The sequence below is a fragment of the Mytilus galloprovincialis genome, chromosome 7, assembly GCF_965363235.1.
Source record: "Mytilus galloprovincialis chromosome 7, xbMytGall1.hap1.1, whole genome shotgun sequence".
Classification (NCBI taxonomy): Eukaryota; Metazoa; Mollusca; class Bivalvia; order Mytilida; family Mytilidae; genus Mytilus; species Mytilus galloprovincialis.
Window position 1 is genome coordinate 51,727,642 of NC_134844.1, and position 72,089 is coordinate 51,799,730.

At 31.9% G+C, this 72,089-nt stretch overlaps 2 protein-coding genes across 2 annotated transcripts; both read left to right on the forward strand.

Moving 5' to 3' along the window:
- Window positions 1–14,151: 14,151 nt before the first annotated feature.
- On the forward strand, window positions 14,152–28,358 carry LOC143084213 (uncharacterized). Its single transcript, XM_076260624.1, has 4 exons — window positions 14,152–14,265; window positions 24,064–24,231; window positions 26,281–26,393; window positions 28,191–28,358. Exons 1-4 carry the CDS (start codon window positions 14,193–14,195, stop codon window positions 28,356–28,358), a joined length of 522 nt encoding a protein of 173 aa, XP_076116739.1. The 5' UTR covers window positions 14,152–14,192.
- Window positions 28,359–39,420: 11,062 nt separating this feature from the next.
- On the forward strand, window positions 39,421–42,229 carry LOC143081752 (uncharacterized). Its single transcript, XM_076257470.1, has 3 exons — window positions 39,421–39,540; window positions 40,092–40,170; window positions 41,109–42,229. Exons 1-3 carry the CDS (start codon window positions 39,522–39,524, stop codon window positions 41,446–41,448), a joined length of 438 nt encoding a protein of 145 aa, XP_076113585.1. The 5' UTR covers window positions 39,421–39,521; the 3' UTR covers window positions 41,449–42,229.
- The last annotated feature ends 29,860 nt before the right edge of the window (window positions 42,230–72,089 follow it).

Here is a 72,089-nt window from a genome sequence, read left to right on the forward strand (position 1 = left end):
AACAGCGGTTACGTCCTCTTTACTGCGCTACGTTGACTTTAGTTTAGCGAAGCAACGTCACCACTGTTTTGGAGTTTGAATATAATGGTAACTGCACATCATATAATGATATGTACACACCATATAAGGATCTTTGCACATCGTAAAAGTATATTTGCACATCATATAAGGATATTTGCACATCATATAAGGATATTTGCACATCAAATAAGGATATTTGCACATCATATAAAGGTGTTTGCACATCAGATAATGACAAATGCACATCATGTAAAGGTAAATGCACATCATATAAAGGTAAATGCACGTCATATAATGTAAATGCTCATAACAAGACAGTGTTGGCGTTCCATATACAAACATTTATTTGCTTGTGTATATTGTTTAATCTTTTTTTCTAGATTTTATTATTATTTTTTTGTGAACATTTGAGTGGTTGAATATGAATTGGACACAGATACAACATTTAACAGACGACATTTTTGTGTAATGTCATCAGTTGTAATATTTTTTTAGTATTACACGTTGACATTATGTTCCCCAGAAAATTAAGGTATTCCAAATAAGGTATACACACCCAAGGTAACCCGCGAAAGTCATATGACAAATTACTGCTTTACCTGTAATTAGCCATGCAACTTATAAGTTGACTGATCATGCCACTGCAATTTAAAAATTTTGTCGTTAGATTAAAATGAAAATCTTCATTTTGATAAAAATTTTAGAACTACAAAAAAATTTAATTCATCCAAATTATGAAGTGAACTAATTAAATTAAAAGAAAATTAATATCTCCTCCATAAATAAAATAGAAAGCTGTATTTATGAATCAAGTGGAAAACTGTTTCAGACAATCTTTAACCGATAACAACTGATTTTACATCACTACATGAAGCTGATCAATAATTGGGTCACTTAATGTCCAGATGAACATATGTCATGCATATTTACGACGAGATGCAAAATGGATCAACCTGAAGCAAATTATTACAATTTTAGAATGGCACTTTTTACAATAAAGCAGATCGCTAGAGGTAACACGTATGGCGTAATAGAACAAAGTTAAACCTTGATTGAAGTCGTAAATTAAGTTATTATCCCCCCTTTCCTCTTTTTCTCCATGGTAAACGAATGTAAAAAACAGAACGTCAGAAATTTATAACCAATAACGGTCACTATAAGTAAATAGAATATAGACTTTATTTTAAAATAAATTCCTGTTACAGCCAAAATTTCCGGGTTCATGACAGGTTAGTATTTTTAGTAAACTACCGTTTGAAATTGACCGGATATATTAAAGTAACCAAAACACTTTTAATCAAACATTTTTCTAAAATTTAAATTATGGTATTTCGCTGGGTGTTTCTCACAATCCTACCCTCTTGATTTTAGGAAATCTAAAATGATAACTGAAAAGTACAAAGTCATGTTGTCAACAAACGTTATTCAGGAATCTTATTTGATGAATTATGATTGCTAGTTACCATACAGAAGGCAATAGGAAAATACGTGCGCACTAGTTGAAATTTAAGATACAAGTCGATAGCCAGATTAGATTTTATAAAGAAATCCCTGATATGCCAAAACTGTTGAATAGCAATTAACAATCCCAAAGTTATTTATAATTGAGCGTGGTACAATGACAATAATTGTCTCTCTCTGTATTTAATAGAGAATGCAAAGGGAACATTGCATTAATTTTTGTATGTTAAAAAAAGGGTGGACGGTTTAGTTTGAGGCATTGTTCATACAAATGTTAGATGAACCAGTCATCTACTTTATTTCATTCGATTGAGGAAATTAAAGCTGTTTATAAACAGCCACATTGTTGTGGGCCATGTAGGACTGAATAAAACAAACAATGACACGAAAACTGCCAACATAAGCACTGAGGCAATACAAATATTTCTCGAACTTTGCGATTACTGTGAAGAAAAAGAAAACCCCTTCTTAGCTTTTGATTATTATTCTTAATTATTCGATCAATGTATATATAATGTCTATTCTGCTTTATCTAAATTTATTTTCAAATGTTGTACATGTTATAACCATGTTAAAGCAATATTTTGTACATGTTATAAGATGTACGAGGTACTTTGTAATATGAATGCCAATAAGACAACGTTCCACCATATCATCTCTTTTATAATTGTTTGATCTTAGTCATTGCAATGCGTTGTTTCTTAATCAAAGGATCCCATAAAACACAAGAAGATACTAGGAGTACAATATACAACCATACGCCAACATATTTTCAAAAAAACATTAATATACAATAATTGAGTTGAGAAAAATCATGAGAAGGAGCGCAACCCCTAGAATATAGTACGAGCTAATATCCATATGCAGTAACTGCTAACCTACATGCATCACTACATGAAATTAAAAGTTGGATACTGGAAATAATTGCATATACATCAAAAGTCGTAAAGATTAGCCTTCGACCGATCTTCATTATTAATTAGAAAAAGAGCATAGTCGAGTCTTCTATGAAAATCAAGTCCAGACATATCAAACTAACTTGAAACACAAACGTAGTATTGAATAATATCAAAATATTAAAATACAGTTAATAATTAGTTTTAGATGTTACTGATGAAGGTTAACGCTAAAAGATCGACTTTGCCACAAAAAAATCAGACAATCGTAACAGAACCCAAATACATTAATTGTAACATTTATTTTATTTAACGAAGCTGATCCAGAATACTGTATTGCTGTGATAATACGTCCTGACGACTTTCAAGTAAATAGATATATAAGGCCATGCACTGACAAATTGCCAGCCATATGTGCTTATGTCACGGATATGACATCCTCCAACATTATCACATGCAACACTCCTCCTGGATTTGAAACAGAAGAACCCAGAAACAAAAGTAAGTTTATTAAGATCATGAATATATTGATTAGTGGACAAGTTCACCTTCAAATAAAAAATATATTTCTAAAGGAATAAATTCCTTTTTATCGATTTCCCATTTAAAGTCTTGTTGGTCAAACAGCGCATTACTGTTCTGTGTGTTATAAAATCACTGGCTTTCTAATAATTATTTAAAAGGGGAACTAGCTGTCAAATTCATGGTCACCGATTTGACTCAAATTCTCATATTTGATTAATAACAATGTAAAACATTTATCCAAACTATCAAAAGTCTAAAATAAACAGTTTACAGAGCATGGGGTAGATAATATACAGGTTCGTTTTGTGTGTATTTTAGTCCAGACGCCATCTAATAACTATCGATTTGACCTCAGATGACCATATAAGCGATGTAAACATAAATAAAGATATGAATAGATTAAACCAACACGTGCAATTGGATTGTTTGATTTGATTTTATAGATTAAAAATAGATGTTTCTCAATGTTTTTAACCGTATAAGAATGATTTTATGTGCATCGAATTAGTAATCAAATGATTTATCATAGTTTCACTTTCATTGTTGACATTCTTTTTCTTTAAATAACCAGCACACGTACAATGCATGCGTTGCCAATCTCTAGCTAGGGGTTAAATTGAAGTTCACATGAATACGGATTTAAAGAGGTCGACTCATTCACTTGCAAGTGAATAACTAATTATCAATGTTTCTTAGCGTAATTTGACAAAATTGAACCTTTTTGGCTGCAAAATGCGAATTGTTATTTCACTATTTCACTTTCATTATTGATTGAATAGGAAAAAATCAAACATTAGATTTTGTATATATCTCGTAGCTAGTGCCCCTTTAAGTTTTAGCGTTCCTGATAAAAATAAACCAAGAAAGAGCTTCGGAAGCATTGCATTTATACAATAATTATTTCCATTTACAATGGGCGATTTATTATTTACATACATTATTAAAAAAAAAAAGATTTGTTAATGTAAGCATTTATGTACAAATGTATGTTGGCTAAATATAGGTTTTTGTGTAAACACGAAAAAAAGTTTTTTCAAAGAAACCAAGCTTTTAAATGTATTAAACAAATGATGTACATCAAGATTTTACTTTATGTATTATTATTGAAATAAATAGTGTTGGCATTTTTATTTCAGGTAGATGGGGTGTCTAAATTATAATCCATTTTTTTAATAATTGGCCAAAATGTCGTTTCTATCATGCTTTAAAAAAATAAAATAAAAAGAATGGGTCACGGGGCTACATGGTGTTCAAAATTGACATATTGTGTATAGATTATGCATAAAAACCTCAATTTTCTGCAATAAAGCGTCAACTACACCATAGAATTTTGAGATAACACATGAGCAGATAGCTTTGACAGTATGCTTTCAGTTACGAAAAAGAAAAAAATGGGGTCACCAGACCCGTTTTCTTGCTACATAATAAAATAGGTAAATTCCTTACACATTTTATAGTAAAAGTACATTTATCTGAATTATCTTTTCTTGCATTTGAGTTGCTTCCCCTTATGTGACAATATTGGAAAAATTTAATAAAACAAAAGTTGTCTATTTTTTGTTAAATACAACCATAAATATGATAAAATATGTATTTCCTTTATATTGAGATGAAAGTTTTTACACATGAATTTCCTACTACTCTCAAAATTTGCACATTCTATTATAGATCTAAACCTTGTTTTCTTGTATTTCTAAATTCAAGATGGAGGGAGACACCCTATCAACCTGAACAAACAGTTTTAACAATTAAAAACAAATAAGATGACAAAATTGATTTATACATATTGCAGGTATCGTCCTGATAGCAGTAATGTCCACAGCCGTCGTTGCTGTTGCTTTAATTGTTGCAGTGATCGTTTTATATGTTAGGTTTGTATTCCTTTTGTCTGGTCTTAGATTATTCTGACGTATGACGACTTTTTATTTATATTATGCTTGGATAATAGTTTCTTATCTTCTAGTAGATACATCAGACATCGTATCGGCTCAAGTTTTTTATTATTAAAATTTAACTCCACAAATATGTAAATTGTATACACGTGGCAAATGTAGCAGAAACGAGATCTGTATTTTCATCTATTCCTCAACTATTCATTTTCAAAAATAGACTTTCACTTTGACGGTACTCGCAGATTACCCTTTACATGTATAACACACATTATGTTTTGGTTTGTGAAAAAGAGTAACCTTAACTTCACATAGTTGTAAATAAGTGTAAACTTATCTTCACTAAAACGTGTTCTTCCTCTGTTTTTAAGTATTCACCTTGCAAACTTTTTTTTCAATATAGAAAAACTTCATTCAGATCTGCACGTCACCCGACACTTGCTTCATGCAATGACGTTATCTACGAGAATACACCAAACGACGCAACAATAAACCAAACAACCGACAACATTTGATCAAATGCATTACCAAAGTCTTAGCCAAAATCGGATTCCAATTGAAAGCAATTATACTCCCTTACAGTCTGCTGGAATTGATGTCACAAGGACAACAGACACCCAAAGACATAATGTTATTGATGAATCGGTAGAACATTACCTCGTGGATGAGGATTATCAAGAAATAGAAGATGTCTCGACTTAAGAGATTAACTATTTACTTATGTTATTTTATCATGTTAACGCTACAATGTTTCTTTAAGAAATGAAAAGTAATTGTGTATTGTTAATCTTTATTTATCTGGACGTTTTGTATGTAACGTCTGCTCGATTACGTGATTGAGTAATGTTTATCCATGTTGTTTTTGCTTTGCAGATGAAGCGAGACAAAAGTCTCGATAAAATAATTAACAGATTATATATGAAACAACTGAAAATAAAATTTGATTGGAGCTACATGTATAAAACACGACAACGAAATAGCTAAAGAAATACAGTAGCCTTTTCACCAATTTTAACGTTTTTTGTAAATGTTAAAGTTTTGTATTTTTTTTATATTGGTTGATCTAGATCTGTTTTTGAATTTCTATTATTTATCGTTATCTGATGAAATCAAATAGAAAATGGAAATACAGCTTACAAAGCAGAAGCTTTAAAATCCTAAAATAGCCCAAGACTTCCAATTAATGGAAAACGGAGATTGTAAATAGACTCATAATCATGGAAATAAGCAAAACTAACGAGGTTACACTGGTTGTTCTTCAATTTGATGCATTGCGTTTCATGCAATCATTATACAGGTTGTTAAGCAAAATAATATACGAGATAGACCTAACATTCTACCATTGGAGAAGATATGTGGTAAAGGGTCACAACAGGACAAATTGAATGCAATGTTTTGGGTGTAAGCACTCAAATAGTTCTAAACGAAAGATGACTTAAATTTCTTAACATTTTACTTAACATCCCGAAATAGTTAAGCTCATGTTGACGGGAGGCAACTCTTTGAAAAAACATCGATTTTAAAAAAATAAAACTGTCGGATAGAACCGCACATATGAAAATATAAGAGAAGATTATCATGCTATAAAACATGTTTTATTTATTTATTTAAGTTGTGTTTGAAGAAGTGACCGTATGCTCCAAAAATCTAGAATATTGTTGAATGCCCTTCATCTGTGGAGTTTGATACGTTTTCCTTTGAGTTTGATACTTTTCACAAAGTGCATTTCAAATTATCTTTTTTAAGCAATATCGTAAAGATATATTTAGTAAAATTGGAAACAAATTTCAGTTGATATGGGCAAAGGTTTGGGTCCATCACGTAAACACGAAGTTGACTGTTGATTTTTATTAACCTATTATGTATGTTTCATCTGTTCACAAATCGTTTTCAATATAATAGAATTTTATGAAACTGTCACACAAGTGAGGGTTTTGCTAGCTCGATAAAACCAGGTTCAATTTTTATGTTCTACACATATTTCCGTTTTGAATTTCTCTCAGATTTTGTTTGAATTTTTTTGGTTTGTTTTGTTATTATACTTATTGGTAAATGCATGTCATGTTGTACAGGATAAATTGAAAGCAAATTGTAATTAGAGGATATTTATACATACATTTGCATTCACGTAAGATGTTACTTTTGTCATTTTGTATAATAAGTCCTTATCATAACCGTAGGTCCTTTCCAAATACATTGATTTAACTTACTTATATTTTGAAAGCATGACATTCCGGAATTTGCCTGTCATTTGCAACAAAATATCTAAAACATACTTATTCCCCTTTGGCCGTCAAGCGAAAGATGTAAAAGCTATATCACCTCGATAAAAGAATGAATGGTTGTATTGACAAACTGTTAATTAGTCTTATATGATATGTTGCCATTAGCTTAAATTTCACAAACAAGTTTTCAGTTAATAAGTCATAGAAATTTTAGATTATCTTTCAGGTTCGTTACACACTTTCATAGAAAAGATACATTTTGGTAATGGCTTATGCTGTTATTTTGAAAATATAATCGTAATTTTTAAGTTAACAAACAATATTTTTCAGCTCTCACGTGCTAAACGATATACTTTTGTAAAATTACAGTATTTGGGGTTTTTTTTGTTTTGTTTTTTTAAGAATTCGCTTTATATTTTACATACAATGTATTTTTAACCTGAAAAGGGGGTGTTATACGTACATTGTATCTATAGATCATCAGTAATTAAAGAAAACAACAAATAAATTGCGCTATTTTGTTATTTTTATTACACAAATAAGCGTCGGTAAACAGTTCTCTGTGATGTAAGGAAAACTTCAAGTCTGACAGAGCATCATCGATTGGTCTTCTCGTTTTGTTTTTGTTATCAAAAATGTAAACATGGTAAAAGTAAAGGTACTCCACTGTAAGGTGTATGACATGTTATCATTTTACACTATTAAAAACTAAATATTGTTAGAAAAAACATAGTTTGGTTTGTTGTAACAATCGACTCAAAAGTAGCAAAATGCATTATACAATTACATTGTATGTGTTTTTATAAGAATCCATACTCTTCTTTGAAAAGCAACAACTGCAAGGCATTAAAAATCAGACTGTTAAACTAGAAATACAAACCATTAGAGTGGACAAGTTTGATTCAAATTAGTCGAGTAGTTTTATAGAAAGAGATTATAAATAACCGTATTTGGCACAACTGTTTTGGAATTTTGGGTCCTCAATGTTAAAATCAATCGGGTCCAGGACCAATCCAGTATATCTTATCATAATCCTTCGTTTTTAAATCAATTTCCTATGTGCATACATTTAGAGTAATTAAGAGCTGGTAAACTCAGTGTATAATAAATATTTCCGGTTATGGAATACATTCTTCGGCATTTATTTCCCTATTTTTCTAGAAATTCACACAATTGCATGTTTGTAATTTAATTATTGTGTGTATATTAAAAAAAGGTGTTTCGGTTACGGTCATGTAGACCCAGGCTTATCCTCATCATGTATCCCTAGCCTATATATGTTTCCTTCTTTGTAATATGTAGAGTAGTTCCAATTTGATTTCTCCTATGGGGATACGACACCTGTTTATACAATCGTTTTTTATCTTTTTTCTTCTTTCTATTTTTTAGGTATTGTTTCCTCTTTTTTATCAATAAACTTTGTACTTGTTTGGCTTTATAAATATTTTGATATGAACGTCATTGATGAGTCTTATGTAGACGAAACGCGCGTCTGGCGTAATATATTATAATCCTGGTACCTTTGATAACTATTGCTAAATCTAATTAAAGAATGACAAAATGAGAAAAAATCCAGATGATCCTTAAAATTTATCTTTACTTATATATTTTTGGCCAGGTCTATTTAAATTTTGAGTTCACCGCTAAAAGTAGACGTGTTTGTAGATGAGTGTTATTCATACGTATGTATAACAAAGAACATGTGCAGGATACAGTTTGTGCTTTATCTGGATGACTACCAATAAATTAAAATGGCATAGTTATTTATGAAATATAGGTTACCTTTTGTACTTTTGTTTGTATTGATTTTGTACATGTAAAAGTTCTGTAATTGAGACCTTTGATGATTGAGACTTTTATATTAGTTTTAATATAACCATGATGTTTGTAAATCCATATAAGTTCTACAAAAAAATCTGGCTGCAGAATCACTTGACATTACCTGGCGGGTAACCGTTTATAAGCTACGAACATTAAAATCATTGCACTTCGCAGTTGATTGGTAGGTTAAAGTGTCATAGCATTTAGGGCATCTCAGAAAGTCGATATTTCAAATACTGACGTTTATACAACAAGCCATAAACTAAAATTGAGGCATATTATTAGTCACAGTATAATCAGTGGCGGAACCTATTTTACACAATAAACCCAAATTCAATCCCCCTTGATTGGAAAATTTCAATTTTTTATCGGCATCAAATAAATATTGTTGTAAATCGTTTAATCATTTTAAACGATTATACCTCCTTGAATCCTTTTATTTGCACAAAGGGGAGGGGGCATGGTTTTTCCTAAAAAAAAATATTTCGCTGATCCTCAATTTGATGAAGAACAAATATTGTGATCAAGCAGACGACAAACAAATATTCTAAATCCAGATTTTGACCATACTTTAAAGTGGTGAATTTTGAAATTCAAAGTTGATTCATAGCTCCGAAAAAAAAAGACAAAAAAAATGTTCATAATTTGCGCCAACAGTTTGTTTTCGACTCAGATGGGAATGAACTGTGAAAATTTAAAAAAAATGAACTCAAAGTAAAATTCAAAACGGAAAGTCGCTAATAAAATGGCAAAATCAAAAGCTCATACACATCAAACAAATGGATGACAACTGTCATTTTCCTAACTTGGTACAGGCATTTTCTTATGTAGAAAATGGTTGATTGAACCTTGTTTTATAGCTAGCCAAACCTCTAACTTGTAGGTGTAATACCACCAAATCATGGTACGTCACATCTGGTTGTATACGCAAATAGGTCGAAAAAAATATGCCCTTGAATTTGACAGTTGTAGGTAATTAGTCCTACATTTTATTCCAGTAAATCAATTCTGTGTCATAAACATATGTCTTTGGTATTTCAAATCACTATTATTTTTTGATTTGGAGTTTCTATAGAATATTTTGTAAACTTGTGGTTACATGGTTCCTAAACCTTGTACACAGATTAGATAAAGGGGAGAAATTTGATTGGTTAACTTCCAGTGATAGTTTTTTAATTATATGCAATGAAATGTTATGTGAATTTTTTTCTATAGGACTGGACAGGATAAAACTTTACTCATGCCAAGTATTTCTTTTTTTGAAACAAAGATACAGCAGTCCACATTGTAGTATAATCTTAATCACTACACTGAAATACAAATATGTAACAAAACAGCACAAAATGGCATATAGACCAAGCATATTAGCAAAAGTTAAAGACAAGAATACACAAATATTATATAATACAACAACACAATGACGGGATGTATAAGTACAAAGCCACGTCATATATGTTAAAAATAAACATAAAAAGGTATATAGCCAAGGCAGATAGCAAAAACAAAGACAAGCAACAAACAAGTTTTCGGAGTACCAACAAAAGGCATATGGACAAAGCGCATTGCCAAAATCAAAGACAAGAATATGAGGATATCATCAACATTAATGAAAGGATGAACAAGTACCATAAGAATCTAAATAACAATAACAACAAACAAATATTTGATAAACATGATTAAGAAGCACAAAAAGGGATATATTAAATTTAACAACCTCATTCATTGCTTTCTTTTTTTAAAATTATATTTATGCATGTTAAATCCCCCGATAAACGATTGAAATTTTTAAGGACTGGCACCGAATGACCATATCAACATGGCTCTAGCATAGAAATGCGTTTTTTGACGTCAGAATATAAGCCACGTCATATATGTTAAAAATAAACATAAAAAGGTGTATAGCCAAGGCAGATAGCAAAAACAAAGACAAGCAACAAACAAGTTTTCGGAGTACCAACAAAAGGCATATGGACAAAGCGCATTGCCAAAATCAAAGACAAGAATATGAGGATATCATCAACATTAATGAAAGGATGAACAAGTACCATAAGAATCTAAATAACAATAACAACAAACAAATATTTGATAAACATGATTAAGAAGCACAAAAAGGGATATATTAAATTTAACAACCTCATTCATTGCTTTCTTTTTTTAAAATTATATTTATGCATGTTAAATCCCCCGATAAACGATTGAAATTTTTAAGGACTGGCACCGAATGACCATATCAACATGGCTCTAGCATAGAAATGCGTTTTTTGACGTCAGAATATAAACGTCACACAGGTCAAGATAAAAAATAACTTTGTCGTTCAAAGTTTGAAAATAATATAGTCTACAGCTATTTATGCATATCCTCTGCAGTATGTAAATTCGAAGTTTAAATTTCTTTCGCTTGTCAAAGTACGTTGATTTTGTTGAAGGAGGACTACTGCTTTCTCAAAAGTTGAATCAATCAAATTAAGGTCATCACTCAAGAAATATTACGGTCGCCATAAATGCATCATGACCTGATTGGCTATTATGACAAAAGTGTGTCAGGAATCATATCTGATATTCTTCCTCAGTCGTAATAAAATTCCATCATTTTCGACACTGAACAAAGAAATAACACGACGGGTGCTGTATATGGTGCAGGGCATGCTTAACCTTCCGGAGCAACTGATTTCACTCACGGTTTATAGTGGAGTTCGTGTTGTTTCTTATTTATTATTCATACCTTTTGATGTAAATGTCCTTTGGTTTTTTAGTCTTTGTTTACTCCTTGTTTTTAATTGTTATTGTCTTGTCGATAGGTACATGCATGGTGTATTCCACGTCAGTATGTATAAAAATTACACAAAATAGCATATAGGCAAAGCATTAGCAAAAATTAAAGACCAGAATACAAAAATCATAGTAGAACAATAACACAATAGCGAGATGCTTTAATTACAGAGCCACATCATATGTATCAAAGGAACACACAAAATCTCACGGACGTAGGGGATATCAAAGATAATGCAAACAACACAATGACCCATACGTTTTATTAAATTTTTGAAAACAGCATGATATAAACTACATATTGACAAATTAAAAACAAAAAACTATGGATTTTGATTTAAACTCCTATCTACCTTAACTGTTAAAATGATAGCAGTTTACACAATTTTACAAATTAAGAGCTATAGTGTACAATGTTGATAGTATTCTACTTCAACCTCTTGATATATGAAGTTATCAATGGTTACATCAAGTGATTTCCACTTGTCACTTGTGAAACTATTTCCCTGTTTGAACCAATGTTTCTCCCGTTAAATTGGTTATAATCTACATTTCACAGCAGTTTAGTACTTTTACTTTAACATGTTTAATAATTCATCCCTTATTTATTATTAATTCTGTATTTACCTTGTATGACATATCTAATTTATTCGTTCTTTGTGTTTTCATTTGTGTCACTTTGTTTTTTAATTGAGTTTTAATCATTAACATTGATATGTTATACTGCTGTTTCAGAAAAGGGAGAGGGTTAAAACGTTAAATCCCACTGCAAATTGTTTGCATATGTCCTAAGTCAGGAATCTGATGTTCATCTGATGTGGTTGTCGTCGGTTTATGTGGTTAACAAGTGTTTCTTGTTTCTCATTTTTAATATAGATAAGACCGTTGGTTTTTTAGTGATTTTACACTAGTAATTTGTGGGGCCCTTTTTTAGTGATTTTACACTAGTAATTTGTGGGGCCCTTTATACATGTAGCTTACTATTCGGTGTGAGCATAGAAGACCGTGCCTTGACTCATTGGCACTTATACATGTACCACATCTATATAGCTTTGTAAAGGTCTACGTGTTACATGAAGTAAGATATGCGCATCGTGTAGATCGAGTTCTTAATGATAAATATTTGCATAATTATGTAAGAAACTTTTCATAAATTATAAAGATCATTGTATTTTATTTCATTTGTTTTTAAAAAAATATTGTTAATTTCAGAAGATAATGATTATTGTTATATCGACTGTATGCAATATTGGTTTTATGAATAATGTTTTTAGAAATAAGTATTTAACAAAACAAAAGAAAACAAAGAAAAAGAAACACCATTTTGCAAATTCTATAATTATGTTTTCAAACTCATTTGCATCTAAGAAAATCAATATAAGGTCCATTGGTCCTTTTTTTACATAAATATTGATATCCTACGGAAAATGTACACAATTTTGATTGAGCATGTAGGGGTAAATGGTAACTTATGTTTTATAATGTATTAAATAAACTCATCATAGATACCAGGACTAAATTTAGTATATAGGCCTGCAGACGCGCGTTTCCTCTTCAAAAGACTCATCAGTGACGCTCGAGTCCAAAAAAGTTAAAAAGGCCAAATAAAGTACGAAGTTGAAGAGCATTGAGGACCAAATTAAACATTTGTTTTTATATATTTGCAGAAAAAAATCTTAAACATTTCATTTTTTTAAATTGATAATAATTGTTTTCCTTGTATGTTAATATATGTAATAGACAAACTCTGACTATTAATTATATAATGTGTGGTCTATAATTAAAAAAAATGTTTTCCATTAGGTCTCTAATGTAGCTATAAAACTAGGAAATGTACCAAGTCAGGAATATTTCAGTTTTTTTTTTTCTTCATTTGTTCGATGTTTGTGAGATTTTTTGGCTATTTGATATGGAACTTTCCGATTGGAATTTTTCATGGCGTTCGGTATTTATGTTATTTCACTTTTTTCTAGAGAATACCTTACTAATGCTTAGTCCGTTTCTGTGTGTGTTACATTTTAATGTTGTGTCGTTGTTCTCCTCCTATATTTAATGCGTTTCCCTAAGTTTTAGTTTGTTACCCCGATTTTGTTTTTTGTCCATAGATTTACGAGTTTTGAACAGCGGTATACTACTGTTGCCTTTATTACAGCCAAAAATATAATGCTAGTACTTCACTTTTCATTCAAGCGTCACTGATTGGTATAGTACTTCTTATCATAATTATGAGACTTGTATTTCGTTATGGAAATATCAATATATTTTGTGAATCTGTCTTTTATATCTTTGTCCTTTTTGAAACTTCAATCATAGACTGGTTTACATGTTGAAACTTTAACTCTGAAACTTACTGAATTGACAAATTGTCTTTATTATTAACTATTGTGTATACTTTGCGAATTAAACACACACATTTCCGATTTATAATTGTATCAACGGTTTGATGTGAATAATGTTGGAGGATTAATAGTAAAAACAAAGGAAATACGTATTTTAATTATCATTTGTTAAAAATTTTTCCTTGTTTCAACGTAAATAAAATTATGTACACATAATGAAAAGGACACTTTGGATATAGACAGAAAATGTCGAGCACTGTTTATCACATGTCTTTTATTTGCACATTTCTGCTAAATGTATTAGTTGTCCATGCTGAAGGTAAGTAAGCATACCTGTACATTTGGTTGATAAGCTGCTTATATTTTTTTATTATTTTTTTCGGACAATTTTCATTTAAAATTTCAAGTTTAAAACCGGCATTTTGTGAAAGATCCTTGTATTGAAGTACGGGCTCATTTAAATAAAAAGATAAACAGTACAATATAATTTTTTCATTGTAATGAAGACTATAACTGTTGAAGAGTATCAAACATATAATTTTTTTATTTATTAAGATATCTGTGGCAAATTGTATATTTGCTATCGAAGTGAAATACATATACATCGTTATTTTGTATCCGAAGTCATTACTGAAACTACTGATATTTTGTAGTAAACATGTGTTTAATAATCGTATAATTCGTCTTTACCCTGTGTCAAACTAATATCGATCTCGAATATCCCTTTTTGTATCCACGTACAATGTTCAATAAGGAAATGAAACATAGAACAATAAATATGTCCGCATCAATTTGACATCATTTCTCAACTAACCTCCTTAACTTCACCTGTACCTGTCATATACATTTATATGGACGAAAACAACTAAATATGTTCATTGAGGTGAATTGAAATTAGCTTACATATTTTCATTGAGGTGGATTGAAATTAGATTAGATACAGTGAAGAAGTTTTTCACAATAAATTGTTGAGAAGTTGCAGTTATTTCGGATATTTATTTGTATTTTGAATACAATTGTTTTTTTTCTAAATTTAAAGCACTGAAAGCTAAGAAACAACCACCATGTTTGTCGAGACAGCGAAATTTATTTCGCGAAAGCAAGACAAAGCGATCCTATATTCCATTGTCGGCATCGGTGCTGACGTTGCTGACGTCTACATTTAGGTTTTAGTCTGTGAATATGAATAATGTTGTTTTTTTTAGAAATCAATAACTTTTCAAACCTACGTTGAGTTTAATGAAATTTAGACATAAGCTCGTTTAGGACAAAAATACAGTATCCAGAGCAAAATTTTCATTTTTTTTTTTTCATTTTTTCGTATTTTATTGATAAATGGATTTAGTTTTTTACAATAAAATTAGAGTTAACATTCAAATTTAGTCTGAGGTTAAAGTTTTTCAATCATCAATAAATGTGTCAAACTTTCATGGAATGTATTTTATATTTGACAGCAGCTTGTTAATGGCAAAAACGACAATATCCAAAATGAAATTTTGAAAATGTTTATTTTCATTTTTTCGTATTTTACTGATAAAAAGACTGAGTATTTATTTACAGTTAACAAGTAGATTCAGTCTAAGGCTTAAGTGTGTTACACATCAATTAATTACAGTCTGGGATCATTTATTTGACATGATAAATCTGTAAACCTTCATAGATTGTTATGAGACTTGGACAGAAGCTAATCTTCAAGACCAAGAAATAGCACCTGATGAAAAGTTTGGTTTTGTTTTAAATTCTGTAAATAGACTCACTTTTTAGCTCACCTGACCCAAGGCGCTAAGGCAGCTTTTGTCATCACTTGGCGTCCGTCGTCCGTCGTCCGTCTATGTCGTCGTCATTAACCTTTACAAAAATCTTATTCTCTGTAAATAATGGGCCAAATTTAACCAAACTTAGCCACAACCTTTATAGGAGAATCTTGTCTAAAAATTGTGTCCGACGACCCCGCCTTCTGACAAACATGGCCGACACGTCTAAAATAGAACATAGGGGTACAATGCAGTTTTTGGCTTTATCGTAAAACTAAGGCATTTAGAGCAAATCTGACAAGTCATTAAAATGTTCATCAGGTTAAAATATATCTGCCCTGAAATTTTTAGACGAATCAGACAACCGGTTGTTGGGTTGCTGCCCCTGCATTGGAAATTTTAAGGATTTTTTTCAGTGTGTTAGTTATTATCTTGAATATTATCATAAAGAGAGATAAACTATAAACAGTAATAATGTTTAACAAAGTAAAATACACATATAAGACATTTTATTTTAAGCTATTTTTAGATTTTACAGCGCCATCTACTGGAAATGCCTAAATTTCGAAAAAAATCTACAAAAATATCACAATTTTGTTAGTTTAGAATATGCTAGATAAGGTTATGTTTAACTGGTATTTGAATTAATTTTTATAACAAGCATCATTTGTCCTTCGAAACTTGACAATATGTTAAAGCTTGAGCATAGCTAAATTTTGAGACTGACCGGTCCAAAAAGGGCATTTTGGGCATATTTTGGATACTTGGTAAAAAGATCAACAAAAGCACATGAAATCTCTGAAAGTACTTTGATTTTTTAAATGTTTTAAATATTTCTATAAAGGTTTACATGTGTAGTACAAGTTTTATGATTTTTGAGCTGGGGTCTCTTACACCGTTACCATGGCAACGGAATAAAAATGGGTTATTTTCATATATTTTTCACTATAATCGGTGTATTTAATCATGAAAACATATTTATTTTATGACACTATCTCATGATATTTGGCATACAGGTGTACTACAATAAGACAGTATATATCATAAAATGAAAACTGCCAATTGACCTTGACCTTTGACCTCAAGGTCAAAATATTTGATTTTTTCCCGGTTTTTTTTTACTAGAACACACATTTTTCTCTTGCTTGAAGATTTTTCTAATACTTGACACACAATGTCAGCACCTGAATATGATGTGTTTTGTACCATGGATAATGACCCTGATATTAGACCTTCAAGGTGAAATAAAAGGTCAAGGTCAAGTAGGTAATTCTTTATGTCAGTCTAAAACAAAACATTCTGTCTTGCCATGTCAATATGAAAGAGAAGTGTACTGACTGCTTATGAGACAACTACCCATCACAGTTAAAATGGTGTGGTAGTAAGCAATTTTATTTTATAGGCCACAGAACGGGCAAGACCTTTGCAGTACAACTAAGGGTTTTTCCCTGGGGTCATGTCCTGCTCCTTCATATAATGATGTTGCTATTTATATTTATCTTTTCAAAAAGTTCAGAACCCCATCAGTAACCCGTATTTAATCTTAATTGCCTTTCTAGTTCACCATGAGGGTCATGCAATGCCCCCTACATACAATTGATGGTTAAATAGCTTGAAATATGTTCATATTCCTACCTAAAATCATATATATATTTTCAATCAGACCTTAGAGTACACCAATGATGTTTTTGCTGGAGTTTGCGCCCCTTATACAAAACTTCAGAAACCCACCTATAAACTATATACATGTACCTTAATGATATATCATGACTAGACCAATTAAGTGTATCATATATTATGTTCCTCATGTTCTAACCCCTCGATTCATAAATTGTTAAATTTATTGGAAACAGTGCATATTTCCACTCACGCACCATATATTATTTTTGCAACTGCAGTCTTTTTTTGACATGAGTGACTTCTACAGGGGAGACATTAGTTTTGATTCACTAAAACAGTTCTAACGAGTTGTAGTTAAATTTTTTAAAAAAATCGTAAAATTTAAGCTTAATGCAGAAACTTGAAATACTTCAAATTCAGAACTTTATGTTTGTAATAATATTATATTGCATATTCATGGTAACCGTCAAAAATGTGAGATTAATCAAAGCAAATTTAAATTATACTGTAACAGAATATTTTAAATGCAACTTTGGTTATGTAACAGCTAAGGCCATATAGATCTAACAACATGGTGTCGGGTTTCCCAGTTTGTTGCAGATCGTGTAGCGACCTATGAGTGTACATTTTTTGGCTGGTTAACTTCTGAGATGAAATGTTGCATCCTTGACATATACCCAATATCTATTCTTGTTGTCCCCCTCAGCATCACATTGCAGCTGGAGATATATAAATGCTGTTCGTTCGTCTGTCCGGATTCGGTTCGTATTGTAAAGTATCTAGTATAATTAATCGTTATCTAATTTTGATAAAATTTATGTCATTGCTTTCTAAAGATAAATGATCAAGGCTGAAGATGAGCCCAGTTTAAACATTTAGAAATTTGGGGAACATTGAAAATCTTTTGTTTTATTCATATTGCAATTATATTTTTAATTTATAGAAAGTCTACATAGTCAGTTTGTTAGATTTCAAAAATATAAACTAAGAAAACAATGAAGATTTAATTTAAATAAAGGCTGTGTTTTGAAAGGCCAAAGAAAATTGTAAAATTTCTTGAAAAAAAACTAGAGGCTCAAAGAGCCTGTGTCGCTCACCTTAGTTTATTTGCATATTTAACAAATTTCACAGATGGATTAATGACAAAATTGTGTTTTGGTGATGGTGATGTGTTCGTAGATATTGGCCCACCCCTGTGACGCCATATAATTACTTTACTGAACACTCTTGCTGTTAACAATATATCTATCTATAATGCACTTTGCCCAGTAGTTACAGAGAAAAACATTTTGTAAAAATTTACCAAAATTTTTGAAAATTGTTACATTTTACCCCTAAGTTCAATTTTAGCCATGGCAGCCATCTTGGTTGGCAGGCTGGGTCACCGGACACTTTTTTTTTAACTAGTTACCCAAATGATGATTTTGGCAAAGTTTGGTTAAATTTTGCCCAGTAGTTTCAGAGGAGAAGATTTTCGTAAAAGATTATAAAAATTTTAAAAAAATTAGTAAAATTGACTATAAAGGGCAATAACTCCTTAAGGGGTCAACTGACCATTTTGGTCATGTTAACTTATTTGTAGATCTTACTTTGCTGGACATTATTGCTGTTTACATTTTATCTCTATCTATAATAATATTCAAGATAATAACCAAAAACTACAAAATTTCCTTAAAATTACCAATTCAGGGGCAGCAACCCAACAACGGGTTGTCCGATTCATCTGAAAATTTCAGGGCAGATAGATCTTGACTTGACAAACAATTTAAACCCCGTGTCAGATTTGCTCTGAATGCTTTGGTTTCAGAGTTATAAACCAAAATCTACATTTTACCCCTATGTCATATTTTAAGCCATGGCGGCCATCTTGGTTAGATGACCGGGTCACCGGACACATTTTTTAAACTAGATACCCCAATGATGATTGTAGCCAAGTTTGGTTAAATTTGGCTTAGTAGTTTCAGAGGAGAAGTTTTTTGTAAAAGTTAACAGACGACGACGGACGACAGACGACGGACGCCAAGTGATGAGAGAAGCCCACTTGGCCCTTCTGGCCAGGTGAGCTAAAAAGAACTTATTATAATACCACATCTTCTTACTTTTATATTGTATGCTTTTTATACGACTGCAAACAATTTTTGGGATTGTATAAAGGTATGATATCGTCGTCTGCGTCTATGTCGTCGTCCAAAAACACTTTGGTTTAAGCTAATGGATCTCTATAATTTTTGTAAAAAAAATTCAATACCACAAAAGGAAGGTTGGGTCGATTTTAGGGATGATGGTCCCAACCGTTCAGGAATAAGGGGCCACAAAGGGGCCAAAAACAAGCATTATTCTAGTTTCAGGATAATTACTTGACTGTGTGTTAGTATTTCTATTGCTCTGAAATTGTACCACAATGTTTAATATCACAGGTAGAAGGTTGGGATACATTTTAGGGGTTATGGGGACAACAGTTTAGGAAAAAAGGACAAAAAAGGGACAAAAAAAACAAGCATTTTTCTAGTTGCCAGACAATATCTTGTGTTAGTGTATGAATCTCTCTGACATTGAACCACAAGGTTCCGTATAACATAGGGAAGGCTAGGATTGAGTTTGGGGTTAATAACCTAAACATGGAGGAATTAGGGGCCAAAAAGGGCCAAAAAGAAGCATTTTTCTGGTTTCTTGACAATAACTTGTCTTAAAGTGTATGGATTTCTCTGGAATGTACTACAAGATTCCGTTATACAAAGGAGAGGCTGGGATTGTGTTTTGGGGTTGTTGCTCCAAGCCGAAAGACATGGGAACCAGATGAAATATTTTTGATATGAACATCTTTCATAATGTTGTGTAAGCACCCCCCTCCCCCCTTGTGGACTGTTTTGCATGGTTGTATGGGAGACTGGGTGTTAAGGAGATATTGTCCTTTATACTAAATTTTTCACAATTTTACAAAAATCTTCTCTTCTGAAACAACTTGGCCATATAGAATCAAACTCGGCCACTATCATCATTATGGTATTACGTTTAAAAATGTGTCCGATGACCCCACCTGCCAACAAAGATGGCCGACGTGGCTAAAAATAGAACAAATGGGGTAAAATACTAGTGTTGTCTATTATTCTTATAACCGTTACAAATAGAGAAAATTTGGAAAAAAAATAATTGTCCAAAATGTTGAGATCTACTAATTGTCCATAAATGTCAAAACTGTCAGACGATTTCCTGTTGGAGTTATTACCATTAAATGATAAAGTTTACCACTTTTATTCATTTTTGCCTATTATCTTCAAAACTATAATAGATAGAGAGATACTTTAAATTGCAAAAATGATCAGAAGGACAGGTTCTACAAATCAGTCCTGTGGTTGAAATAGTCAGTTGTCTCCTTATTAGAGTTATTGCCCTTTGATGAGGATTTGTACATCTTTTTCTGCGTTTTTCACTTATTTCTTAAAACTTATAATAGATAGAAAGAAACTTAAATGCACAAAAATGATCAGCAATACCAGATCTACAATTATAACAAATGGCGAAAATTATCCGAAGACTCTCTATTGGGGTTTTTGTCCTTTAATGGCGATTTTTACCATTTTTATGTGTTTTGCCTTGTAAGATAAAAATTATAATGGATAGACAGAGACTTAAATTATCAAAAATTGATAAGCAAGACAACCCGAATAACAAGTCAAGTTTTGCCGATATAATTAGTAGACTTTTACTCTTTATAGAAGTTATTGCCCCTAAATTAAGAATTTTGTTTACCCTCTATTGTGTTTGGAGCAAAAGCTAAATAAAATAGAGAGAAACTAAACAGACTTCAAAGTATGTTCACTTGTGTTAATGTGTCTTTTGATTGAGTTAAGCCATATCAATTGATATTTTATAGTGTATTTTTATATGTTGTGATGTTACATTATTGTTTCAGATAAAGGTGATGGTTGGTACCTGTTAAAACGTTTAAAGCCGCTGCATTTGTTTGCACCTGTCCTAAGTAAGGAATCTGATGTTCAGTAGTTGTCGTTGGTTGATGTGGTTCATAAGTGTTTCTCGTTTCTCGTTTCGTTTTTTATATAGATTAGACCGTTGGTTTTCCTGTTTGAATGATTTAACACTAGTCATTTTTGGGGCCCTTTATAGCTTGCTGTTCGGTATGAGCCATGGCTCCGTGTTGAAGACCGTACGTTGACCTATAATGGTTTACTTTTACAAATTATGACGTGGATGGAGAGTTGTTTCATTGGAACTCATACCAAATCTTCTTATATCTATTCAATGATTAGCAATATAAGATAAAAAAAAAAAACAAAGATTTTTATCATTAATTCTATTCTCGTCTACAATGTTGGAGAGTGTCATTTGTTGAATATGTATATAGACCAATGAGAGCAACATAACACTTTCAAATTTTACACTGACAGCAGAAATCGCAGGCGAGACACAGGGTTCTTCGAAACCCCTTACGATGTTTTAATCAATCTTTTACATAGGCGCTGATCATTTTAGATCTTTGGGTATGGTAGGTCATTGACCTAAAATCAAACGTTTTTCTTTTCATTGCATAAAACATTGAGCAAATTGTCTTAACATGCATGTACTATTAAATGAGTGCACTACATTTAAAAACGAGTTGCAGCCCAAGATAATTTTGCAACATTATTGTCCTGTCATAAGTATAAGACAGAACTTATTCACACTCTTTCGTACGAAAGAAGTGCTTAAAACTTAGTTTAATATATGGTAATATACAAACTGCTTAAATTTGATATCTAAGTCGGACAAATATAACAATAATTTCCCCAACAAACAACATCAATACAATATGCCTTAGATATTGATAATTTGACGAGAGTTCTTTTTTGGCGAAACTGCTCAAAGGCAATTAGAAGATTCGTTAAAATCTACGAGCTTCTTAAAGCTATGATTACATGAATAAAACAAACCTACTCGGTCTTAAGAGAATGAATCAGTGGAATATATCATCAGTTGATACGGCAGCTATCAATAATATAAGACAGCGTAAACATATAAAAACACGATAAAGTTTATCAAAATTAGACATGTTCTTTCATAGGTAAACTGCACAGTATGCATAAGGAAGAACAAAAGAAAAAGCCTCAAATGTCTGTTTAGAGCCATATGTTCTTATTTTTAAGTTTACGCTATTTTACAGACTTTAAAATTCTATGGCAAACAGTTTCGTCATTGTGCACAGTTATATTTATGTCATGAACATTGCGTAGTTTCGAAATCATTGTTATTTCGGAGCGTTGTGTTTGCTATTGTTTCGCAAATACTGCGTAGTTTCGTGATCCTTTTGCGTTTTTTCGCAAACTATACACTTATAATCATTATTTTTTACGCAAATTTTGTTTTAAACGGGGTGTACAGTTCTTTTGTTCGTACTCTGTACTTTTTGAACGATAATGGTTATCATTTATATCTGATTTATTACATCCGCAAAATACCACTTACCGGGCCATTAGTCACATATCAATCTGTCAATAGGTGGCATGTACGAATACAAACGGGTTATTACAACATTTAAATTTCCAAAAGAAACGAAGTCAACTAGCAACTTTGAATCAAACTTATGTATATGATTTATGAATTGCCTAACAGTGTAATTTTAACACATTATTAAGTATGTTGGTATAAGAATGATTAAAATATTAACAATGCAATAAAAATAAAAGCATTATTTCGCTAGACAAACTAGCTTCATCAAGCGGGCATCTGTACAGGTATAATCGGATGCAGATGATAATAAACTTTTGCAGCTCAATGCACATGTTGTACAAGAATGTAGCTGCCTTGTAAATGACACACAATTTGGATGAAGTCAAGATTATTTACAAAATTGGTGGTTGAAGTTTGCAACGTCCATTACCCAATATTACAGGATGAAAAGACGACACTGTGTACTAAATTATTCTTATCTAACACAGCATGTGGGAGAAACAAAGAATAAATTCAATATTATACTCAATAACCATCGTTCGTGGTACAAAACCAACAAAAACTGTCAAATTCATGTGCGACATGTACATTGAACTACAAACGTTTCTTAACTTCTACATCAGATTTCACCTGGATAGATGCACGTTTGACGAAGCTAATTTGTCTATCGAAATATTGTGTATATTTCTATTGCATTCTATTGCATTCAGAAGATTCAGTATAGGACTTATAATGCCAACCACTTACAATGTTCAAAAAAACTTTAAATGCTTAGAAAATGGTGGATTTTAACATTCTTGCTCATGTAGAAAACTTTACTTGTATTGATTGTCAATCCTGTTCTTACTACATGTAACAAGAACATGTAGATTATTGAAAAGCAAGTTTTTCCTTAATTTGTTTCTTACCTAGCTCATTTAAAAAAAAGATAACGTAAGTTCACAGTATAACAACCATACATGTATACTTATGTGTACTCTAAAGGTTCTTTTAATATTATGATAATTAAGTTATTAACATCTGAAGTTAGCCTTTTCGGTTAAAAAACGTTTGTTTTACACGTGACACTCGTCGTCTTGATTAGGCAGATACACATCAGGCGATGTTTATAACCAATTAGTTAGTGATGGGATTTTGGTACAATTTGTACAACAATTGAGATATATATGTGATCTTTTATGACACATATATTCAATTGACAATTTCAAGAATTCGTGTCTGTAAGTGAGAAAATAACAGGGGTGATTGGCCTTCTTCTTTAATTCAATACACATGTTGTACTATTGTTTTTTTTTCAGCAAAAATCTCAACTGGATATCATTCCAATCGTAATTATACATGGAAAGAGGCAAAAAATCGCTGTAAAATGATAGGGTTACTTGATAAAATACAAGTCCCACACAGTGAAGGACAATTGGGATGGGTAGATGCGTCTGTAGAATACTCCCCATGGGTTGAATATCAAAGTAAGTGATTATTGATACAGGTTTAGAGTTATTTCTTATAGTTGTTTAACTGAGGGGCTAAGATGCCAGGAGGACATTTAATCTCATCAATCGGAAATGAAGTAATGAAGCAATGACTAAAAAAAATAAAAGATTAACAGACAAACAAAAGTAAGGAAGCCTTGTCTACTTTTTACAATTTGTTACAACAAATTATAAATTTTATATAACAAATTATTAATTTGATATAACAAATTATTAATTTGATATAACAAATTATTAATTTGACATAACAAATTATTAATCTGATGTAACAAATTATTAATTTGATATAACAAATTATCAATTTGATATAACACATTATAAATTTGATATAACAAATTATTAATTTGATATAACAGATTTTCGATTTTGATATAACAAATTATTAATTTGATATAACAGATTTTTAATTTGATATAACAGATTTTTAATTTGATATAACAGATTTTTAATTTGATATAACAGTTAGTTACTCGATATTGATTTCGTTATTCAATATCCAACCGGTTGATAGCAGTCGGTTTGATATTCAAATGAAGTTGCAAATCCTAAAAAATATAATATTTGATAACATTAAAAGCATGACTTGTATAGTTGAAAAGAGTAAAAATATGCACAGGAAATCGTTTTATGACCCTTCAAGTTGTCTTAAACTCTCGTTGTACTCGAATATAAACCCTTATCAATGCTTATGTAAGTTGCATGTTTGTCTTTATGTAAATTAAATATGCAGTTTTATCAATAAAACGACATCAAAACTGTTATTTTATATCTTATATTTCTTAATACAAAAACAAAAAAAAAAGATAGGTCTAGAAGCATTAAGAAAAAAATGAGGTTCATATATACGGAAAGCACCCAGAAAAGAAATATATAGTGAAAACATATAGTGAAAACCTACCTATATCAATAACGATGCGACCCCCTGTTCTTTCAATGTCAATAAAATTCGACAAAATCATAGATACTGTATATAATATCTAAAGGATTTCTCAGAACAATGTCGTCTTCGATATCTGTGAAGTGCTAAGATTGCCACTTTTCTGCACGATGGGAAGTTTACCCAAATTCCTTTTCAGTCACGTTTGTATCTACCTATTAACTAAATGTATGTATAAAAATAGGCCGATAGAGAAATCAGGGGGCTCTCACAATTGCCCTGTACCCTTTGTCCTGACATTCTAAGCCCTCCGTAGATATCCGTATTTCTTTTTTTTTGGAATTCCATTAATATTTCTATTTCTGTTTCTTTATATTTCTAGAGTTATCGGTTTTCCATTTTGTTTGAAGAAATGTATATATTATATAATTACATCTTTGAAGTCGTTTTATTGATAACAATCTATTGTACATAAAGACAAATATGCAACTTACAAAAACGGATTATATTCGACAACGAGAATTTACGACAGATTAAAGGGGTCATTAAACGATATCCTACGTAATTAAGTAGTCCTCTTAACTATAAAAATCATACTATTAATGTAATCAAGTATATTTTTTTTATATAATTTTCAACTGAACCGACTGCTAGCACCTTGTTGGATAATTGAATATCGAATATAGAATAACGAACCAGCTGCTAACTTCACATCCTTATTTTTATGGAATCATTATATTGCTGTTACACCAAAACACCCTTATAATGTTTCTACCTTCAACACACCAACATCTAAAAAAAAAAACATTACAATAAATCATTAGATTTGAAAAAACCAACTCTCTTGTTTTACATATCTACTACGACTTAAATAAAGTTAAGCATACAATGGTTAGCGCTATAAAACCAGGTTTAATCCACCATTTGCTACATTTGAAAATGTCTGTACCAAGTCAGGAATATAACAGTTATTGTCCATTCGTTTTTGATGGGTTTTGTCATTTGATTTTGCCATGTGATTATGAACTTTCCGATTGGATTTTCCTCTGAGTTCAGTATTTTTGTGATTTTACTTTTTCCCGTATCTGTATATCTAGTAATATGATTGTAGGTTTCATCTTAATAAACGTATGCTTATTATATTCTAGATTGCTTGTATGTTAAGTCAAAGTTCATTGATAAACATACGCGTGTTACATATGGTGAACAGTTGCAGCAGTGCTTGCACTTTTGTGGAGACTATAACTACATCGGATTACAGGTAAGCTCATTATCTATGGTATTATATATGTTTGGTTTGAAAAAATTCCAAGTCAGTTATTTGTTTTGTATAACCACTTCAATAATTCCAGGATAATAAGCAGATTTAATTGTCATGTGTATCTATTGATACTGTTTGAAAATGGTTTTGGCTGGACGATATGTTATGACTGATCGTTTGTAGGCCAAATAAGTATAAAAATTACCTGTCCATACCATCATTGTCATGAACATTATATAAAAAATATTGTAAAATAATTGTATAACATTACTTTATGACTATTTGTTACAATATGTATTTCTCACAGCACAGATGTTAGAGATGACAAATTGCATCATGGCGTTTGACCTTGTTACATAATTAAGTTGAGCAAAAATAGCATTGTTAGTCAAGTATTGTACTTCGTCAGTTTGCTAGGATATATTTTGGTTACATGAATTTATATTAGGGAGTACAAAATGTGTTCGTACATGTAATACCTTTTTTTCTTTTTTCATTTTGTTCTATTCTCTACATTTGGATTAGACACCCTATTAACAAGATTAAGAAACTGAACTCATAAATGACATATTTCCGGAAATTGGTTAATAAGTTTTGAATGTTCTAATTGATACCGGAGTATTTTTTTATAAATTTATTTTCTTTTAAACTGAACCTTTTGTTTACGAAATATGTTATAAATTGCAAACCCTATCGAACAAAAACATAAACAACAATTTAGCAACTGTGTTATGCCCAGTGCTTCAATAAGTACGTAGTACACAAGACACATTACCCAATTTATGATGGAATCAATACATTGATTGATTCATCGGGTTAATCGGGTTAGAAACAAACACACATTTTCATTGTATTGTACATATATGAATATAAAGGCAACAGTAGTATACCTCTGTTCGAAATTCAGAAATCGATTGAGAGAAAAAAGCAAAATCCGGGTTACAAACTAAACTGAGGGAAACGCATCAAATATAACATTAAAATGTAACACACACATAATTTTAATGTAGCAATGGCCTTATTCCTGACTTAGTACATGACATTTTAGGAAGAAAAAATGATGGGTTGAACCTGGTACTTCAGTTCTGCCACATATCTTATAGTCGGTACAAGTGTGTCAATATATTTATCTTATTTAACTTTTTACGTAAGAATAATTTTTAACTTAGTCATATGAAGTTTACCTTTATTTCGTTATTCTTAAAGGAGTTACTGTATATTTTGTTTTTGTGTTTGAAGAAATGATTTCAACAATTGTGTTTGGACTGTAACACCCTCGTTATTAAAAAGTATTTATCATTAAATTTTTAACGTTTTTTCGAGAGGAAAAAAATGAAATCACAACCTACAGTTATTCCTTTTAACTTAATACTAAATTCCAATTTTAAATAGTAAGTTATTAAAAAAAATTGATGAAGTTGATGAAATAATGTCTATGATCAGATAGACAGAACATTTTTAGGCAACCAGAATTCAAACGTTTTACATCAAAAATTAAAATTTTTTAGAATTAAATAAAATTGAGAAAGGGAATGGGGAATGTGTCAAAGCGACAACAACCCGACCATAGAGCAGACAACAACCGACGGTAACCAATGGGTCTTCAATGTAGCGAGAATTCCCGCACCCGTAGGTGTCCTTCAGCTATCCCCTAAAAATATGTATACTAGTACAGTGATAATGGACGTCATACTAAACTAAAGTTTAGCTTACTATTATTTAATCAATTATTTCTATTTACACACTTTATATACACATTAATAATTTTATAATTTATCTTATTGTTTTTTTTACAAGCAAAACAATTGTTCCTGTTTGAGTGTTTCTGAAATAGGTAATACAACAGTTGAAGCAGCTTGTAATCAGAAAGAGACATGCCGTGGTGACAAGTATGCCTACTGTTCATACCATGTGAACGACAGCACTAGTCAGAACAATTTTGTTGTCTACAAAAAAGGTAATTAAACACACATATCTTACAGTGACAATAGAAGGCATGTATGAAGTATATAATACCATTGTAAGATTCACAGTATCATGTTTTTTATAATAAAAAAAAGTAAAAATAAACAGTAATCGAAAGGTTTATCTGTTATATTTTGGTTATGTAAACTATGTCTTTTGTGTATCGTTTATTGATAAACGAGTGTTTACATAATCTGTACAAAGGTAAGCTCTGAGCCGACATTTTATTTGTTTTATAAAAAGAATTGGCTACTAAAAAATCTCTTCACAGATACCAAGATTAAATTTTGTATTTACGCCAGACGCGCGTTTCGTCTACGTAAGACTCATTAGTGACTCAAATCTAAAAAGGTTAAAAAGGCCAAATAAAGTACGAAGTTGAAGAGCATTGATGATTAAAACTCCTAAAAAATCAAAGGTTTTGTAACACTAACATGATTAAGTGCAAAATATCACAATTTCATGTAGCGGAGTATGGTTTATTTTTTAGCCTACGCAAACGATTTTAAACAGTATTCGGTCTAGAATGTCAATACGTTAAACACATTTAACTCTAAATCCAGTAAAAAAGTAAAAAGATAAATTCAAATGTAGTCAATACTTCATTTGACGATACGTTTATATATAATCAATTAACAAGCTTGAAATTTTATAGCCATTATTTAATATATATATATTTTAAGAAATGATTTTTTTTCGTGTGTGTTATATGTTCAAGAGTCCCTTACAATGACAGTCATTTGCTGTACGGGGAAAAAGGGTGAATACGCTTGGTATTTACTAAATAAAAGCTTAAGTATAATGTAAAACATGTAAACATTCTTAGAAACTTCAATCGATCATAAGTAGACCTGTGAATAGGTCTCGTCGTATGAAGACCTGTCATCAGGTGTCACCTTGTCTGGGGCATACTTGTCCAAATAGCTGGCCAAAATCAGACTTGTCAATAGGTCTGCAACAGGCCTGAAAAAGCAGACCTAGTTTTGGGTCACATCGTCCTACTTCATTGTTTATGTTGTTTGCTTTTAATTTATTAATATATGTTTTAGAAAAATAAATTTATCTGAATATTGAGCACCATGGAGGTCAAGACGTTACACAGTTCGTAGACTCGACGAAGGAATTCTATTTCTGAGAATGACAAATTAGAAAAAAATATCTGACTCAGTTTCTATACAGTCTGGTACAAAACAAATACTAATATGCATAACCAATTATCACGTCATCATCTGGAATACTATAAAAATGGATGTTTACGTGTGATTTTTCTTTTATGTATTTACTTACATTTTAGCAATATTTCTCTGATATGTTTCAATAAATGCAACCATCTATCAACGTCAGTTTTAGGTTCTCAGTAATAAAGTACTCTCAAAGAAAAGAGCACAAGTACACACTGTTTTGTTGGATGTATTTTTCTTTGTATCCTTCTGATGAGTTAAACCTTTTCAGCTGATTTATATGGTTCGATCTGATGTTTGTACTGTCACACCCCTGTCCTAGTTAAAAGGGGGGTTGGCATTCTGCTTACATTTCAACCCATCCACGTTCTGTTTGTATGTGTTGTTCCAAGTCAGGAGCCTGTAATTAAGTAGTTGTCGTTTGTTTTTGGTGTTTTATACTAGTGTTTGTTTTTCGTTCATGTATTCGTTTAAGGGGGTACAGAACACATAAGAAAAGATAACTCTTACTCATAGTCTGATTCCTTGCTACGTTTTAAAATTATGTGCAATATGCAAGCTTTTAAAAGATCATGATCAGAATGTTTACATTATTGCTAAGACCAGCTGTACACCCTTTGTTATTCATTTAATCTTTTAATTCGTTTAAAATTACTCATTTTCCATAAATGAATCTTCAATGAGACATAATAGGGAAATTTCAAAGTGAAATAAATTTACCAAAAGAAAACCAGGACGTTAGAAAAGGAGGGAAACAGAAAGAGAAAGGACCATAACTGTTTTCGTTTTTTACTTGGCAATGCCTAGGTCTTAAATAAAATGAAATAAAGTACAAAAGTAAAAAGTCTAAGGATGCTACCATTTGATTTTAGGGGGAAGGGGGGGGGGGGGGGGGGCTCTAGGATTTAAAATTTTGTCCTGCATTTTTTTTTATAGTTGTAATCATCCTTAATGTCCTGCATTTTTTATTTTTCATTCTTTAAGGACCTGCAATTTTCATTAGTTGACTGAAATTGTTTTCATATTTTTAATTGTCATCCTGCTTGTTATGCCAAATTACTGATCCTGCCTTTGTTTGTTCAAAAGCCTGTCTTGCCTTTTTTCAAATTTCATCCAAGCCCCCCACCCCCCTCTCCTCAAATGAGGGTGGATAGGACCTTTATCGGGACTCCGGGGTCGAATGTTTTAAGGTCAGGATTTAAGGATTGACCCTTTCGAGATCCGGAAATTCTTTTTTCGAATTTTGGGATGTCGGGATTTAAATTTATTTAAATTCGGGACGTCGGGATTTCGTTTTTTTAAGCTGAGATTTCGGGATCAGGACCCCTCCTACCCCCCCCCCCTCTCAAATGGTAGCTCCCCCCGACAGTGAAAATTTTAACCAAATAAATAAGAATCCCTGGACAATTGCACAATGCTTATGTTTGTAGATCTTCTTATCAAATTGATTAAATCAAATCTGAATTGACTCCACAATACATTTTTTTTTAACAAAACATGTAGTTTAGTTTTTAAGGAAATACACTATGGCCTTAGTAATACATGTAGTAATGTAAAAAAGATTACGAATAATTTATAATTCTATAATTGCTGTCATATTTATTAAATTGCAATTGAATATTTTATTGCGTGATTTATATTCATGTAAAACGTTAGAAGATACACAGAGGGATAATGAACCACCAGTGCATCATTTACATGTCACGGAACAAGGCAAAAGGAAGAAAAAAAACGTCCTTTTCAAATGTTTTCAGTCCAAAAAACACTACACATATTTTTGCTTTCTTAATTCATCTGAATAAAACAAAATATATCTTTCTAGTATCTTCTTCCAACCTTTATCCTGACAGGTGTCGAAAATTAACGGGTGTCTTCTATTCTGTCCGCAATTTTAGGGAAAGTAAAGTCTATGTTTAGAATCATAGTTGAAACTGAAACTACACATGTATGATATAAATAGAACATGTCATTTTCGCTTTATCAAATTTAAATTTTGAAGGGATAGCAAAATTTGTTATTTTCTTTTGCTGTGCTTTTGTCATGTTAACTCGTGTATCTTTCCGAATTTTTTTTATCAAATGCAATTTTGAAATAAATATAAAAAAGAAAGTGTGGTGTTATTGCAAGTGACAAGTGAAAATGATTCTTCTCAAGTCACAATTCAAGATTTTTACTAAATAGAGTTATCATTCTCTATAATAATAAGGGGCCCCAAAAATAATGTGAAACTTGTAACTGCCGTGCTTTTAACTAAATACTAGTTGTATCTAATTTTCATAACCTCTGCAGAAATACTAAAAAAATTCTATGTTTAACGAACTTAATTTAACAGTATAAGGATTTTGCACAGTCGGCTCTATTTCATCTCTCATGAGCCGTGGTTCTTTGCACCAATGGTTTTGTTGTCAAGTCTTGAACTGTATATTTTTGAATCTGGCCAATAGACCACTAAATTGAAAATCTTGATCATGTAAAGCATCTGTCAACTTTAAAGCTTTTCCCTATGAATCATGTGTATTTTTGGCGTGTCATGCTTTTAATTTCAACAACTCGTATCTCAAATCAGAAATCAGTTACATCTTTTTTTTGCCCCTGCAACTGAAAGTCGGGGGGTGGTTATTCCCTTTTCAAACAATTTTATGTGACTACATGTCCATTATTTATTCCGTGTGCATTGAATGGGTTGACATGTCATAAATATTGCTATATTGTTGTATGGTCGATTAAAGCTTGTGTAATATGATTTCATACTGACTACATAAAAGTCATGGCCCGTACAAGTGTTTCTTACCAAAAACCACAATTATCGTCCTTGAGGTCAAAGTTCAAGGTCACATGAAGGTCAAAATTTTAAGAAGGCAAACCACCTCATGATGATACATCCACATGCCAAAGATGTAAGCCCTAGGTCAAAAGGCAACGAAGTTATGGCCTATATGATTGTGTTTTTCACGGGAAAAAACCCATAAAGTTGACCTTGAGGTCACATTTGAAGGTCACACAAAGGTCATCGTGATGCAAGACGCTTAACCCTGTGATGATACATCCACATGCCAAATAGCTAAGGCCTAATTCAAAAGACGAACAAAATTATGGCCATTATGTACTTTTTGAATAGATTTTGCTCTTATTTAATGAACCAATTTGAGGGTGGGGCGTAATTTAAACTTAAATACCAAAACATCTAACGGTTAAATTTTTTGAAAAATTTGCCAGAACAACCGACTAGTATAGCACTCCAAATGCTTAGTTTTATGAAAAAATTAAACGACACATTTTTTTTCAAAAAAAAAGTTCTTCAAATACTAGAAGCACAGCATTCACTTTTCGGGGCTGATTCTGAACCCCTTATTAAAGTTCTGGCAAAATTTTAAATCCGGAATAAAAAACTTACAAGGAAGGGGTATCAGTGAACTAATATTCACCTCAGCTATCATTATCAGCTATGCTATTGTCAATTTAGGATTACATTTCAAAAATTTTAACAAATTGAACCCTATACCCATATTTCAGAAACTTCCAATTTTGGCCGATAATAGTATGTAAAGATGCCATATTTGAGTTGCCAAATCTTTTAAACCTATGGTTCAAATCTTTTAAAAATTTTACAAGATGTTTAGGTTGGCCTAGTTTATCAATGAAAAAATATTAAGAAAAATTAAACGACAGGATTTTTTTGGGGTATAGTGTTGGGTACCCCCTTAATGTAAAAAAAAACCCGTTATTTTCACATTTGATTTTTTTCACATTTGTCATTTCGAGGCCTTTAATAACTGACCTACCGATTTAATCTCTAATCATTGTTAACGGCCGAACATTGACCTTAGGTGATATTATCTGTGTCATGTGGTCTCATATGAACAGTTGTCCTATTAGTCATCACATCACAACTTCTTTTGTATATACAAGTCATACAAGTGAGCGGTTTAGCTAGCTATAAAACCAGGTTCAATCCACCATTTTCTACATTAGAAAATGCCTGTACCAAGTCAGGAATATGACAGTTGTTATCCATTCGTTTGATGTGTTTGGACTTTTGATTTTGCCTTTTGATTTTGGATTTTCCTTTATGAATTTTCCTCGGTATTTTTGTGTTTTTACTTTATACATACGAATTGGTGCTTGACAATTACAAGATTTTATCCCTTTTCCGATACAGGAATTGCGTCATCCATATGATCTCTAATTGGAATGTTTTGCTTACCCCAAATCAAAATAAATTAAAAGGTCGATTTAAATAGTTTTGTTTTTGCTTTGATTCGAAAGTAATACCTTTATCAATTAACATGACAAAATGTATAAGGAAAGCTGTGCCTTAACGATTTCCAAAACTTGGCTCTTTTAACAAGATTTACTATATCGACCGAAATGTTCGTTTAGTTTACTATAAGAACGTGCCATATCAGTAAAAAGTAATATCACAAAAATACTTCACTCCGAGGAGAATTCAAAACGGAAAAACCCCAATCAAAAGGTCAAACACATCAAACGGATGGATTACAGCTGTCATATTCTGACATGGTACATGCATTTTTTTATGTAGAACATGGTAGATTGAACCTTGTAGATAAGTAGTATGCTAGAGGTCCAAATTCAACCCAAAAAAAGAGCACAATATTTGCAAGTAGCTACGTCCTTTCATTGGACTTACACAAATCTGTCATATTCATTTTTGCCCTTACATATCTAAATAATTACCGGTCGCTGATACATTTGAGCATATTTCTTTTTATAAACATACATAGCAGGGTATATGTTTTTTCGCTTTTAGGTAAGTAAAGTTGTCTAAAAATATTTGTTTAGTCTAACAGACATTCCATTGGAAACTGTGTAATAAACAATGCTACAACATCTGCGCCTGTTGAGAAAAAAATATCCGATACCTTTATTTCGTTAGGTACAAATACTGTAACATATACTCTAAAGGAAAATGTACATGTTGCACTATTCTTGTTAATCACATTGAAGGGGTAACATACACAGAGTGACAACCCTGGATCAGCCTCTGAGGATTGGTTTCGAAACCAATATTCTTTATAATAGTTATAGTTAATTCACTAAAAAATCAATATATTTGAAATATATGCTTTCAGAAAACACTGTTTTGTGTAAAGTTAACATAAAGATATAGGCATAAAAAGGTATATTGATCGTTGTTATTATTGTAATTGTTATTATTCAGTGAACGTCAGTAGGCAGTACCGGATTGGAAATTGCTTAAGCGTTACAATTTCTCAGGGCACCAAGAATTTTAAAGCAAACCCATGCGAAACGAAGTTCAAACCTATGTGTAGTGGTAAGAATGTGTTATGTAATCATCTGTTGTCCCTTCAATTAAAAATAGTTAGCATTTTGTTTTATAATGTTAAGAACCTCGCAAATTGTTTTCATTTATTTGGTTCTTTCCATATTAAATAGCATCACTAGTTTGAACGAGAAAGTAGCATATTTCACTATGAAACTATTAAGTTAAACTAGAACAAACATAAAAATTACTTAATGAACTCCGTATTACGAACACCTGTGATACTATACAAATAGAGCCTTTGTATGAGGTCGATACAAGGATATATTGACCTGAAAGAAGTATATTAACTGAGGACGAAGTCCGAGGTCAATATACTTTTTTGGGTCGATATATCCTGTATTGACCTCATACAAAGGCTATATTTGTTATATTATTAATTTCCGACCATGTTTGTATCAAAATCGTCATTTAGGTTTGTTGGAACTTTATAGATATTACATTGTCTCCTTGACAATAACAACATATTAGTTGTTATTTCATTTACTTTTTTTTTTGACATCTTATGTATTTGAAAAGTTTTTTTCGTCAAATAATCGATCACTGATATCATTTGTTTCAAAACGTTAAACAATATCCTGAAATTCATTACATGACGTCACAAAGTATATCGGTGTTTAGATATTCTAAAAATAACCGTGCAATATGCTTTTTGCCGGTCAATATGCTTTTTGCTATCCGCCGTTTTCTCTCTACCTTCGAAAATATAGTTTAACATGTGACTATTCCTATACGAATCAAATTTGTTAAAATATACGAATTAATAATATATACAAGTATTCAGCCAATACAAACTACCAATAGACCAATTAAAATATAAATTGAGTTGTAAACTTTTGCTGACTTGCATAGTGTCCGAAAATGTATATACTATGAAAGTAAGTACTCGGTTCCACACTCTTAATTTCATTGTACATAACATTTTATAGACTAACCGATACGTATCAGCGGTTTAAAGAAGTTTTCATTTTGATTCATTTTGCGTTGAAAAAAAAAATCCATTGGTAAACCCATTTAAGAAAATCCCCATGGAAATGTCCATTGGGCAAAATAATGAAATGAATGGCCATGGGCAATAATAAATAAATCTTTATTCCTGAAAAAATAATGAAGCATCTGAATTACTGACGTCACTTGTCAATAGTAATGACAGCAACTTAAATTTATTTACAGTATGTGGTTATATATTTATGTAACATTTACATAAGTGCATTTTGTTACTCAAAACGTGTCATCCGCAGGTTTCATATCAAACTGGTTTTAAAATGAGAAATTGTTTTATTTTTCATGTGTTCGTCGTCTGGATATTTCGGGGTTGATTATCAAACAATTGTTTTTATTTTCAAGGAATAAATTCAAGACCTATCTATAAAGACGACCTGTCAAATGATTGGGCTAGCTCTTTCAACAAATGTTCGTCATATGGATTTGCTACATATAATATGATCAAACAGTCAAACAATGTTTACCGAGGAAACTTTTGGCTGGGTAGTCTAAGAAGGCCAATAATCCAACGTTCTGCAGGTATGTTTTATAAACAGTCTTTATGATATGATGTTTTTTACTGAACTTGTAAAAGATTATGGGATAACAAGGAAATAATATGGAGATATGTGATAGTATATTGTTTCTTTCACAACTTAATAGACAAGCTACATTTTGCATATAGACAAATCGAATGTATACACATCTATTAATAACAAAGCAAGAGACAAAAACACGTATAGTATATTATTAAAAAATACTATTAAAACAGCTCTAATACTACCAAAACGGCATGTGTCATACTGATGACGTCGTCCTGGTGATATAAATCACGTGATCTATATTGCTTTTCGGCCCGGTCCAATATTTCCAAAACATATATTGTGCATGTAATTCAGGATTCATTGCCAGTCCGTATTGGAAATATTGGCCCTATATTCACATCATTGCCAGTCCGTATTGGAAATATTGGCCCTATATTCACATCATTGCCAGTCCGTAATGGAAATATTGGCCCTATATTCACATCATTGCCAGTCCGTATTGGAAATATTGACCCTATATTCACATTTGATGTATGTAATACAGGATTCAGAACAAGTCTGTATTGAAAAAAGTTTAATAAAAATGTTGTGAACTGGCTGTTTCTGTATTGGCACTGGTATAGATTCTCGGTCAGCTGTATTGGCCCTCGACCCGTCAACTTCCTCATTTTCAATACGCTCAATGTTCTTTATTATGTCATCTTCAAAGTTACTTAAATAAAAGTGTGACGGGATTGCTTCCCTTAGGAAAACTTCGTGCTCTCCGGTTACAAAAGGTTTAATTTGTGTGATCTGTAGAATGATTTTGTCTACCGTACTTAAAATAGCAACGATAAGATAGAGAACGTACACATTTAGTTTTTTACTCTTCGTAATAATATACAAACATGTAATTTCTTTACCCTTTACACATGTGTTCTCAGTTCTAAACTTACGCACATGATACACGAATAAGTCATGATAAGTTTAATTCAAGAAGAGAAAAAAACACTCTGATTCCGACAAAACACTCTTTCAGACTGACATTTACCAACACGCGACATTTCTGTAATTGATAACATATGTGCTACTTTTGTCTACACCAAACAATCGGATCTTTTATTGAAACCGACTTGTTTCATTATACATGTGTTACTGCAGGATTTATTTAAGAACTACTCAGGAAGCATTTATTACCTGTTAAGTGTGTGTTCAGCTTCTAAGATGAAGTGACTATGTTAAACGCATCTATCTCATCTAACATTAGATAAAGGATATAGCTGAGTCTAGCTCATATTTTGACCTAAATTTTGAAAGTGAAATTGAGATTTGATTGTGACCTATTATTTATGAGAAGAGGAATATTTAAAGCTTTTCATTTTTGAACATGCAATGTCTATGTAGTTTAACCTGCATCATGAGCATAGGAAGTCTATATCTTGCAGTTCATATGATATTCAAGAGCTTGTGTTTCTTACTTTTATTTTTATGAAGGGGGATTACTGGTTACAAAAAATATATCAGACTTATAATTTGATACGTCAGAATATCAAAGGTACCCAGTTCTACTTGGTACATGTAGGGTTAAAGCCATCCCATCGAAGGGTTGTCAGGACGACTACACAGATGTTCACGAACTTGTTTTTATTGTCAGAACTACATCGCGTCCTTTTTATAGTGTGTTTTGTATTTACCATTAATTAAATTATGACTCAAATAGTTTTCTATGTTCAAATCAAATTAGCCGATTCAGGTGACAAATCTAATTAACCGATTCAGGTGACAAATCAAAGTAACATATAAAATGTGAGGGGATAGCATGAACTCCAAAAGGAACGAAACTGCGTGATACGCGTCTTTTTCTCCGCACGAACCAACATTAAGTAAAAATTACATTATTACAAATACTTTAACAAACTATTCTCGATACAGATTGGTTCAAATTGCGGTTTCCCATAATCTAAAATTAACAGCTACATATGAGTAATACCTGTTACCTGTTCCCTATTCTATAAATTCCATCTTTTCCAGATGAACAAATTCAGTTAAGAATATCATTTGAAGTGTTAAATTCCTTGTGTCGTATCCTATGGCTTCGGTGGCCGAATGATCTAAGTAGTTACTACTTTAATCACTAGCCAGTGAACACTGAGACTGGGAGTTCGAACACGGCTTGTGTGGGTGCACTAGACTCCAATCTTAATTGACTAGGATTGTTAGTTTTCCTATCGATGGTCGGTGGTTTTCTCCGGGCACTCCGGCTTCCTCCACCAATAAAAAATGGCTGCCACAAAATAGCCTAAATGCGGTGCTTAAAAGTGGCGTTAAAACACCAAACATCTAAATCAAATGTGTATAATCCTTTATAGATTAATAAGCACTTCAGGCAATTCAATTTATTGTAAAATTTCTTCCCTTCATTTGTATATTATGATAAATCTTTTCATTTATTTTGTTATTTATGTAACTATAAAAACAAATTGTTCAATAAACATTAACATGAAATCGTTTCGACCACCGTATTCCCACATAAAGTGTAAATCACTGGTATATCATTTACATCATCATTTAAATATTCAATAACAGTGTTTTTCAACATAAAATTGACTTCATTATTTTTTAAACTATGCACAGGTAAATACAAATTATGTATGCAGCAGTCGGCAGAGCTTATTACAACTGTATGAGTTGATTTAATTTCCCTTCAAATTAGCTTTAAGTTTGGTTCAGGTTGCTTGATGATGTCAAAAACTTTGTCTATACTAATTTAAATGATTTTTATATTGGTTTTAAATCAAATAATTTGGTTTTTACACTCATCCTTAACATTTTCATTGGCATTTGTAGAAATTGTCTGCCCTTAACCTTTGCATTTTGTTTGACCGAAATTGCACCATACTCATTATCGACAATCGGGCAAATGTCACTCGTTTGGCATCATGTAGTTATAACAAAAGGAACAGAAGATACATATGCCGTCACAATATACTCTGGTAATAAACAAATAAAATATGTTTAGCAAATATTACACATGTATCAATTTTTTAATATAATAGACGCAGAACCAAAATATTGTATTGCTGTGATCATACGGAATGACGTTCACCAAGTATATAGATATGTTAGGCCATGTACCGATGAACTACCAGCTGTATGTGCTGACACAGATATGTCATCTGCAGACAATAGTAAGTTATATGTGTCATTTTCTGTTTGAAAGACGAATACAATTGTTTAATTGCAAATTAATTGTATTTACTATCTCTTAAGCATACGTTATATCTGTTAATCGTTATATTGGTTTTGTCAGATACTGATAGATACAAAGGTACCAGGATTATAATTTAATACGCCAGACGCGCGTTTCGTTTTCATAAGACTCACCAGTGACGCTCAGATCAAAATAGTTATGCCGCCAAACAGGTACAAAGTTGAAGAGCATCGAGGACTCAAACTTCCAAAAAGTTGTGCCAAATACGGCTAAGGTAATCTATTCCTGGGCTACTTACGATAAATATTTTTATATGTTTTTTTTATTCTTGACACTTAAAAAACACTTTGTCTACACAAGAATAAAATTATAAGCTGTTGAACTGATATGATATGATTTAACAATATTAATATAGTATAAGTACTGATATTTTTAGCTAAATTTTTGTATTAACAAAAGGTTTATATCTAACATAATCAACAATAACAAAGAGAGTATAAACATTTATCATGTTTATACACATTTCAGATATTATACTCATATCACTGGTTATAACTGCCGTACTGGCTATTATGGTTATTATTGCTGTGGTCGTATTATACAAAAGGTAAGATTTACTATTGACATTATTAATGGAAATGAAAAAGGAAACCGGGAATGAATTGATGGAACTGCCATCATGTCTTTTTTCTCTCAAAAGGATGTTGCATTTTAAGAACAACTTGCGTTATCATATGTATCGAAAATAAATATATTTTTACGTATAAAGCGTCGTAACTACAATCCCCTTCCCTTTCCTGAATGTGACCTACCGAATTAGACTATTTACCGGATTTGTTATCACATAAGCAACACGACGGGTGTCGCATGTGGAGCAGGATCTGCTTACCCTTCCGGAGCACCTGAGATCACCCCTAGTTTTTGGTGGGGTTCGTGTTGTTTATTCTTTAGTTTTCTATGTTGTGTCATGTGTACTATTGTTTTTCTGTTTGTCTTTTTCATTTTTAGCCATGGCGTTGTCAGTTTGTTTTAGATTTATGAGTTTGACTGTCCCTTTGGTATCTTTCGTCCCTCTTTTTGTAACGTTTTTGTAAAATACATTTTATAGAAAAATAATCATGCTGAAGCTCTAGATCATATCCTTTTTTCCTTCTTTTAATTTAGTAAGAATATAATGGTTTCTTACATTGAAAACTCTTCAGATCCAGTTATTTGTTTCCTTTTTTTCAAATTGACTAAAACATAACTCTGCATCTACAAACACACTTTTGTACATTTCAATGCTTTCTAGTCTGCATTTATCTCTTCGATTTTGGTTCTTTTTGGTGAATATCAACTCTGCAACGTATTTTTGATGTTTCGGATTTTCACACTTTTAAACATGACTGATGAAGCATTAATATTCGAATTGTGGATCTGGTGTAGATAAAATGGTACATATGTATCGTTGATATCTTTCCATGGTATTAACTTAATTATTGTCATATCTAAACCCATGTTCCTTCTACTTGTAACTCACATCCTTGTTTTTTTTTCTTCAATAAGACGGACCTCATTGAGATCTAGACATAACCCATTGGTTCCAAATAATGGAGTAGCATACGCTCAAGTCAACAAACCTACAAAAGAGAAAGCACATGTCCATTCTGGCGAACCAACTAGAAACAACACAGCCGACGATACCTATGATCATATGGAACATCACCGAGTAAGTCAGAATAAGATTCCAAATGAGAGCAATTATGATACAATGCAGTCTGTTGGAAATGGAGACTTGGAAAATGACTATGATATCACAAGTGGAACAGACAGACCAAGACAAATTGTCGTTGATGATACTGTAGAATATAGCCATGTGGCGGCTGTAAATCAAGAAAGGATGTAGCGACGTAAACAAAAAAAAAGTTTTTAACTAAGTAGTGCACATGTATGCTGTGTGTTTTACGTCAGCCAGGTACATGTAATCCAACAGGAGTAAAACGTTTCTCAGTTTGAGTACTTTATAAAACTTGTCCATGGAATTTTATGCACATTTAACCCCGATTTAACTCACTGTCATATGATGGGGGAAATACGGCACGGGCTCATCATGTTAAATAACCATAGCAAAACTCTCTTTATGCTTGACCTTACATGCCAACGTTATTAAATTAAAGCCTTCAAACATACATACAAGTTACACTACTGTGTCACACTTTACTATATGATTTATACCACATCGCTCCTACCCAAGTAGAGCTATTTAAACAAAGTACATTGACAATTGTAACAAGGACCCAATTACATTTGACAAAAGGCAAATTTTGTCACAAAGAAAGTGAAGTAAATAAAGTCGCTTCGATCAAACTGACTGCAAGAATGACTGTTTCCATAAAAGGTTTCCATTTTCAAACCTCCCGCCTGATTGCTTAAAAGTTAGGGTAAAACCATAAAAAAAATAGTGGTCTAAATTCGACAATACATAAGATGTCTTTTTTTATTCGGTTATCTTCAGGGAATTTGTAGTCAAATTAGGATAGCGCAAAATCAGTCTCAACGGCAAATAAAATATCACCCATTTAAAAAACTATTGGATGATTAATAAAAACATATTGTGTCACGATATAAAGTATTGGTCTACCGAGTATATTTACTGTAATGACCACAAACATTTTGTTTACATTTTCTCTCTCCCAAATATGTGCATTCAACCTCAAATTGAAACGCCTCAAAATGCATTAGTCATTGAGTTCATTGCCATTAAAATAAAGAGAAACAGTTGGTGTTGTTTTTTTAAATGCAAACTTTATTTTAGTAATTTCATAATCATGTATACATGTGTATTAATTTTTGCTAGATTTAGCTTTCTGTAAATTATTTACAATCTGTGATTCATAAGTTTTTTATTTGTTTGTTCATTTGTTTGTGTGATCTTTTAATGTTTTTTTTTTCACAAGAGACCAAGACCAACTGACAAAGAAATTAACAATTATAGGTCACCGTACGGCCTCAAACAAATCAGCACACCCCATACCGTATAGTCAATTTTAAAAGGCCCCGAAAGGACAAATGTATAACAATTCTAACGAGAAAATTAACGGCCTAATTTATGCACAAAAAATGAACGAAAAACAAATATGTAACACATCAACAAATGACAACCACTAAATTACAGGCTCTTGACTTGGGACAGGCACAAACATATAGAACGTGGTTAAACATGTAACCCTCCTCCTAACCTTGGACAGTGGTGTAACAGTACAACATAAGAACGAACTATAAAAATCAGTTGAAAATGGCATCATCAGATTGGTTAAATATAGAAATATAAATCTAACAAAAACACAGAGTGGACGTGGCCGGGTACTAATATATCACAACAACAAGAAGACACTAAATACTGATCTGAGAGTACTTGCAGTTACAGACAGCTAATTCAAAGCCACTTACAACTAAAAAAATAAATCGTGCATTTAAGGCTAAAAACAAAAACTAAATAAGGTGGGCCTTGCACTATATAGAGATGCATTCTGTGTATCATAATATTAGTTTTGGTTCATACTTAACCATGTTAACAATTATGACGTGAAACCATCAGATCTATATATTTATGTGCGTCTGTGAAATTTGGAAATTAATTGCATTTAATGGCTTATAATAAACAGAATATTGCATTGTCGGCAAAATTAATGGTATTTGATGTTTTTTAGACATAAACGCTGTAAAATATATTATTAAACACCTTTTATTTATATACTTTTTATTCTTACGAACTCGTGCTATTAATAGCGCATTGATGATGTTTAGGTTAAGGTTCTTGGTCAATACATGTAGTTAGTTGTACAAGTAAAAGAAAAGAGAATATTGAGTCGCTAAAAACAAATACTGTTTACCTTTGCCGTGGCAGGACCTAGAAAATTAAACATATGTGATTTAAATGCTGGTAAAAAATATACATAAACCAATCAATTGCTTCTAAACTTTCTGTAATTAACACAAATCTAAATTGTCTATTTTTTTATATTTTATATATATGTTAGTTTGCTGTTTGATTGCTATACTAATGTCATAGATATTGTATCAATTGCATTTTTTAAATAATTTAATTGGTATATTTTATTGTATCAAGTGTTGAACAAGCTTGTCATTAGCTCGCAGTATTTAAAAGGATTTATAGCAATCGAATTTGAACTTTTAGTGTTGTTCTCATCTCCAAAATATACAGGGGATCACATATACAATAGAGCCTTATAGATAACCTACTTGGATATGTCTGTCGAGTATGAACTTTCAGAAAATATATCGATTTTTCCTTTTCAAAAGTGCTTATTATGTTTTGATTTACACCTCGTAGAATTTTTAAAAAAGTTTTATCGCGTGTTAATCGAAATCAAAAGTATACAACAGAGATCACTCTCTCCATTATTCATACTATACATTGTCACTTATATTGTTCGCACAACCGACCATGCTAACCACCAACACTGGAACAGACGATAATGACAGAGACAAACTACATTGAACATCGAATGGTTCGGTTGTCTGTTTTTATACAGGAACATACTGCTTTGAAGATAAACCAGTTCAGCCTTTCACATGTTTCAGAAAATATATTTCTTATTCGAAAAATGCAAACTATAGTATACAGTGTATTTATTATTGGTAACATGTTAATGTCAATAAATGTCAACACAGAAACGCTGACTATAAGGCTAGTGATACCATCAGGCAGAAAACATCAACCTGCATTGAAATCGATCCAGTGGTTGTAGATTAACAAATAATTGATACCAGGATTAATATTTTGTTAAGATAAACATTCATCAGTGACTCTCGAATAACAAAAGTTAAAATTGGCCAATTAAAGTATGAAGTTGGAAGATCATTGAAGACTTAAAATTCCGGAAGGTTTGTCAATATTTTATGAACACGCATGTTAAAATCTGGACGTCTAGAAGCATGTGTTTTTTATTCATTTCTGGTTTTGAACAATTACGAAAGCTTCCATACAAATAATAATTAATGTATCTTTTTACTCACAGATAACGTTTGCATTTCAAACTTCACAGAAAAACCATCTGACAAATAATCAAATTTATTTATGCATAAGAACATGCATAGACATACTGGGCTTAATTTCTTCCGTCCGTTTGTCCGTCCGGTGTTGTTAGCTCTCTCAATTGTACAATTCTTGCCAACTTCTCACGTGTACAGTTTTTGTCGGATCCATATACAATTTATAATTAAAGGTTTAAATAAGCGTTCTCTTGGATAATTTCAAAAGGCATTTATTTAATGATATGTAATGAATGATATGTACATTTAAAAAAACGAGGAAATATAACTTTTATCAATGAAGATATCTTATAATATATATATGACAATTACCGCTACAGGTAGGGACACAAAAGAGGGGCGAACGATACCAGAGAGACAGTAAAACTCATAGATCGAAAATAAACTGACAACGCCATGGCTAAAAATGAAAAAGAAACAGACAAAAAATAGTACACATGACAAAACATAGAAACCTAAACACTAAGCATCACGAACCCCACCAAAAACGGGGGATTATCTCAGGTGCTCCGGAAGAGCAAGCAGATCCTGCCCCACATGTGGCATCCGTCGTGTTGCTCATTTTATTACAAACCCGGTAAATACTCTAAATCGGTAGGTCAAATTCAGGAAAAGGGAAGGGGATTTTAGTGACGACGTATGAACATAATCCGATATTATCTGTAATACGGTTATTCCATAACGTTCAACCCGTAAAATGTACGAAGGGATAATTTCAATTTCACCATTTGCAACTCTTGGTTTAATAGCTTCCTTGTGAGCAACAACACTCTATCAAGGAAATCAAGGTAAGAAATACAAGCACGGGAATATCGTATCAATTGGGAGATATATACTCCGTATGCAGGCGCTGCTGAATTGTTGCTACTTAATAATGAAGAGTTCACAATTGGGAAGCTGAAATCATCTCTTATGTAGCTAGTAAAGTTTTGTTTTCAACCGACCCTCATTGTCAAATAATAGATGGTATTTATCTTCAATGTATATAAAGTGTAGTAGATAAAGTGCTATGAAAATTAACACATGGTGGGTCTGGAGAATAACATGTAGATTGCAGATGTTTGTGTAATAACTAATTGTAGAAGTTTTATAGAGAAAAAATCACGGGCACTTGAAATTATACATATTCTACCACGGGTTGGTTGTTTATGTCAAATATTTTACCTCGAGCAATAGAGTGGTGTACAATATTAGCATACAGCTAATAATGCTTTGTTGTTTTCTCCCTTGGACTGAGGACGTGTTGAAACTTTGAGCTCGTCAAAAATTTTGAATTTTGAGTGAAATATTCAGGAGATAATACAATTATAGTTATTTTATCATTGAGAAATGATTTAGAGTAAGTTGGTTGAAACAAACCCAGAATTAATTGACACTTTTGTCGACCCATTAAGTCAAGAAAACGCAGTTGATTTCGTGCAAAAAGTAATGGTGGCCACCCCATTGACACCAGTCGATAGTAATATAAACTCTAGAAAGACAGTTATAGCTACACAAGCAACCGTAGAACACCACCATACCCCGGGAAAACGCTCTTTGTCATAGTCAGATAATGATGATGTTGCGAAGGCTTCAGAATGTAAGAAAAGTAAAAATTATATTGACAATGTCCACCACCCCCTTTTTTAACGACAACGAACAATTGGTGAATATGACATGCAAATTGGAAAACAGTTAAGACACCATGTCAGATAGACTTGAAAGACGAATTAGTGATATAGAGGGGAATACAAAGCGTAAATTGACGGCAAAATTTAATACCGTAATTACGGACCGGGTACAGAAAAAGAGGTCAAAAAGGTTCGTGATGAGATAGGTGTACTAAAAGATAAATATGAACAATTTGATAAAACTTTTAGTGAGATAGTGTCAAAAAAACAAAACACTTCCGCCGGAAAATCTGTGGAACGTAAATTTGACATAGTTGTGAAAAATCTTCTTATCAACCTTAGGGAAAATTCACAAGACACCGCCTTGAAGTTGAATTTAGAAATAATTGTCAAGGCCGTATTGAAACCCCAAAACGTAAACATCACAAATGTGTCACAAAAATCGAGTTATAATGAAAGTAAACCAGGAGTAGTAATAGTGTCACTGGGCGATATTGAAAGTAAACGAAAGGTAATGAAAGCTAAAAAGAAAACTATCGAAAGATAAAATGAAATATAGGGATGTATATATAGAAAACTGTTAAACAAATGAGAAGAGAATACTCGATGCTAACAATAGAAGACTGCTAAAAGCTGTCGGATAAGGCACGGAATTCACCTCAGTGGCGAAGCAAAAAAGAAAAAGACAACAAGGACATCAACAAAATGAAAACAAAGACCATAAAACACAGGTGTCAACACAAGAGAGACTGATAGACCCCACCGTAACAACACACAGACCGGCATGAACAATGGTTTTAGGCAAAAAATTTTCAATGGTGGATCTTTTAATGGAAATTATGGTAACCGATATCATGGCAGTCGACGCTGAGCTCGTTGTAGACACTATTAAAATAAATGCGGGTTATGGAACATTAATGGTTGGTATAAATATGCAATTAGCGTTTAACTATTTTAATAAATGACTGCATTACAAAACTGGATCAGGAGGCGTCGGTCTATTAAAAAAGAAGAATTACTATGTTCACTTAACATAAATATTGAAGATAAATCCACAGATGGAATAATATCGGTAAAGTTCAGTGATAAAACAAATAATAGAAATATATTCTATGTGTTACATATTTACCACCTGAATTGTCAGCTAGATCTACTTAATTATGTACATGATTTTTTCGAAACCCTTATGTCACACATATATTCTATCCCCAATGGATATCCATTATATATGTGTGGGGATTTTAATAGTCGGATAGGAGAAATGGAAGATTTTATTCCAGGAGTTGATAATTTACCTGTCAGAGAGGTGATCGATTTTAGATCCAACAGCTATGGAGAAATATTTTGTGATTCTTTTTGTCAAATATAAATTGTTGTGTGTTACATGGTAAAAATAGTATTAGAAATGATTTAACCCATATATCAACACGGGGTTCATCAGTTGTCGATTATTGTGTCGTACCATATAAAATTTAAATTGTTTTAAGAAATTTGGAGAAGTTAAAGCTAGCGAATTAGCTAACGAAAGTGTTTCTATGGGGTCAGTTGAACCCAGTTTCATTTCTGATCATTCCATATTATGCTGGGAAATGAAAAATTATATGTGTGGTAATATTGAATAGGAAAATATCAATATAACAAATCAAAATGTTCAGAAGTGTGTTATATATGATGTAAAAAATATTCCGAATAGTTGGTTTGAAGATGAAAATGTAATAAATAGTATAAATAAAGGCAACAGTAATATACCGCTGTTCAAAACTCATAAATCCATGGACAACAAACAAAATCGGGGTAACAAACTAAAACCGAGGGAAACGCATTAAATATAAGAGGAGAACAACGACACAACACTAAAATGTAACACACACAGAAACGGACCGAGATATAGAAAAAAAGTAATGGTGATCAAGATGATGTAGATAATATATATTGTGAGTTTGTTAATATAAATTAAATGCATAATGAGATGAAGTCTGAACTAAATACAAAAACATAACTTTTGAATAGTTAATAGAATAATAAAAGAAGACGTTTCTAGAAACCGTGGTGGTCCAATGACTTGACTTCAAAGTGGAACGAAACATGTTCACCCGAGAACTAGTATCTGCGTTATACGAACAATAGCAATAAGTCTGCATTAATAACTATGTATTTGAACAAGAGAAAGGACTTTGAATTTTTTTTTTCAACAATCTAAACGCTGTTATTGGCACCAATGTCAAGAAGACTTGTTATATATGAAAAATAATGACTCCAAACAATTTTGGCGAAAAATTGGTAACATTGATAGATGGCTCTGTAACAAACAATTTGGAATAAGCATTGCTTAAATGGAAAGATTGTTTTTATAATTTGTTAAATCAGAGGAACAACTCAGATCCTAAACTTGTGAAAGAAGATTTAGATATAGAAAATATTATTGTTTCTGATTTATTAGATAATGAAGTAACTTTTGATGAAGTTCATAATATTGTCATTAGTTCAAAGAATAATAAAAGTCCAGGTGTACATTTTATTCAATCTGAATTGTGTAAAAATATCTTAGTTATTTGTATTTTAACAAAACTATTTAATTTATGTTTTAAATCTGGTAAAATTCTAAATTCTTGGAATAAAGATATAATTAATGTAATACAAAACTGTTCAACTTCTGAACCTAGAGATCCACTTTCGTACAGAGGTATTACTTTAGCACAATGTGCTTACAAACTTTATTGTAGTGTTTTAAATAATAGATTAACAGAATCGTTAGATGAAAGGGAGTTAATCAATGATGAACAAAATGGTTTTATTAAAGGCAGGAGTACAATTGACCATTCTCCTCTGTAACGTCAATAATTGAAACTAGGAAAAAATGTAAATTGTCAACTTTTGTCTCTTTTGTAGATTTTAAGAAGGCATATGATACAATTGACAGGTCGTTATTGTTTAACAAATTAACAGATTTAGGTATTAGTACAAAGTTTGTGTGTGCTTTGCAAGCCATTTATTCAAATATAGAATGCTGTGTTCGTGTGAACGGTTATACTACTGATTGGTTTAGTGTAAATACTAGTTTGAAACAAGGATGTGTTTTATCCACAGTCATGTTTAATATTTTCATTAATACGTTAATTGATGATATAAAAGCAGTAAATGTTGGTATAGACATTGACGGTGAAAAGGCTGCTATTTTATTATATGCAGATGATCTTGTTTTATTGTCTGAAAATACAGAAGATATGTAGAAATTAATTGATGTTTTAGGTGTATGATGTAATAATAATTGTTTAAAAGTTAATTTCAGTATATCATAAGTCATGCATTTTAGAAATCCCTCTGTGATAAGATGAGATTTTGTTTTTAATATAAATGGCGAAGTCATTGATTATGTTCTACAATGTAGCTATCAATATGTAGAATTAGTATTAAATGAATTTTTAGATTATAAAGTTATGGCAAAGGCAGTTGCAAAATCAGCAAGTAGGGCATTAGGCCTTCTTATTGTAAAATGTAAATCACAAGATGGTTTCCAACACAATATTTTCACCAAATTGTTTGACACTTTAGTTTAGTCAGTCATCAATTACGGCTCAGCTATTTGGGGTACGGGTGAGTTCTCCTGCATTTCAGCTGTTCGGAACTGAGCCATGCGATTTTATATGGGAGTTGGAAAGTATACCCCCAATGATGCTGTTTCAGGTGACATGCTAAAACCTGCCATGATATTTCATTGCGACGAAATAGTATCGTATACTGTTGAAAAAATATTATAGTTGTTTTATGTACATGTATCAATTTGTATTCTTGAATGTGCATGGTTATATTGCACTTTTATGTTTTGTGTAAATAACAAAACAATATTTTAATTCTGATGTTTTATATTTGTATATAAAAGTCTCTTATAGTTCTTTTAAGAATGGCACATGCATATGGCATGGTATTGGTTGCAAAAATTCGATATTGTATATTTAATTGGTATATTCCTTCATTTAAATGGTATATTTTTTCATTGGAATGGTATATTTTTTCATTTAGATGCAATATGTTTTATTTGAATGGTATAATTTTTCATTTAAATGGTATATTTTTTCCATTTAAATGGTATGTTTTTTTCATTTAAATGCAATATTTTGTATTCAAATGGTATAATTTTTCATTCAAATGGTATAATTTTTCATTCAAATGGTATAATTTTCATTCAAATGCAATATTTTTTAATCAATTGGTATAGATGTCATTTGAATGCAATATTTTTTTATTCAATTGGTATAATAGGTTTTTTTTTTTATTTATGTGCAATAATTGCATCATGGGAAATTCTTTGACGCCTTAAGGTCAAATTTGCAACAACGTTTGTGATTGGTCGGTATTTATTTGAAATTTCTCCCTTATCTTTCTAAACTTGAGTGACCAAGAATTAAAAAACGCGTCAGAATATCGCCCCTCTAACTAAATTTGGCGTTCATGCGAGTTCGTGCACTGGCTATTAATGCCAATAATGGCCAGGTCGAGCAAAAAATGCGAATGACAAGTAATAATAATTAATTTGACACACAACTTGTTCATGAATAGAAACAGATGCCTGCGTGCATTGCAAAAACATCTCCAATAAAAACCCTTTCTTAAGAAACTCCCCTACAGTCTACACATTGAAATAAACACAAATATACGTAGCTAGCCCCCCCCCCCCCCCCCCCAGTCCTGATACATGTAATCATGACGTTCTTTTGTGCTACTTGTATATTATTTTTTTACTTTTCTTGGTCCTCAGAGACGTTGCAGGAGGGCAAACATAAAAAAAGAATAAAAAGGCTTCCAGGAATATAATTATTTGAACTAAACCACCTCTTTTTTTTTGCTGCATGGAGAAAAAAAATCACCTAATTACAACAGCAGAACCAGAGACCCGTGACAAGTAGAGACATAAGCTGCTATACTCCGGAACTAATTCTTTAAAAAAGACAATTCAGGATAAATTGGAACCAGTTACTAACCCATGTTACAACAATAGTCCTATGACATAGTACTTCACTGTATGAGGCGTGAACTTCATATTTAACACTATCTATAATATATGTGCTCTCATGTATTATGCTGCAAATCATTTTACATTTAGGATTCGTAGCTGAGCTTTTTTTTACTGTTCTCATCTCCGAATCCCTTAAATAGATTTTTTTCAAGCCCCACAGTAGTTTAATAATTATTACTATATGTCTTAGCGTAAATAAGTATGCATGGCATATTTCAAAAAATATTTTATCTTCAGGACTTTTAATTGAGTTACTCTTCAATACTGCATTGGGAAAAGGGGGGGGGGCGTATTTTTACAGTGATACAGTATATAATATAATTAGGTATCCAACAAATTATATGATTGTACGTTTAGCTATTATCTAGACCCGTACAAAATGTTTATAATAAGACACATATATAACAGGGGAGGGTTTCAGATCAAAGATCGTTTCTATAATTCTATATATTTTAGTTGTTACCATTTCATTCTATTCTTTATCCATTGATCTCTATCATGCGTGACATATTTGCCACTGGACATTAGGCAACCGGAAACTTATTCTGTATATTTCATCATTTCTTTATTATGTTATCTGTAGGTTTGCTCCTGCCCCTTATCTATTTTTTATTTATATATTTGATAATGCCTTTTTTTGGAGAAAAAAAAAGGTAAGGGTAAGGCGTTTTTAAAAACATATTAATGGGTAGCGTTTTTTTTTGTTTTTTTTATATATATAAACATTTTTATGGTATGACAGTAGGACGAGAAGCTGGATAAATATAAGAACTACACGGACAATAACTGTTCAGGGACAATTATTTGATATTCTAGGGAAAGGATTTTGATTGATTAGTCTTTAACGCTACTTTCAACACTAATGGGCTATTCCGTGGTGGTCAGTTTAAATTTATAAATGAAGGATGGGGAAGGGAAGGGAGGGCATTATTATTCATTTCAATCTGTCGCTAATCATGCCTATTTTTCAGCTCTTACCAAGCAACCATATTCATATATGAAATCCTTCTGTCCCCCACCCGAACAAATAAATAAATTTAAAATGGCTCTTATTTAACATAAGTGTAAATTGATTGGTTGTATGTTTCTAGTTTTAACAACCAGTGACAAATATGTCATGCTTGTTTATTAAAACACGAGTTTAGAAGTCAGGTATATAATATAAAAACGAAGAGATGGAATGTGATTGCTAATAAGGCAATTATCCACCGGAGTTAAAATATGTAGTGGATTTAAGCAATTATAGACAATCGTAAGGCCTTCAACAATGACAAAAACCTGATACTGTAAAGTCGTCTATAAAAGGCCCGACATGAAAATGTAAACAGTTCAAACAAAAAAACTAACAGCCTACTTATACATAACGAAACAATTTACAAAATATCAAATATGAGTCAAAACATGAACCAACGACAACCACTAAACTACAGGCTCCTGACCTGGGACAGGTAAATAAAGAATATGGCAGGGTTGATATAGAAACGAAGATGTGGTATGATTGCAAATGAGAAAACTCTCCACAAGAGACCAAATGACTCAGAAACCAACAGCTTTAAGTCACCGTTCGGCCTTTGGCAATGAGCTAAGCCTACATCGCATAGTCAGCTATAAAAGGCCTCGAAATCACAAATGTAAACAATTCAATCGAGAAAACTGACGGCTGAATTAATGTACAAAAAAATGAACGTACACAAATATGTATAACAAAGCAACAAACGGCAACCACTGAATTACAGGCTCCTGACTTGGGACAAGCACATACATACAGAATGTGGCGGGGTTAATGTTAGCGGGATCCCAAATCCTCTCCCTAATCTGGGACAGCGGTGTAACAGTACAACATCATGTTTGTGAGCACTCAATCCATCCCGAATCTGGGACAGTGGTGTAACAGTACAGTAAAATAACAACCTGCACAACCAGTTGCAATTAGATTAACTCAAAAGATCGGAACGAGACACACACAAAAATTTTCTTTTAAGACAATGGACACAAAGCACCGACATAAGAGTATTTGCAATTACTGGAAATTTACTCAAAGTTATTTTAAAACAACTAGAGCTGCAATAAATCTTGTTCTTCCAGATTGAGCTATCAATCAGTAAACACTGCGCGGCAAAGGATTAAACAAATAAAACAGTCTGAGAAACGTCTACTTTACGTTGCATATAGATATAAGAAGATGTGGTATGAGTGCCGGTGAGACAACTCTTCATCCAAGTCATAATTTGTAAATGTAAACTATTCTCGGTCAAAGTACGGTCTTCGTGTCGGAGCCTTGGCTCAAACCGAACAGAAACTATAAAGGGCTCCAAAAAATTACTAGTGTAAAACCATTTAAAGTATAATCTTTTTTTAAAGAAAAGTATACTTTCATATAAATCTATATACAATGGAAGTTTTTGAAAAGTGGCCCGAACGTTGTGACCATCGAAATTTTTCAATAGAAATACTAGTTAGGACCACAAGATTTTAATAAAACAGCCAGTGCAGGACTCGCACGAACGCCAATTTAGGTAGAGGGGCGATATTCTGAAGCGTTTTTTTAATTATTGGTCACCCATGTTTAGAAAGAAAGGAGAGAAATCCAAACAATTATCGACCAATCACAAACGTTGTTGCAAATTTGACCTTAAGACGTCAAAGAATTTCCCATAATGCAATTATTCCATATAAATAAAACAAACAATTACACCAATTGAATGAAAAATATTGCATGCAAATGATTTTTTATACCAATTGAATAAAAAATATTGCATTTGAACAAAAATTATACCATTTGAATGAAAAATTATACCATTTGAATGAAAAATTATACCATTTGAATAAAAAATATTGCACTTAAAGAAAAACATATACCATTTAAAGAAAAATTATACCATTTGAATGAAGAAATATACCAATTAAATATAAAATAGTGCATTTAAATGAAAAATATCGAATTTTTGCAACCAATACCATGCCATACATGCATTCTAAATTTTTATATTGTGTACTTAATATTATATTGTGTTTATCTTGTATGTATGTGGTGAGACTATAATAAACTATTGAATCTGAATCTGTAAAATATTAGCATACAGGGCCAACCCGTTGTAAACTCAAAATGAATTCAATGTTATGTACAGTTGATTGTAAATGAACTTAACTTTTATTTTAACGGTATGAATATAAAATTGAATTCAGGTCAAAAGGGTGCACGTGGGAGCTCGAGGCCATAAAATGGGTGAAATATTGTTGCTTATGTATTTAAACTTTATCTGAATAATTAGATCATTTTTAATCCTATAAAATCTCCATATATTTTTTAGGGGAATATATTTTTTTTCAATGCATGTTCATTGCTTTTGTTCATATTCAACTTGATGACACAGGGTCATTGTATACAGGAATATTTTTATGAGAGGTAGCAATGCGTGGTTCCTTCAATGTATGCTTTACTATAATATGTTTCATTTTTAAATAACTTTTGAATCCTTTAAAAGATGACGGACGTGGTCGTTGTATTGTAACACGCCGTAGTTAATTTAACAATGAAGTTTTATAAGTGTTATTCATACCAAAAATCAATAAGCGGAAGTATCAAAGCAATTGTTCTCTCCTTCCTTGTTTCGAATGAATTACATACAAGACTATTTAAAAAATCGAGATAGATGAATTACGAGGCAAAACAAATACCGTATGAATATTAGAATAATTATAATTGGTATGCTAGCTTTGTTATCAAAAGCTAAGTTATAAAAAAGCATTTGATTTTCCGTTTAGGTAAGAGTACGTAAATATGTTCTAGATATGCGCTTAAAAGTGTAACGAAAAGTACGAGACATCTATTCTAAAATTGAGTAAATGAATGTTTATTTCTGGGTTTTTTTTTCCGAAAGCATATCTTTATTAAACATGATATAGCAAAATAAACAAGGTATATGCAATTAGTCTAATCTACTATAGATGCAAATTGTTTCACACCATTTCACAGTTATTGACAATTTATGCAAGTTGTAAAGTACAACTCAAGATTTGATAAACTATTTTGAGATATTTTTGTTAGCAATCTTGAGACATACATGCCTTATCTCACCCAATTTCAAATTCAAAGCATATTAAGCACGATAGACTGCTACTTCTGCTGCTCAAAAGTCATAAATCAAGTGTGAGAAAACAAATCCGGGTTACAAACTAAAACCGTGAGAAACACGTCAACTATAAAAAGAAAACAACGGAACAACAGAACAACATAAACAACGAAGTGCAATATAAACATAAGCCACCAATGATAACATATTAATGCTATCTGAATCTTAAAACAAATACCAATGTCCAAGTCCTCCGTTTGAATCGGCTGAGGATCGAACCCACGATTTCTCACTCTTGAGGATTCCACAAGACCATCGCGGTGGTTGTAATAGAAAATCTAAAGAATAAAAGCGAGAAATGAAGGAAAAAACATGACATACCGTAAAGCGGGTTATTTTCGCGGATGTAAAATTTCCCGATTTTAATTGAATAAGGTATACAAAATATTCTGGCGGTCATTATTTTGGCTGATTCAAAACATTTATCAATCCCTTTGCATGTTCACTTTTAATTTGGCGAAATTTATTTTGGAGATTTTGTTCTATCGGCGAAAATAAGCGAAAATAACCCGCTATAAGGTATCCTCTTTTCCTAATTTGTTACATCACCGAATGAGACTAATCACTGATTCTGTATTTTCCATTGACAACAAGACCGGATGCAACACGTGGACATGATTCACTAACATAACCAGTGCATATTAGATTATCCTAGTTTATACATGTATATGTTATAAATGGTAACTATAACAATGGCATCAATGTTAGATACTTCTAATATATTATCTCCTGTAATAATTTTTGTGATTTTGAAATTTGTGTTTGTTTCAAAAGTCAAGCAAATACGGCATGCTTCAGTGAGGAGAACTTCACATGGAAAGATGAAAAAGCATTCCGTCCAATGGTTGGCTTAGAAAATAAAATATATGGACCAGTGGAGGATAAGCGATTCGCTTGGGTTAATGTGACAGTTGACTTTACATCATGGGTTGAATACATTGGTAAATGCATATATAAGAAGTGGAACAAATGTCATGTACTGTCCTCTAGTTAAATCTAATTTGCTATCCGACTATGATATATATTGAGGGGATTTTTTCATCTCATATGAATTAAAATAAAGGTTAATAGAATCAAACTGAAATGGACAGACAAATTCGAAAATAAAACGACATGCTATGACAAAAATCGACCAAACGACGAACAACAGAATAAATATCAAAAGAAAAGAAAACTATTGACTGAGCAACACGATGCCCACCAAACACTTACGGTAATCTCAGGTGCTTTTTTCTATAATAAATTAATGTTAATAAGGATAATTAAAAGAACAAAACATCCGACAAACAGAATAGACTGCAACTCGTACATGTATAATATATTACATAGTATGAGAAAAGGGTTTTAGTTCCAAGGAGAATAAGTGATATAACAAAAATACCAAACTCTAGGGAAATTCAAAACGGAAATTCCATATCTAATGGCAAAATCAAAAGCTCAAACACATCAAAAGATTGTTATTGAAATAAGTATGCAAATATGTTATAAATATTGTTCCGAAATTAACGATAAAGAGATAAAGAACGTCAGTAAAGTTGATCAAGGAAAACAGTTGTTGCAATGCTTACATAACTGTAAAGACTGTTCTTTTATAAGTTACAGGTACGTTTGTTTGATTTAGAAAAATAGCAAACAAAAACTATTAGATTAGAATTGAGTTTGGTTGGACCTAATGTACACCAACAGCACAAATCATAGCAACATGATTAAAAAAAATGGAAAATAAAAAAAAAACAAATATAAAAGAACTATTAATTTACAAAATATTTGTCAGTAATTTGAAATTTGAAATTATTCACATAGCATTAATTCCTAACCATTTCCTAGTCAGTAGTGGTATACCATAAAATATGTTCACCTAGGGTTTTTATTGGGTGAGTGATTATCGCTCATTCTTTTTTTTATCTTTATGTACACTGCTGTATTTAATCTTCAGTTGGCTAATTTTTTTATTTTTTTTTCGGGGGGGGGGGGGGGGGGGGACAATGATGTCGTATGCTTCCCGTCTGTGATGTATATTTTGAAAATCGTGTTTTCCAAAATCGTTATTCTTAATCTAAAATTAATTTTTAGTGGTCGTTATAGTTCATGTGCTATTGATGGAACAGAAGCAGGAGTATATAACATAAAACAATACGCAACAATTAACAAGAACAAAAGTGTGTCAAGACGTTGCTAAATATAAGTCACTGTAATTTAAATTGCCAAGATTGGCTACTTTGGTATTTTTTTAAGAGTAATGCGTCTGCCATTTGTTGGCAAATGCTTTTCAACCTTATCAAAATCAAAATTCGACAACCATACGTTTAATTATACTTGACTATAGCTAACTATGTTGACTAGCCTACCTAGAATTCTAGGACAGGTTATGTTTATCCGGAGTTACTATGAATCAAAGTAAAGTCGTATGGTTAACAACAACATATTTTAATCTAAGTAATATGAATAGTAATGCGTATACGATAACTTATTATTAATGTTAAGACTTAGGAAATTAAGATGGAAATCAAAAGGAGACAGAACCTATAAAAACGATGGGGAAAAACATCAGTCCACACTGTTATGAAAACGACTCTATTACAATTTAATGATCACTAGTTTTAGCACGATTGCTGATCTCTTCGCAACATCTCTACTAACTATTCTGCTGTCAATGTGCATACCATACTGTCGATCTGTGCTGTGCCTTGTTGGTTACCGCCTGTAACATCCCATTAAGAAATAGATAGCTGGTGTAATATTCTCATTCAATATACACTTCCTTTGTTATGACATATATGTAAGAGAGGCGAAGTTGAGAAGAGATAATAAAACGTGCTAAAGCTAGTGATCAGCGTATACATATACGAACGATTGTAAGTTATAATATATACATTTGTAGATAGTGTAGTTAGAAGTTGAACAGAATATGTAATCAGACAACTTTCAACCTGATGACTATATGCTATTGCATAGTCTTTTACAATCATTTTCAAAACTATACAATAAAGTCTTCTATAAAAGGGCCCGTCATGACAAAAATGTAAAACGATTCAAACTTGAAGACCAGTGGACTAATATATGACAAAACAATTATATGTGTATTACAGACAGTAAGCAACGATAACTGCTGCACTACAGGCACATATAAAAATAGTGTTTGTTAATACATTTTGGAGTCTTTAACCTTGTCCCTAATCTTTGACAGAGTTGTAACAGTACAACATATGAACGTTGATTTTGAAAAGAGGCTGGACTTCTAGTTGCATTTCATATGTAAAATCACATAAAGATAATATAAATTTAAAATGTGCTTTGTTGTATACATGCAAAAACTCATCACGGATACCATTGCAGCTTAACTTAGAACGTTCCATGCGCATGTCGTCTTCACAAGACTCATCAATGGATGATGTTCAAATCCAAACAGTGGACATGCATAATCATTATTATGGGGACGAAGTCCCCTATTACAGTAGAATATTCAATAAAAAAAAAAAAAAAAAAAAAAAAATTCGGGAAAATTTCCCGAATTTTTCATTGTACTAATGAACTCAAAATCGTTCAATTTTTATTTTTTTTTGTCGTGTTTTTTAATTTCCGGATCTGCGCAGAAAGCATAACTCTACTTCCTTCTTCCGGTCTTGTTGTCGTGAGACTTTGATTAGTCTAGTAAAATATAGGAACTCAATACCAATATTTCATTTTTAATCATTCTTTGTCTTTTGTATGCATAAACGTTACCTGATGCATTGCGTTTCCCTTGTTTACATTGAATATGACGTCATAACTTAAGTAACGTCACAAGTAAAATCCTTAACAACAGAACCAAAATCGGAAACGTTACGGTATTTCCGTTTCTTTTTTTTTAACAAATATTAAGTTACAAACAAATTAATTTAAACAAACTTCGTCCCCATTAACAGGTAATGCCTGCCTCATATTAGGTAATAACAATATGAGAGTAGTCCATTTATATACGGGATTATCATTTACAGAAAAGAAGATGTGCGTGTTTGAAGAATTTGACAATACGTAGTGCTACCGTTAACGTTGATAACGGTCTGCTACTGGATCAGACGGAAAGGTGTAATGACGATGAAAATGCTCGATGTGCAAAGAACATCACTTTAAATACATTTATCGTACAAATAAGGTATGTGTTGTGATTGGGTTTTCTGTTATAAACGTCTGACTTAATTAAATGTGTTTATAGTTCACATTTTAGTGAGAGAAGAGCAGAGATAATTACAAATAACAGTCACATAACAGTCAAATATTCAAGTCATAATTCGCGTATTTGTATTTTGTGAAATCCCAACATACAGTGGAGATCACTTCTAACCTCTCATTAGAACTGTCAGATTATTCTGTCATAGAACTGTTCTAACCTGTCCTAGAACAGTTCTACCTAGAACAGTTCTACCCTAGAACTGTTCTAAGTAGAACTGTCAGAATCAGTTCTAGGTAGAACTGACTAAATCAGTTCTAGGTAGAACTGTCAGGATCAGTTCTAGGGTAGAACTGTCAGGATCAGTTCTAGGTAGAACTGTCCAAATCACTTCTAACCGTAGAACTGTCAGCAGAACTGACTTAATCAGTCAGGACTGTAGAACAGTTCTAAATGACGTCACTGCAGTAAGGGCACTTTAGAATTTAGAAGAAATAAATCACTTTCAATTACTTTGCTATATAATAGCAGATTTTCTATATTTCTTTCTGATCATACGTTACATGTACAAATATCGAAGTGAATAGGAGGTTATCCAACTCATCGGAGAAATATTTTTATAAGATTGCATAGGAAACATCATTGTTTACGTTTCTTCGTTCCCCGTTTTTAACAGTCTCTTCATACATGTCATAAATATATCTCTGCATTTAATTCATGGAATTTTCGTAATTTACCTTGTTTGCCTTGGATTTACATTCATTTAAGATTCTGTTTTGACAAATGTTCATACGAAAATTGTACAGTGGATGAATTATGGGATATTAATGATAAAAGTGTTGTATTATAACGTAAACAAACTATATATACATTTGCACCATCTCGTCAATTTAGCCAGACTTATCCATAACGATTATAAATGATATCTGGGAGTCTGAAACTCAGAAAAATATACTCATCCGAACATGAATGAAGCATTTTCCACTGGACGTTCGGCTACAAACAAAATCATGCATTTTTCTTTGCCTTCTTCCATTTGTCTTCAAATTATATTAACAGTATACTATTCCAAGAAGAGAACTTCCCATACATGCACTTTTTATTTTATTTATAAAATAAAGTATATGAATCAGTCATGTGAGTGTTGGATGATGCCATTAAATAGTTTTGTTTAAAAAAAAAACCATCACAAACTACTGACTTAAACATGTTAAAAAGTCACTTTAGCATGTTTAATGACGTCCACCGTTCATTATTATGGATACAGAGAGGAAATAACGGCGCGCTAAATTCTTAGATATGGTATAAATACACCTTGTCGCAATTTGTCTGCCATGACTGAATATCACACAGGTTCCCGTAAAATTTTGACGTCATAAAACAAAATATCTGTCTTTCTGACGCCACAATGGAAAAGTCATTGTTGTATGCTTCAAAAGTTCAAGAGGCCGGGTCAGCCAGGATTAGCAATAAGGTGTATTGTGTTTCAAAGTTGGTGTCATTTTTATCTTACGATCCGTCCTCACATAGAAATAACATTGGTTTACCATGTTTACAATGAGGCCATATACATGTATATTTACATGATAAAGTGTAAATAAGTTCAGTTTTGGTTGATGCGGTCAAATAATTTTGTTAAAACAACTCTCACTCAGTCTGATATATCGAAACCACTGAAATTTGTTTACAATTCAATATTTTGAATAAAAAGAGGACTTGCTGATATTCTAAATTGATGTGGAAATTTTTTTGTAGCCAATGTGTTCCAATATTCATTGATATTGCTTTCATTTGAATTATACAATCCATCGTTACCGGTATATGTATTATTATAAGTGATTTAGTATGCGGCTATATATATATTAAGATTTTCATAACAAAGTGTAATTATGGTCAGTTTTGGTTGATGCTGTCACATATGGTCAGTTATGGTTGATGCTGTCACATATGGTCAGTTATGGTTGATGCTGTCAAATATGGTCAGTTTTGGTTGATATGACAAATAATTTTGTTATATTCATGAGTCAGTCTGAGATATTAAAACTACTGAAATTAGTTTACGATTCAAAATTTGATGAAAAAGAGGACATGCTGGCACTATAAACTGATGTGAGCATAATTTTATTTTCCAATATTGCTTTCATTTTTATTAAACAATCCATCCTGATATAAAAATATACATGATTTACTTTGCGGCTATTAAGATTCACATCATGTTCATAATAAAGTGCAAATATGGTCAGTTTTGGTTGATGCGGACAAATTATTTTGTTATACCAGTCAGTCTGAGGTATGAAAACTACTGGTATTTGTTTATGATGCAATATTTTGAATAAAAAGAGGACATGCTGGCATTCTAAATTGATTCAAATGAAATTAGGTAGCATTGTGTTCCCATATTTCTATCATTTGTATTTTCATGATTTTACAATCCATCCTTACATAAAAATATTACAGATTTACTATTCGACTATAAGAGTTACATAAAAAAGAGCAAATATGGTCAGTTTTGGTTTGTGCGGTCAAATATGGTCAGTTTTGGGTGATGCGGTCAAATATGGTCAGTTTTGGTTGATGCTGTCAAATATGGTCAGTTTTGATTGATACAGACAAATAATTTTGTTACATGATTACATGTTACTGTCAGTCTGAGGTATGAAAACTACTGACATGACTGATATTTGTTTCTGATGCGATATTTTGAATAAAAATAGGAAATGCTGGCACTCTCAATTCCAATATTGTAGTTATTTATATACTACAGTCCCTCTTGACCTAAAATTATAACTGAATTACTGTGCAGCTATTTAGATTTACATAAAAAAAAGCAAATATGGTAAGATTCGGTTGATGCGGTCAAAAGATTTTATTATACGACTCAACCTGAAGTATGAAAACTACTGATATTTGTTTATGATTCAATATTTTGAATAAAAAGAGGACATGCTCATTGGCTGATCAAGGAGGGGGTTCAGGAGTTAGAACCCCCATTTTTTTTTACGATCAATGCTTTTGAATTTGAACATATAGTTGGACCCCCCCCCCCTTTTTTTAAATCGCTGGATCTGCCCCTGCATGCTGGCACTATAAATTGATGCGAACAAAATTGTTTTCCAATATTGCTGTAACTTGTATAGTACAGTCCCTCTTGGCCTAAAATTAAAACTGAAGTACTGTGCAGCTATATAGATTTGCAGAAAGACTGAAGAGCAAATAATGTCAGTTTAGATTGATGTGGTCAAAAGATTTTTGTTAAACAGGTCCGTCCGAGGTATGAAAACTACTCGTAAACAGATATTACATTTGGTTAATGAGGATAATTTTGTTATGTGATAACGAGCCATCCTGACTCCCAGAATAAAAAATGTAAAACAATTCAAATAATAATCCTCCCCCCCCCCCCCCCATAATAATAATTAACGGCCTAATTTATGTACAAAAAATGAAAGAAAAACAAATATTTTATACTACACATCAACAAAAGAAAATCACTGAATTACGGGCTCCTGACTTGGAACAGGCACTGACATACATGCAGAATATGGCGGGGTTAAACATGTTCTCTTGCCGATTATAAATCTGAAATAAAATCGGCAAAATAGCAAAACTCTATATAATATTAATCGCTATTTTGCCGAAGCCTTTATATTAAGACAAATATTTCTTAAAACTTATAAATCAATTCTAGCCGTAGAATTTATAAAAAATTTAATCAATTTTAGCCGTAGAATTTATAAATTAATTCTGGCTGTAGAATTTATAAATCAATTCTAGCCGTGGCTGACAGTTCCACATACTGTTCTAGAACAGTTCTCCTGACAGATTCTGACAGAATTTATGAGAGGTTAGAACTGATCTCCACTGTAGCTCATACAACACAGTGTAGGCTGATGAAAACGATATTATCAAATGGAAAAATGCAGATGATGTAATTCTGAATAACATCCTAGGATGATACTAAGATAGAGTCGTTTCCAAAGCAATGACGATACTCATGCATGTTGTTAAATAAAAACAAAAATGTGTCCTGTGGATAATAAACAAATCTTAAGAGTATTCAGAATTGAAACGGTAACAAGAATGCACATTTTGTATAATTCTGAATTGTGTCGCCTAAACATCGATATTTTAAATTCAATGGTTTGCACAAAAAAAATCATATTTAAATTATCTTTATCTTCCTAGATAGGCAAGAAAATTGCAATCAATCAATCAGTTGATTATTATTTAAAATTTAAAATTTTTGGACACAAAATGCACAAGACGAGTGTTTGAATCCAGTCGAAATCAGTCTATACAGAAAAGCACCAAAATGTTTACGCCAGACGCGCGTTTCGTCCACAAAAGACTCGTCAGTGACGCTCTAATAAAAAAAAATTTAAAAGGCCAAATAAAGTACGAAGTTGAAGAGCATTGAGGACCAAAAATTCCTAAAAGTTTTGCCAATATAGCTATCAGGTAATCCATTCCTGGGGTAGAAAAGCCTGAGTATTCCAAAAATTTAAAGTCTTATTAACATTTAATTTATAAATATGCATATCAATGATAACTCAAGTCAACACAGAATTGCTTGAAGAAATTTCTTCTTTAAAATACTGAGAATATCATAATAACTGTACAAAATAATGTTTGTCATGGGAAATGTTGACTTTTATGAATTGCGCATTTAAATGAACTTACTGTATATACAGAGAAGTACCCTAACAATTGCATAATATCAAAATAACAATGAAAATTTGATAACAGCTGCACATTTTCGTGGGTGTCTTTAAAAAATATAAGTAAAGGTTTAAGCTGTCAACATTTATGCTTAGACTAATTATTTTATACAAATTGATATCTTCTTCCTTTTTTAACATAACCCATAACCATATGCACTACATACATTGGGTTCATACTGATTAGCAATAGTAAGGCAAACAGAATTCGTAGTTGCCTCTAACAATATAATGTGTATATATGCAAAATCAGGATTTGGGATGCCTTACTAAATAACCTAGTTTTGACCAGCTCTTGTAATTACAAGAAAAACGAAATTCAAATTTAGTCTTCAGAACTGTCAAATTAATACATTTCACGATGATAATCCATGAATTTTAGCAACAAAATAAGGAATCCCGCCAATATCCCTACAATTAATCTTTATTGTTCGTCGTCGATCAACAGTAGATATTTCAAATGAGTTTTAATTTAAATTAAATGAGATATGTATGTATGTACTGGTAAATGCCTCCGATATCCGAAGAACCCCTCGAAAGCTGCGAGGGCACAGTGGCATCCATGTACACTCCCTATCGGGATTAATGGAGATGTGTCACTAACGTATATTGATACGACAATCATTTTTACAAGGACAACTCAATCCCCACCCAACACCAAGGGAGTGCTAGGACACCGGGAAGTCTGTTATTATGGTGGAGGAAGCCGAAGTACTCGGAGAGAACCACCGGGCCACTCGGTGGAAACAGACAAACCAGAGAGATATCAGAAGATTGATCTCCAGGTCAAAGTAGGGGACAACTTTGACCAACCGAGGCCCCCAAAGTACCCATTCTAGTTTAAACTCCGGTCTGGGTACCAGAGATGTGTGTGAGAGGGTGAAAATTACCCTTCTGATGTACTGATATTTTTAGCACCCATAATATAAGCTTTGATACAGAAATTATATTTATTAGAATGCAAGCTTTTGGAAATCAATTAATCAATCAATTTAAAATAAAAGTCAATCTTAATATCAAGCCGCAAGTCGTTAGAAAGCATGGTTTTGATCATTCGTGAGCACATAACAATTTATATTACACCATTTTTATCTAAATTACTTTCATTCTTTTTATTTAATTACATAATTAACATACACTATGTATAAAGCATCATTCATCTTTTAATTTGTCATAAATCAACATAAAATAGTTGCTTTCTATAAAACCTTTCTTTTGTTCGTGAAAGGCAAACTTTGTTTATTTACTATTAACTATTATATTGCTTGATTAAAGCTTGCATACGGGCAGCAAAATCTAAAATAAATGTCCGATATATGTACTAATTACAAGAACATGTTGAATCATCTTGCTCCGGCCCTAAGAAATTCAAAAATTGTTGCAATCGATAGTTAGTCACGCATTAACACAATAAAAAAAATTCGAGTTGTTCGAAGCTGTCCAGGAACAACTATTACAATCCCATATTGAACAAACTGACGATTATTACGATTATCGAGAAATCTTTGTTTAAAAATGTGCAGTAAATCCTGTTGGTATACATGATAATACTAATGGAAGGGAAAGTGGAACGTGGATATCAACATTTTTTTGATAAACAAAAACGTGTGAATACATTTTTTATTGTTAATTGGTGGACCTAAATATAACAATTCGACATCAATCTAGTGTTATATTATAGATCTTGACTATTTTAAACAAAAAATGTTGCCATTACTTGAATTATGCAAACTTGATGAACTGCCGATGATCAAATAACATAATATTTACAACGAAAAAGTTTGATACAACATCCTTCTTAGAATACAATGTACAAAAATTCCGAATGAAATATTGGAGTGCAAACTCATATACATGCATACTGAAAGAAAAATTAAAAATATCGATTCATAAAAAAGACAATATAATCATACAAAGGATAGTAAAGTTTACACTTTACACCATGCCTAACCTTGCTTTAAGAATTACCATGTTGCGTAGCCAACAAAACACCAGTCTTTAGTTGGAAACAGACAATCATTTTAAGACCTTTAGCCAGTAAATGTTCTTAAATATATCTCTGGTTTGCCTGTTTGTTTTTTTCCCATGAATATTAGTATATATATTTCATTTATTTATCTTAATTGAGCCCTCTTATATAACCAATTTACTATATGTATCCTTTTCAGGATCCCAAAATAAAAACAGTTTATGGCAATAAATAAACTATTTAATCAGTTTGACATAAAAGGGTAATCACATTCTTTTTCCATACATTGTCTTATATGAGTGAAGTACCCACTCCAATTGTAACTTACTTACAGCGTACTTGAATACGTTATACCCCTTTACCACTTAATGGCCAAAGAGCTAATTCTGCTGTCAAAAAAAGCCATTTAAGCGGGAGGTTTTGGCTAGCAATAAAAGCAGATTTAACCCAGCTTTTTTTCTTAAATGTCTTGTACCAAATCAGGAATATTGCAGTTGTTATCAAATAGTCCGTTTCTATGTATGTTGGCGTTTGTTTTAGTTGCAGTTTAGTGTTTCTGTTATTCCGTTGTTTTCCTCTTATAATTGGTGTGTTTCACTCGGTTTTGGTTTTTGACCCGGATTTGTTTTCGGTGAATCGATTTGTTACTAATTAACATCGGTAAACTACTGTTGTTTTTATTTATATTACAATAGAACTACATCTTACCCTCAAGAAATCTAATTTTTCTATACTCTAATAAAAAAAATGAAAAAAAACTCATTATATTTGATTCTGTAAAAAATACATGATGTAAAGGCAAATAAATTAAGTCGCGTCTCAAATTGCTGTGGTTGTACATGTTTCAGACACAGCGGAGAATTAAAAAGAGCATTCATGACCATTTATATTATAAGCTAAATTGACATTAACTTTCTACTTTCTAAGAAAATGTTTACATTATGACCCAGGGATCAGGCAAGATTTGCCTAATCGGCAATGTTTTCCTCGAAAGGTAGAATTTGAAGAGGTTCTCATTTTTGTAATTCCTAATTAATTATTTAATAATAAATTTACAAAAATTTAAGTGATAATAAATTCCTAATTGATTTAGTGTACATAATATGCATACCACTTATTGTGGAAGGGTAGTATGTCTATGGCCATATGGACAATTACAGCCTTTTTAAATTTTCACCATATTTCAACACTGACATGTACATATACACTCAGTCTGTTAACTTACTTTCATTATGATATTCATAATATCTTTCTTTATGTATGATGACCATTTTCTTTTTCTGATTACTTTACAAACGTATCCCTATATGTGCTTTCCATTGAAAATAAAATAAGTATTTAGAACATCGGTTGAACTTTTGTCTTAGTAAGTGAACTGTTCTAAAATTTGCTATTGAAACGTCTGTAAAAAAGTAAAAAAAAAAAGGAGACATGCAACTATCTAAACATCGCATTCATCAAGTTTTTTTACCGTGTACACTGTTGTTCGTGACAACTAAATGATAATTAGAAAAAAGGGTCCAAGACTTATCTGGTATTTATCTGCAACACGTTCTATTACAGCTATAGTGATCATTGCTGTAATAGCTGGAACAAACATAATAGTCCTAGTTATATTAGTAATTGTTGTCTGGTATAAAAGGTAAAAACATTTGTTTACATCTTTATTTATAATACATTAAAATGCTTAGCATGAATCGCCAAACATACTGAACAGTACATAAGACCACACCAGGCACCAACACCCGACACATAAAAAAGCCCAGACAACCCATCAAGATGACAAAATAACGAATAACACATGGTCCAGATACTGTAGACTAATTTATTTTCGTAGGTACCATTTATCATGAATTAAGGAAATCCTGAATTTTCGTGGAAACTTCATTTCGTGGTTCTCCCAATTTTTGCAAACAAACGTATTGAGTATTTGTAATTCGTTGAAAATTTACACATAATGTTAGATCATACTTACTAAAACAAAAACAATCAATTAGAAAACTGATCAATACATGTACATGTACCAACAGCTAGACTGCTACTTGAACAAATAAATAACACAGCACCCTACTTGGAAAGCAATGACAACATTTGCTCACTTCTACAACAAGCTATGCATTGCAACTACAACTTTGGATAGGTAACAAAACATAAGAACTCCTATCATAAAAAAACATTATATTAGCGGTATTTTTTGAGAGAACAGTAAGTATTTAAAATAGTCACAAAATCGGTATAAAGAATATTTTTCAGATTTAGTGAGTCTATTATGCAGAAAAAACAAATGTTGTATGATTTCATTGACAAAAAAAAACATTTTTAAGCAACCAATAATTCAGATACTTGTTATAAATGCACTGATTATTGCTAAGTTATATCATTTCTTTTATTAGTGTATGTTATGTTCTTTTCATAGTATGACGTTTTTCACCTTGAATTAAATTCCCACTGTTAGTCTTAACGCACGAAACATATTCAGATGATACAAGAATCATGAGTTATTGAACTACAATTGACTTTCTTTAGATGGTACTGTATTGAATGCAAATATGAATGTTTCAATAAGGAGACTGCGGTAAAATATATGTCTCCTCAAGACCAACTTAATTACAAATTACATGTGGTATGCTATTTTCTGGTTAAAGAAAAGCAAATGAACGTCAGATTTCATTTTCTTTTATGGTGAAGAATGCTTTACTTTTCTTGAATTTCAAATGGTAATTACAATTGAAATTCCTCTTCTATGTTAGCAATTTATTTTGATTTGTAGGATGTTTCTTCTTTTTGTGTTAAAAGGTTTAGCAAGGGGAATATTATTTACATTATATATAAAAGCATATGCATTTCCTTCTCCTTCATTGTTTTTGTGACAGAAAAAGATACGGCGTACCCAAACTTTGAAACGTTAATTCGTTGCCTCGGTTCACAGTTCTATATTATACATACATACTTCCATCTTCTTATTCAATTATTACAATTCAAATTTATAGAAATAGAAACACTCCCGTTACACCGCCAAACTAACCAATTGCAATCGTTGGAACAGGAGTAGTTTATCCAGAAATAAACAAGTAGGCCGTTGAACGTGAACAAAACACGGCAACTCAAAGAATTCAACCATCTGCATCCGACGATACATACGACCACATGGAACATTGTCGACTTAGTCAGACCAACAACCCAACAGAAAGTAACTATGAAACCATGCACAGTATTTAGAATGCAAGTGAAGAGGAAAACAACTATGATCATGTGACTGACACGAGGAATGAATCTAAGCAAATTGTTGTTGAGATTTCTACAGATTATAGTCATGTCAAAGTCTGCGAATATCAAGACATATTTTTGAGTAAATGCACTCGATTTTAGCTCATCTGGCCCTATGGCCAGGTTAACTTTTCTAACCACTTGGCGTCCGTAGTACGTCGTTAACTTGTTCAAAATTTTCTCATCTGAAACAACTAAACAAATTTAACCAAACTTAGCCGCACTCATCATTCATTTGTCATTGAGGCATGTAATTTAACTAATGTGTCCGGTGACCTTGTCCGTCAACCAAGATGTCCACCATTGGGAAAAAGAGACCATAGGAAAAAAAAGATTTTGGCTTATATCTCTAAAACAAAAGCATTTTGTCAGATAGATCAGACATCGCGTTGTTGGGTTGCTGACCCTGAATTGGTAGTTTAAAGAACATTTTGCATTTTGGTTATTATTCTCAATATTATTACAGATAGAGATAAACTGTAAACATCAATAATTTACAGCAAAGTAAGATCTACGATTAAGACAAAATGACAAAATTGTCACACCATAGGAAGTTATTGCCCTTTAAAGCTATTTTTTACATTTTTTCGTAAATTTTTGTTATCTTTTACAAAAATCTTCTCCTTTGAAACTACTTAGACAAACTTACTCAAACTTAGCCACAAAATTAATGAGGAAATCTAGTTTTAAAAAAAATGTGCCAGTTAACCCCGTCTACATGTACCAACTAACATGACCGACACGGCTAAAATAGAACATAGGGACAGAATGCAGATTATGATTGATATCTCTCAAGCTAAAGGATTCAGAGCAAATATTACGAGGATTAAAATCTTCATCAGGTTAATGTGTATCTGCCCTGAAATTTTCAGACAAATCAGGCAACCCATAGAAGTTTTGCAGTTTCAAAATGATCAATTGACCCCCTAAAAATGAACATAGGGGAAACATGCAAGTGTTGTCTATTATTTTTTGAACCGAAATAAATAGAGTAAATCTGAAGAAAAAAAAGTAAAATCACAAAAATACTAAACTCCAAGGAAAATTCAAAATGGAAAGTCCCTAATCAAATGGCAAAATAAAATGATAAACCACATCAAACAAATGGACAACAACTGTCATATTCCTGACTTGAAGCAAACATGTTTAAAATGATAAGCTCTCCCAATTATTCATATATATCAAAACTTTTAAACAAATTATTATAGGTCTGGAATCATTGACCAAAAATGTCAAATTTTACCATTTTCTTTTCATTTTTTCCTATTATCACGAAAACTATGATATTTAGAAAGAACATTTGTTTACCGTTATCGCTTATATGATTTAAATTATAATTGATTAATAGACAATTCAAATCAAAAAAAAAAAAACAGCATGGCAAGATTACAAAGTTCAACTTTTGCCTATATAGTTAGTAACAATCATTCTTCAAAAGTATTGTTCCCATCTTTTGTTTGACGAGCTCTTTATGCCTCTATTTTATCATTGTTTTTTCAAATTTGTACAAATATCGATTCACGGGAGACGTACATAGAGAACATTAGCAGCATTTGGAAAAACCTTTCGGAATATTGGGTCCCTTATCTATAATGAGTTTATTGCAAACCAAATAGAGGGTTAGACAAAGAAGTGTTAAAAAACTATCGGCCGGTCTCAAATTTACCATTCATATCCAAGATAAATGAGAAAGTCGTTGCCACTCGTTTTGAGAATCACATCACGTCTTATTCTCTCTATGATCATGTTCAGTCAGCGTATCGTGCCTACCATTCTACGGAAACCGCTCTCTTGCGCGTCCATAATGATATTGTGTGCGCACTTGATAATAACTGTTGTGTCGTCTTGCTTATGCTTGACTTATCTGCTGCATTTGACACTATCGACCATACAATACTTCTCAATCGTTTAGAGTTTTCATTTGGGATAACTGATGAGGCACTGTTGTGGTTGAAATCATATTTGACAGATAGAACTCAGCGTGTTTCTATCGGATCGGTACAATCGGATGATATCAGACTCGGCTTTGGTGTACCACAAGGCTCTGTGTTGGGACCAAAACTTTTCTGTATGTTTGCCAAACCAGTCGGAGAAATTTGCAGGCGACATGGGATGTCTTACCATTCATACGCTGACGACACGCAAGTGTATCAAGTCATTAAACCTTTTGGAGACTGGTCGGACCTCTCCAATCGTCTTGAGAACTGTTTGTCGGATATCAGTGCATGGATGAGTATCAACATGCTTAAATTAAACCAAGACAAAACCGAATTAATTGTGTTTGCACCAAACAACAACTAAAGCAACTATCCAGTTTCCAACTAACATTCGATGGAACTATTGACTTCTTGTGTGAAAAATCTTGGATTTTATTTTGACAAAACACTCAGCATGGAACAACAAGCTAGTGCAACGACAAAAGCATGTTTTCATCAGATACGAACTATTGGTCGCATTAGATCCCTGATTACAGATGAGGCATGTAAGACTCTAGTGTGCTCACTCGTTACATCACGACTAGATTATGGTAATGCGCTGTTATACGGAACAAATAGCTGTGTAATAACAAAACTACAGCGTGTGCAAAATACAGCAGCACGGCTAATAACG

Coding starts and splice junctions, on each gene's coding strand:
- LOC143084213 (XM_076260624.1), top strand. CDS start 14,193: ATGTCGAGCACTGTTTATCACATGTCTTTTATTTGCACATTTCTGCTA. Junction 14,266..24,063: donor ATTAGTTGTCCATGCTGAAG/GTAAGTAAGCAT, acceptor TTTTTTTTTCAG/CAAAAATCTCAACTGGATAT. Junction 24,232..26,280: donor CCCATGGGTTGAATATCAAA/GTAAGTGATTAT, acceptor ATTATATTCTAG/ATTGCTTGTATGTTAAGTCA.
- LOC143081752 (XM_076257470.1), top strand. Junction 40,171..41,108: donor GTGGTCGTATTATACAAAAG/GTAAGATTTACT, acceptor TTCTTCAATAAG/ACGGACCTCATTGAGATCTA.